The 72,089-nt window shown below is 27.8% G+C and overlaps 4 protein-coding genes and 2 long non-coding RNA genes across 10 annotated transcripts in view; 4 read left to right on the plus strand and 2 right to left on the minus strand.

Moving 5' to 3' along the window:
- The window catches only part of LOC126902565 (FACT complex subunit Ssrp1), a 4,848-nt gene extending 588 nt beyond the window's left edge, over window positions 1-4,260 (plus strand). For both annotated transcript variants that reach the window (XM_050679961.1, XM_050679962.1), the window contains exons 3-14: window positions 1-66; window positions 136-351; window positions 469-647; window positions 708-947; window positions 1,429-1,557; window positions 1,722-2,013; window positions 2,070-2,245; window positions 2,323-2,428; window positions 2,510-2,704; window positions 3,515-3,790; window positions 3,854-3,928; window positions 3,986-4,260. The exon at window positions 1-66 is cut by the window's left edge and continues 120 nt beyond it. In XM_050679961.1, coding sequence (XP_050535918.1) covers window positions 1-66; window positions 136-351; window positions 469-647; window positions 708-947; window positions 1,429-1,557; window positions 1,722-2,013; window positions 2,070-2,245; window positions 2,323-2,428; window positions 2,510-2,704; window positions 3,515-3,790; window positions 3,854-3,928; window positions 3,986-4,111 — 2,076 coding nt within the window. In that variant the 3' untranslated portion in view covers window positions 4,112-4,260. The remainder of the gene's footprint in view (window positions 67-135; window positions 352-468; window positions 648-707; window positions 948-1,428; window positions 1,558-1,721; window positions 2,014-2,069; window positions 2,246-2,322; window positions 2,429-2,509; window positions 2,705-3,514; window positions 3,791-3,853; window positions 3,929-3,985) is intronic.
- Window positions 4,261-8,063: 3,803 nt separating this feature from the next.
- On the minus strand, window positions 8,064-10,901 carry LOC126902928 (uncharacterized protein K02A2.6-like). Its single transcript, XM_050680660.1, has 3 exons — window positions 10,721-10,901; window positions 9,558-9,679; window positions 8,064-9,505 (listed from the first exon to the last, which is right to left on the minus strand). Exon 3 carries the CDS (start codon window positions 9,411-9,413, stop codon window positions 8,604-8,606), a length of 810 nt encoding a protein of 269 aa, XP_050536617.1. The 5' UTR covers window positions 9,414-9,505; window positions 9,558-9,679; window positions 10,721-10,901; the 3' UTR covers window positions 8,064-8,603.
- A 135-nt stretch (window positions 10,902-11,036) lies between these two features.
- LOC126902927 (sialin-like) lies at window positions 11,037-22,793 on the plus strand. 2 transcript variants are annotated; one of them, XM_050680658.1, is made up of 10 exons: window positions 11,037-11,447; window positions 15,397-15,557; window positions 17,235-17,465; window positions 18,268-18,355; window positions 19,720-19,943; window positions 20,005-20,154; window positions 20,221-20,353; window positions 21,290-21,531; window positions 22,058-22,184; window positions 22,416-22,793. In XM_050680658.1, exons 1-10 carry the CDS (start codon window positions 11,429-11,431, stop codon window positions 22,496-22,498), a joined length of 1,458 nt encoding a protein of 485 aa, XP_050536615.1. In that variant the 5' UTR covers window positions 11,037-11,428; the 3' UTR covers window positions 22,499-22,793. The 2 variants fall into 2 exon arrangements, with proteins under 2 accessions (XP_050536615.1, XP_050536616.1); XM_050680659.1 differs by lacking the exon at window positions 11,037-11,447 and adding an exon at window positions 13,183-13,308.
- Window positions 18,172-19,852, minus strand: LOC126902929 (uncharacterized). Its single transcript, XR_007703374.1, has 2 exons — window positions 19,705-19,852; window positions 18,172-18,427 (listed from the first exon to the last, which is right to left on the minus strand). It is a non-coding gene; the product is annotated as an uncharacterized LOC126902929 (long non-coding RNA).
- Window positions 22,794-24,511: 1,718 nt separating the features above from the next.
- On the plus strand, window positions 24,512-37,716 carry LOC126902926 (telomerase-binding protein EST1A-like). Of its 2 annotated transcripts, none has more exons than XM_050680656.1 (21): window positions 24,512-24,703; window positions 25,671-26,782; window positions 27,541-27,674; window positions 27,875-28,078; window positions 28,151-28,525; window positions 28,592-28,711; window positions 29,542-29,734; window positions 29,797-30,011; window positions 30,070-30,259; window positions 30,323-30,547; window positions 30,633-30,694; window positions 30,914-31,059; window positions 31,116-31,487; window positions 31,550-31,653; window positions 31,762-31,917; window positions 32,008-32,202; window positions 32,269-32,434; window positions 32,511-32,686; window positions 34,955-35,045; window positions 35,135-35,345; window positions 37,413-37,716. In XM_050680656.1, exons 1-20 carry the CDS (start codon window positions 24,664-24,666, stop codon window positions 35,269-35,271), a joined length of 4,413 nt encoding a protein of 1,470 aa, XP_050536613.1. In that variant the 5' UTR covers window positions 24,512-24,663; the 3' UTR covers window positions 35,272-35,345; window positions 37,413-37,716. The 2 variants fall into 2 exon arrangements, with proteins under 2 accessions (XP_050536613.1, XP_050536614.1); XM_050680657.1 differs by having other exon boundaries at window positions 27,878-28,078.
- A 24,129-nt stretch (window positions 37,717-61,845) lies between these two features.
- The window catches only part of LOC126902930 (uncharacterized), a 19,004-nt gene continuing 8,760 nt past the window's right edge, over window positions 61,846-72,089 (plus strand). Inside the window, exon 1 of one of the 2 annotated variants that reach the window (XR_007703375.1) lies at window positions 61,846-62,105. This is a non-coding gene — a long non-coding RNA (uncharacterized LOC126902930). Of the gene's footprint in view, window positions 62,106-63,962; window positions 67,019-72,089 lie in introns of those variants that run through there. The other variant, XR_007703376.1, reaches the window with a different exon arrangement.

Genomic DNA, 72,089 nt, shown 5'->3' on the forward strand with positions numbered 1-72,089 from the left:
ACATGTGGAATAAGAATTTTTTTAAAAAATGGCAATTTGCATCGTTACAGTGGATTCAATGAGTCTGTAAGTAAAAATATTGAAATTTATAGTGCTATTAAGAAATCATAATTTAAAATAAGTTCCTTTTTACAGGACCAAGAAAAAATTGCCAAATATTTTAAAAATACATACCATTTGGATATGTTGGAAAAAGAATTGTCTATTAAAGGATGGAATTGGGGTAGTGCTAAGTTTAATGGTTCAATATTGAGTTTTGATATTGGTAACTTAACTGCCTTTGAAATTCCTCTTAATAATGTATCTCAATGTACTACTGGGAAAAATGAAGTAACATTGGAGTTTCATCAGGTAAAACTTAATATTAATTATCCTGGTATAACAAAAGTATGGTTATAAATGATTATTATATTTTAGGTTTTATTTGTAAAAATATAATTTTTAAATATATCTTACTTTAATTTTTAGAATGATGAAGCTCCAGTTAGTCTTTGTGAAATGAGATTTCATATTCCGACAGCTGAGCTTGCTGGTGATCAAGATCCAGTTGATGCATTCCATGATCAAGTTATGAAACAAGCTAGTGTAATATCTGTATCTGGTGATGCAATTGCTATATTTAGAGAAATGCAATGTCTTACACCTCGGTAACTTAATTATAAATACTATAGATATTATTGGATGTTTTAATAGTTTTTATTTTCCAGTGGTCGCTATGACATTAAAGTTTTTCAAACATTTTTTCAACTACATGGTAAAACTTTTGATTATAAAATTCCTATGACAACAGTACTGAGGTTATTCATACTACCTCATAAAGATGGACGCCAAATATTTTTTGTTGTAAGTTTGGATCCTCCAATAAAACAAGGTCAAACAAGATACCATTATTTAGTACTCCTATTTAATATGGATGATGATACTTCCATTGAACTTCCATTTACTGAGTAAGTACAGTTTTGTTAGTTAAAATCAATGAGATAGAACAAAATATTTAATATAATTCTTTTCATCATTAAAATAAGTGGTGTCTTAATTATTTTTTTATTATTTCCTTTTATATTTTTGAGTAAATATAAAACTTCCACATTACTAAATTATTTTATGGAAAGTTAGTGTATCAATTTTACTAGCTTGAAAAATGAAAAAACTAGATTAAGAAAATATTAGTATTTTATTAAAAATGATATGTAATGTTTGTTCTTTAATCTAATTTTTTCTGTATTATTTGGTAGGACATAATTAATTCTTAATATTCCATTTATTCTAAAAATAAGTAATAATAATATTTTAAATATTTAAATATAACTTTATTATAATGTAAATGCTTTAAATTATATTAAAAAAAACAAATCTATTATAAAAGTAATACAGTTTTTTATTGATTGATACTACACTGTTATTTTTATATTTATATTTGAATTATAGTGAAGAAATTGAATCTAAATATGCTGGAAAATTAACAAAAGAATTAAATGGACCAACTTATGAAGTTCTTGCACAAGTCATGAAAGCTATTGTTAATAGGAAAATAACTACTCCAGCTAGTTTTAAAGGGTTAGTTGGCATTATATTATTATTTAAAATTATTTTTTTCATTGTATTAAAAAAAATTAATAGTCATTATTTAATAAATAATTTTGTTTAATATAGCTAGGAAATATCAGATACTAATTTAATATGTAATAACAATAGATATTAAATTTTAATAATTGTTTTAGGCATTCAGGTACCTCAGCAATTGGTTGTTCTTATAAGGCAGCAGCTGGTTATATTTATCCTCTGGAAAGAGGATTTATATACATACACAAACCACCAATTCATATAAGATTTGAAGAAATTTCTAGTGTTAATTTTGCTAGAGGTGGAGGTAGTACAAGATCGTTTGATTTTGAAATTGAATTGAAAAATGGTGTAATACATACTTTCAGTAGTATAGAAAAAGAAGAATATGGTAGTCTTTATGATTTTATAAATGCCAAAAAATTAAGAGTGAAGAATACAGGCAAATCTGTAAGATATTTGATGATTATGTTTGATCTCCTTTAAAGATAATGTTTTCTGTTTAGGATAAACCAGCTTATACTGGTGATGATTATGGGGATTCAGATAACGAGGGTGAACCTGATGCTTACTTGGCTCGTGTAAAGCGTGAAGGACAAGAACGAGATGAAGATGATGATTCCGATGAAAGTACTGATGAAGATTTCAATCCAGATGCACAAGAGAGTGATGTTGCTGAAGAGTAAAATTTAAATATAAATATGTTAATATAATCAACATAATCTTTGTATAACTTTTATTTGTATTATATTTTTTAAGATTTGATAGTAATCCATCAACTACTGAATCAGAATCAGATGAAGAAGGTGACTCTAAAGAAAAGAAAAAGAAAAAAGATAAAAAGCCAAAGTCTGCGAAAACAATTGTTAGTCTAGTAATTTTACTTAAAACTATTAAATATTAAGTATAATTAATTTTTGTTTTAATAAAAAATATTTGATTATAGTCTGAAAAACCTCGTAAACCAAAAAAAGCCAAAAAAGTTGATGATGGTAGACCAAAAAGAGCAGCCACAGCTTATATGTTGTGGTTTAATGAAGCTCGTGATGATATTAAAGCTAACAATCCTGGAATTTCATTTGCTGACGTTGGAAAGAAAGGAGGAGAAATGTGGAAGAAAATGTCTTCTAGTGAAAAATTGGTATTAAATAGAAATGTTTTTTATGATAAGTTATTAATGAAAAATAAATGGCAAAAATAGTAGAGGTGTAGTATACAAACCCCCCCCCCCACATACATTCTAATTTGTTTTTTTATTATTCCTTAAATTTAGAATATAGTTAGTTTTGTTCTATATATAAGTTATGGCAGTATGAATTGTCATTAGAAGAAATTATTTGGGGTACTTGATAACAAAGGTTGTAAGAAAATATACATGGGCTCTAGAACTTAAACACTATTTATGCCAATGCATGTTGAGTACACATGATAAGATTCTGTAGTTATTACTAATAAATTCCTTAACTTTAAGTTATTCATAAAACTTCTTTATAAATAATTAAATTAATAGATTTTTTAAAAAATTAAATGAAGTCTAGATTTATAAATGTTTATATTAACAGCTTAAAATGTTAAATAAGAAGAAGTATTGATTATGACTATGAAAATAGATATTTTTAGAGTAAATAATTAAAATTAAGTAGTGCTATGTGGTGCAGTAGATCATTCAATCGCCCTCTTAGCATTGATGATCAGCTGCACACTAATGTCCTTTTATTGGTTCCTTCAGCCATAATAGAGTTGTGTAGAATAGAGACTAAGAAGTTAATGAATATGAAATAATTATAAACAAAATGTGAATAGGTTTTTTTGTTGACTCGCTCATACAATCTTTTTAATAAATAATTATTTATTACCATTATAATTAAATGTGGCTCTGTGTATTAACAATGTATTTTTTCTCTTAAACTATGAAATTTTGTTAAATTATAGTATTTTTTTGACATTCTAGAAATATGAAGAAAAAGCAGCCAAAGCTAAAGAAGAATATAATAAAGCAATGAAAGAATTCAAAGAATCTGGCGGAGGAGCAGATACTCCCAAAGCTTCTTCTTCTTCAAAAACAAAATCCTCTTCAAAACCACAAGCTAAAAAATCTTCATCAAAAAAAGTTACAACGCCTGTCAAGAGTGGATCATTTATTTCAAAAGAATTTATTGAATCAGATGATGATTCTTCAATGAGTGAAAGTGAAAAAAATAATAAAAACAAAAGTAAATTGAAAAAGGTGAATTTTTTTTTTTAATATTATTTTGTTTGCTTATTTTAAATTAAAATTTTTTTTTCTTAGTCCACTTCAGGTGATTCAAGTGAAGAAAAATCAAAACCTCCAAAAAAAAGTGATGACAAAAAGAGAAAGCAAAAAGTGTGTATTTTGATTATAAAGTGATAGTTGTTATATTTAATTGATATGTAATTTTAGGAATCTTCAAATGAATCAAGCGAAGAAGAAAAAAATAAATCCAAAAGAAGTAAGAGTGACTCTGAGGAGGAAGAAGAAGAGGAAGAAAGTAGTGGAAGTGCATCTGATGCTAGTGATTCTGATTAAGTTTTGTAATCTGTATTTTGTATCTAATAACTTCTTAATTTTAATTTCTATGTTCCACAGTTATTTTTATTATTATTATTATATTTATGCATTATTTTGTAACTTCCCTTTTTGTACATATTTCAGTACAATAAATGTATGTTTTTATATTCCTTTTTTTTTTTTTATCAAATTTTTATTTTATGTATTCTACTTAGTGGCAGTCAAATAAGAGAAATTAGAGTGATAGATCACCCATTACATAACCATAAAATTTAATTTATATTTGAACAAAAATCAATGGTATTGAAAAATGTTGAGCTGTGTCACTATTTTTTCCGATGGGTGATAAGATTTCATTTTATTTTATTTGTAAATGGATTTTCTTCCACGATAAGGAATTGTATAATCATTTGAAAATGTATTCAAAGAAATACCATGCGAATCCGAATAATTATTGCGAATAAGAATTTGGCCTTGAAGAAAAAGATACTCATAGATATGTTTTAATACAAATATGAACATCAAATTAATATCGATGACATTTTATACTGATAAAATTGTTTTTATAAGAATTAGAGGAATTATTTATCTTTAAGTTACGAGTTGAAGTGTAACATGTATGAGATACGATGTATTATATTGATATTCGAAGTAGTTTACTTTATTTTATTGCTTCTTCGAATAATATTTTATATTTGTTATGGAAACAAAAATTTCGATTTTATTATTTTCATCGTGTTAAAAAAATAAAATGTTTTCATACGTGTACCTTTTAAAACCACGAAATTCTAATTAACATTTAGTTTAATTACGATTTGAATTACATACATAGATGTAGTATTGTAATATTTTAAAAACGCTACATTTCATTTTCCTTCTATCTAAAAGTATTTATTTAAAACTATATACATATCATAAACTACATGATTTTCTATACTTAAGAGGCGGCAAAATTTAACAATTAAGGAATCAAGTCATCCAAATTCCACACTTTTGTTAATGTAGCTTATAATAACTCACGTTAACCTTACATTTTAGTTATAAACTGTACCAAATATATCTAATTAAAGCTACTTTAAAAAAAAAAATCTTGTTTTATCATTCTTATTTCATTATAGATACATTATAAACTCAAAAGAACTTTATTAACTCAAATCTTCCTTTCATTACCATATGGTGTGCAGCACACAGATCGGATTTGGCTTTCAAATCGAGTAGTAATTGTGTTGGAGAGTTGAAATATATTTTTTCAGAGTTAGTTGGTTTAAGCTCATTTCTACACTCTTCCAGCTTAAGAACCAAGCATCTCCAACAGGCGGCCGAAAAAAATAAATGCACTCTTTCGCGGTTGCCTCGTTTATTTGAAGTGCGGTGGTCCGAATTTTTGTTTGATTTAATCAATTCAGTTTTGGTTTCTTGGAATGCTTTAGTATTGTTCTTAAAAGATTGTCCTGACAAAGGGCAAGATGATACAGACTTTTTTTAATCAATTATAACAATCTACAAATCCTGGCATTTATTGCAGACGTATTGATGGTTTTCAGCAGATATCAGAAAAAACTGCAGTCTGATACAAATACAATTTTAGACATGGACAAAGAGACAGTAAACGTTCTATCCAGGCTTAAAATATTAAAAACGGAAGCGTTACTTGGTGGATGGGTGACAACCTTAAAAGAACAGTTAGAAATTCATAGTGAAAATGAGGTTTTACTAAAAGGAGAAGTCTTAACAAGAAATCGAAAACATCGTTTAAAGGAACATCACAAGTTTGTTTCTCAGAATCGAGACTACACCGCAATCTGCAATGAAATTGTGGATTTTCTTGTAAATTTTTTGCAGGAAAGATTCGATATTGATGCGGATAATGTTAAAATTTTGAAACCATTCACTGAGCTAGAGCCATCCGTTGATATGAAAGCAGTTCATAAATTGATAGGAAACGACTTAGATCTTGCTGAACTTTCAATGGAATATTCGGAGCTTCTCACTCATAAAAATATTGAGCATTGCTATATTACTGCTAGTGTTACCTGGAGCTACTATTTTACAAAGATAAAAACTCAAATGCGTATCGAACGCGGACCCTGTACGCAGTGCATTGTCCGCTTCTCCCGGGCGATCCCGACAGTGGTCGCACGTCGGCGCGGTTGCCTTACGAATACCGTGACGGTATTAATTGAAGCAACCGTGACCGAACATCATCTGGGTCAGACTATATGTCATTTCCCCGTAAGTTCGGCCAATCCACCTGTCGAGCCGGCTGGATTCGATGAGGGACCTCGTCCACGTTCCCACGGTTTCCTCGCGGAGAAGCCAGGACCCTGGTCGCCACTCCGGAAACGGTGCGGTAAGCGCACACAGTCCAAAGGGCGACCCTCCTCTGGACCCGGTTAATGGCCTCCACGTTCTTGGGCGAGCACTCTAGTGTACCCGCCCACACCGGGGACACGTACATGAGGACCGAGTGAACGACGCTGACCAGCAGTCGACGTTGCAGTTCTCTAAGTTCCCCGATGTTCGGCATAAGTCCCACCAGCCGGTCCATGACCCTCTGGGCCACACGTTCTATGTGCGGCCCGAATATAAACCTGTTGTCGATAAGCAGACCCAGGTAGCTCATGGTCCGTTTCAGCGGGATGTCTGTCCCTAGTACGGTGAGCCTTGGTGGGACGTACCTGTACTTTCGCGTGAACAAAACCGAAACGGCTTTGTCCAGCGCGAGGCACANGACCCAGGTAGCTCATGGTCCGTTTCAGCGGGATGTCTGTCCCTAGTACGGTGAGCCTTGGTGGGACGTACCTGTACTTTCGCGTGAACAAAACCGAAACGGCTTTGTCCAGCGCGAGGCACAGGCCGGTACCCTCCTGCTGGATCCAGGCAGTGACGGCGCTCAGCGCACCGTTTGCTCGGATACCAACCTCTTCCGCCACCACAAGGATGTCGTCAGCGTAGCAAATGACCTGTGTTTCCCGCGGTAGTGGAACACCGCGTTGTGAGCGATGTTCCATAGCAAGGGTCCAAGAACCGAACCGTGCGGGACTCCACCCGTTACGGTTTTGGTTCTAAGCCCTGTGGCACTCGATGACCCGGTCATTAAAATACTACCGGATCATCCGGCGGAGATACCCGGAACGCTTCCAGCGCTCCGAGGATGTGTGACCATCGCACGGAGTTGAAAGCGATCCGGATGTCCAGGCTCACTACAACGCAGACGCCCGGTCCGTTCTCGGCCCTCACGGCCAACTGACGGAAGACGGAGGCCGCGTCATCCTGAGCGGTGTTCTATGCAGGTGGCCAACAGCCGCTCTAGGATGTTCCCTACGTCGTCCAGCATGTAAAGCGCCCGGTACGACGAGGGGACTCTTTCAGGCTTGTCACCTTTCCGCAAGAACACCAACCTCACCCTCTTCAATCTGAGCGGGATTTCACCCTCTCGGAGACACCCTTTAAAATCGATGTCCATTCACTGCTGTGCGAGGTCGTGGACGAGACCTCATACCCGGTTCGGTATGCTGTCCGGACCGGGTGCGGTGTTCCTCTCCCGGACTCTCACTACGGCAGCGGATATCTCCTCCCGGGTGAAATCCTCGATGGTCGCGTCGTCTCCGATAGACGGCCAATCTCACAGGGGTGGTAGAGGCGGGTGCGTCGGGAACATCGCGTGAACCGTCTGTTCCAGAGTTCCCGCCTCCAGTTGCCAAGGAGTCGGCGGACCGCGCAGCTTACGCATCACGACCTTGTAGGTGTTAAGTTAGGAATACAGGTAATACAATACCATAATACTATACCATACCAGAGATGATTACTGATGAACTGGTTTATTATTACATGTACACATACAGATATAAGAACATACACAGATAACGTATACATATACATATATCTCATACATTACATTTTCCCCTTTTTAACTTTAAACCCCCATATTAATTACAATGTAGCAGTAGCAATTATAAATAATTAATTACAATGTAAACAAGATTTACAATTAATACTAGTATAATATTATACAAATTCATCAAATCCATATCGATTTGTTTTTTTAACAACTCTATTTGAATTTTTTACTATACTCTTATCTTCATTTACAAATCTAGGTACTTTAATATCTTTAACATCTCTGTAAGTTTTTTCTTTTAATTGATTAACATGTGCAGTTCTAATTTTATTATTTAATTTATTACATATAAGTATTTACTTTTTCTTTTAACAATTATTGCTGTTAACCATTTTAATGAACTTTTAATATTACCCTTATTTTGTTCCATTTTCTACAATTTTAACTTCTACAGTTTTTTTTATATTTTTTATTTAATTTATTTACAAAAGTCCCTACTTTATATGAAACAATTACATCAAATGGTGATTATTTTGTTACCGTTGACAGTGTGCTATTGTAAGCATTAATAAATCTTAATATATTCTCTTTAATAGATAATCTATCATATTTACAATCTAAAAAATATTTATTTAGATACTTTTTTACTGTTTGTACAGAACGCTCAGCTTAACCATTAGATTGACTGTGATAAGGAGGTGTTTTAGTCACTTTAATATTACTTTCTTTACCATATGTATTAAATTTCCAAGAATTAGATGGAAGACCATTGTCAGCCACTAATTCTGTTGGTAGACCAAAATAAGCAAAAATCTCTTGAAGAGTATAAATAACTCTTTCAACATTAGTTTTATTCATTAATTTAACATCAATAAATTTACTATAAGAATCAACAAAAAGTAAAAATATATCCTTATAAAAATAAAAGAAATCAATATGTACTCTCTCAAAAGGACTATTGGTTTCAAGCCACTTTGATTCCACTTTCTCTTTAGGTACACTCTGTGTTTGACAACAAATCTCACAACCTTTTACAAAATGTTCAACATTTTTAGCCATTCCTCTCCACCAAACTATTCCTCTACCTTCCATTTTCATTCTAACTATACCATGATGATCCTTATGTAATAATTTCAGTATCTCTTCTCTTATACTTTCAGGTATTATTATACTATCTCCAAAAAATAAACAATTATCTTGAGTTCCCAAGTTATCTCTTAACTTAAAATAATACTCTAAATCCTCTTCTATATTATTTGGCCAACCTTCTTGCGCATATTTTATTACTTTTTCTAATATTTTATCTGTTTTATAACCATCTGGTATTTCCTTAGTACTCAAATTAAAATCATTAGTAATGCAAAATCTATTTATTGAGCTTTCTTCAACTTCTATTGCTATATTCAATGGTAATCTAGACAATGCATCTACATGTGTCATTTGTTTTGCAAGTCTATATTGAATAGTATAACTATACATAAATAATAAAACTGCCCATTGCTGTAATCTTGAAGCTGCTGCCACTGCTGTACTCTTATTTGGATTGAAAATTTCTTTTAGCACTTGCGAATCTGAACATAACATAAAAAGATTACCATAAATATATTTATGAAATTTCTTTACCGCATAAACAATTGCTAATGCTTCTCTATGCAATTGAGAATAATTCTTCTCCGCTGGTGATAACGAGCTTGATGCAAAGCATATTGGTTTTTCCTCTTTACCAAACATCTGGCCAAATATCGCTGTTTACACAGTAAATACCTTAGTAAACAATATGTTAATTCATAACAATAAATGGAAATAATAAATATATTATTTCACATATTTTTTAATTTTGCAAGCAGATGATTTGGAGAACATGAAAGACTTATTGCCTCCTTACTTTTTCATAAATTCTCTGACACGGTACTGTGTTACCCTCATCCGTATCAAACGTTATCAACCTAAATGAAAGTGTATTCGTATATGAATCATAAGTGCACGATAGCCTCAGGTAAAGTTTTGCGTTATAACGCCTTAGGTCGTTGGTTTTAATACCGTAGGTTTTCTTTAGGTAAGAAATAAATAGTAAAATATATATATATATAAGTCAAACATCTAGGGCTTGCATCTATTGAGTAGGAGATTCTCGTATTTTATTATTTTTTAATTAAAGTAGAAATGGACAATTTGCGAGAAATGTGAAGAAAATTAATTGTTAATCTATACATTTTCTAAAAAAAATCATTATTTATCAAAAACTGAGGGTAGAATACTCAATAAATCATACTGTATTTACATTTTTCGACGCCTTTTAAATATTATTGTTAATAAATTAATATATTAACTTTACTTATTTTACTTAAAGAACCTACCTAAACCCAACTAATAAAATTGGTGAACTCATTACTATGGCAAACCCTTATAAGGTATTTTAAAATAAACAAAAAATTAAATAAATAAAATTTGAACACAAAAAAAAACATGATATTTAACTTCGGTAATCATTTGCATAAAGAAGATAGGCCGTCAGGTCAATTTTTTTTTAAATTTATAGTACGTTATTTTTTTTATTTTAGACATATGTTTTATCCTTAAAATTTTTAAAGACACAGTATTTCCGGAACATTTTTAAAACTTAAATTGAAAAAGTTGCTATTTTGAATCTCCCATGTGGGCAGTTAAAGGGTCAGATCATCATAAAATGTATATCAAGTGATAGAATTAGTTGACTAAGAAAAAAAATTTTAATTTAAAGTAAGCAACCGAAATATTATAAAAAAACAAAAACAAAAATAATTCACCTTTTTCAATTTACTTTTGTTTTTATTATTTTTTTCACTCTCACTCATTGATGAATCATCATCTGATTCAATAAATTCTTATAAAATAAATGATCCACTCTTGTCAGGAGTTGTAACTTTTTTTTATGAAGATTGTTTAGCTTGACGTTGGGTTATATCTGTTGAAAGAAAGAACTCCCTTCCTAATACTTTCGTCAAGTTGAACAACCATTTATCATAACTAAGCCTACATGTTCTCTTTACTTACGCGTTATATGAGTGCTTCATAAATATTAATCACAAAAATAATTCAAACAATTGACAATTATCAAAAGTTCTTTTCCTTATGGTCTTGTTTTCGATAACCTTATCGACAATGTTAAGTGGCAAAGTCGACCTATTACTGAATTTTAACACCTTTACTCACACAGTGGAGGGAGTAAATGTACGTAGGAATTAATTTATTAACTAAGCGCATGGCCACAGAGATCGCTAAATTCTGAAAGCGCCTCAACCGTTTTGAATATAGTAAACTGAAACAACGTGTTAGTTTCCTTTGACACTTTCAATGCTAATGATCAATTTAAAAACATTTGAATTATTTTTTTTGTTTTTAATGAATTATCGATCTAATTCAACTTTTCTTTTTCAAGTGACCTGTACATGAAACTAACGCTTTTTACTTACATTGTAGATTAATTTTTATCTCAGTAATTAAAAAGCCAAAAAATGTTGGAGTCGTGCACCCGTAAGTATCTAATACATTTAATTTGAAATTTTTATTAAGTTTATCAATTATTTATTTTTATCAAATTTAAAACGTACATAGTAGTTATTAAGCAAAATTGATTTCATTTTGAGTGTTAGTATCATTTTATAACTTACAAATTAGAATAATTGTATAAATGTCAGAATATTATGACATTTGTTTAAAAATTATATAATAGTAAAGACAAAAATTTTATATATTTTAAAAGCCTTGAAATTATTTTATTATTTGTTTTGAACATTATCAAGGTTTACATTTAGTTTACACATGTGTGAGGGCTTTAACCCCCATAAATGAATTAAATATAATTGTATAAATTGTATAAATTATACAATTTTAAATTAAATACAAGATAAATTATTTATTGTTAACTACTAAATTTCTCCAAAAATAATAAGAATTTTTTTTTATTGGTTTTTATGGAGTAGTATTTATTTCTCGAATTATACGTGGTTAACCCTTATAAGTTGAGAGCGAATTTATATACATTTATAAATTTTATTTATCTATTTAAGAATCCAAGTTTGTGCAAATTTGTTATTAGAATATATAGTAGCGTTGAAATATTTTTCATTTTATGGAAGAATAAACCCCCCTAATACCTAACATAATAATCTCAGTTAGAATAAATTACTAAATTTTCATGCCTATTGACACAAATTTGTACTGGCTGATGATGTATTTGGAATAACTCAACAACATTTATAAATGAATTTTTATTAAATTATTTATACATATATATATTTTTTTATTTCAAATATGCATTATGTGTAATTTTGAAACTGAAAAAACATGATTTTCTAAAAAAATTGACCCGCTTTGTTGTTTTATTGAGCCCTATAAATACGATTTAATGAAACATACAAGATTTACGTTTTTTATTCTATACAATTCATATTGTATAAAAATATTTGATCGGAGAGTGTCTTAAAAAGGGGCACAAATTATATTTCTCGCGAACCAGAATATTTATCTCCAAAAAAATATAGTAAGCAAAGAACATTCTATATATCCTCAAAATTTGTTGCACGTATATTAATTTTATTATTATTTATTGTATATTAATGTGTTAATAATTTCTAAAATACTGATTCAAAAGGTACTATCGACTAGCAAATTCTTTAGTTGTATAAATATTTCTGATAAAAGTAATTTCCATTGTCTTCGATTAGTCTACTTGACTTAATTTTCTATAATAATTATATTACATTAATCGTTTTAGGGGTATTAATGTTTATTAGTTTAATAATAAAATCATATTAAAATTTAAATTAGCCTAAATTGTAATAAAGAAAATTATTATTTATGCTATTAAACCAAAATCTCAAGTAAGTGAAGAAATGATATTATAAACATAGATAAGTTGTAAATAACAAAATGTAATTAACGAATCGCGTTAAAAATTGTTATAGATTACCCATTAAGTATGCATTTATAATAGATTTATTTAATAAAAGTATTGTATGTAAATGTAACAGCGGTGTAGCTATTTATTTATTTATTTATAATGTGCTTATATGTAATTTAGCTTTCTTAAAATTCAATAAAATATTAACAATTACTAGTACTGTTAACTGTTAATAAAAAAGTCGAAGTTTAAATGATAAAAACACCTGTTATAACTTTAAAACATAATCATATGATAGTTATAATATATTAACATACGTAACAAATGGTAACCGTACGAATATTTCTTGGTAATATTATACTAATGATTACATGAACAATAAAACAACATAATTCCTATTGCTTTAAGTGATTTTTTGTTTTTAAGTGAATTTATGTAGTTAAAGTTTTTATATAATTAGATTGTAGAACTACTAAATTGTAATGATTGAAAGTAAGTTTTATAAAACACATGCTTTTTTACCAAACTTGTAATAAGTTAAATTGTAAAAGTATAACACTAAGTTATTTGCATTTTTTATTATAAGTTTTCATGGTTAAATATACTAACGAATTTTGATATACATCACCCATTAGCAAGAATTGAGGTTATCTTAAAAAAAAATTAATTTTACATAGAGACAAAATAAAATAAAAAATTTTTAATGTTTAATTACAAATTAATTTTTTAATAGAATTTTTAGCAAAATTAATAGAACTTTTCTGATTTAAAATTTGATTTATATTTGAACAAAAATCAATGGTATTGAAAAATGTTGAGCTGTGTCACTATTTTTTCCGATGGGTGATAAGATTTCATTTTATTTTATTTGTAAATGGATTTTCTTCCACGATAAGGAATTGTATAATCATTTGAAAATGTATTCAAAGAAATACCATGCGAATCCGAATAATTATTGCGAATAAGAATTTGGCCTTGAAGAAAAAGATACTCATAGATATGTTTTAATACAAATATGAACATCAAATTAATATCGATGACATTTTATACTGATAAAATTGTTTTTATAAGAATTAGAGGAATTATTTATCTTTAAGTTACGAGTTGAAGTGTAACATGTATGAGATACGATGTATTATATTGATATTCGAAGTAGTTTACTTTATTTTATTGCTTCTTCGAATAATATTTTATATTTGTTATGGAAACAAAAATTTCGATTTTATTATTTTCTTCGTGTTAAAAATATAAAATGTTTTCATACGTGTACCTTTTAAAACCACGAAATTCTAATTAACATTTAGTTAAATTACGATTTGAATTACATACATAGATGTAGTATTGTAATATTTTAAAAACGCTACATTTCATTTTCCTTCTATCTAAAAGTATTTATTTAAAACTATATACATATCATAAACTACATGATTTTCTATACTTAAGAGGCGGCAAAATTTAACAATTAAGGAATCAAGTCATCCAAATTCCACACTTTTGTTAATGTAGCTTATAATAACTCACGTTAACCTTACATTTTAGTTATAAACTGTACCAAATATATCTAATTAAAGCTACTTTAAAAAAAAAAATCTTGTTTTATCATTCTTATTTCATTATAGATACATTATAAACTCAAAAGAACTATTGAAATTATTTAAATTGCATTGAAATAAATTTTTAAGAAACCACAGCTGTTAATTATATAAATATTTTCAGTCTAAAACAGCTTTATAATTTTCAAACTTAACAAATAAATCAATAATAATAAAATACGCAAAATATCTATCAACACTACAAAACATAAAATAATAATACTTTTCAATATATGACGTATTTAAATTGACGCATTACTATTTTGTGTTTTTATCTTAATTTCTGATGTTTTTTATATGATAATAACTAGCAAAAAATTGTTTTATAATTTTATTAATAAATATTTTTACAATATCTAACTAAATTTTCCTATGAAATTCGATATTTAATTTCATTGATAATTATTAGAATAGATAAACATTCCGTTTACCACTACCTAAAACAATAAGTTTAAGTATTAGATTTTAGAAGTATGTAATTAATTGTAATATATTTATTATTATTATTTAATAAACGTATAGAAAAAATTCTTAAGATCAATTGAATTTGAAATTAAAAAAAGAAATTGTGTTGCCTTTAGATCCGAGAAAAAATGTAATTGATTTCTTATTAAATCGAATAAACAATAAAAAAAATGTATTTTCCCTATCGACAAACCATACTAGGTCATCTTTAAAAGTGGTTTTTGAAATTCTGTTAGCAAGTGTTACCTGGAACTACTATTTTACAAGGATAAAAACTCAAATGCGTATTAATAAATATTGTTGTTAGGATAATATGATTTGTGCTAGTTTTCGTTGATTGTAACATGGAAATTCTAATTCTTTTGCAATAGCATCTTCTTCCGGGTGTCTTTGATTTTATTAACACGCGTTTAACTTCAACTGTATATTAATTGTACAACTGATATAAAATAATTCTTTGTTTTATAATTAGCAATCAATTTATTACCAACCAATTCTTCAATGTGATATGTTATTTTTTCAGGTGGAAAAATACGGGGTGTGCGGTACCTTCAAAGTTTATTATTGTTTTTATGTTTGTTTGCCGCGTATTTATTACGTGTGAGCATATCTGTAGCAATTGTTGCCATGACCCCAGTGAAAAATTCAACAGATTTCATTGTAGAAGTTCATAATCATATTCCCGTGAGTAAAACAATTGAAGAGTTTAACAAAATTACGCAATTGTTTATTTTGGTTTGAATGCATATATTTAATAATTGTAAAACTTTTTATAATAAAATTGACTGTTGTCATAATTAATAATAGGGTCGTCGTTATAAGTGTACGAAGTTCGCTCCTTAAAAGGTCCCTCAAACTCAGCTGATGACCAAAAAAAAATTTTTCTTAACAAAAAAAGTATATTAAAAATCCCGCAAAATTGTTTTGCACAAGACTCTGCAATTTTTGGAACCAGTCCTACCTAATAGATAATATTACAAACAACCTTATAAATTATTGTAGTATAATTGCTAAGTGAATTTAATCATGAAAAAAATTAATTTGTTACATTTTACGTATTTTTTATATTTGTTTAAAATAAATTAAACAAGCAGTTATTTAACAATTGGTTAGTTTCGATGTGTAGTCGAGAAGTCATCGGTTTACATCAAATAGCTTTAAAATAATTCACGGCAGATTAAACCCAATGGTTTTACTCTGACGTATATTTTTTTAATTTTATTTATTTATTTTTGTATGACACTAAACACAATTACTCTTTCTTCTACTTCGCCATTTTACATAACGATACAATAAATATTATAAAACCATTTTATTTGAAATTATCAGGAACATAATTTTGAATTCGCCTCAATCCCCGTAATACAGGAAAATATTTAAAAAATTTAGAGTTGTTATAAAACAGTCAATGTTGATATTTTTAGTTTTAACTTTATATTGAAATAGCTTTTTTAAAACTGGAAACTATTGTAAACATTTTATTGATAATACTCCAAAAATTTACCTTGCTGACGACATCCTTTTTTTTAAATCTATTAATCAAGGTGCGAACTCTGGGACCTTAAAAATCATGTCATCATTTATTTATTTTCAATTTTTGATAATGTTCCGAAAAACTTTACTTTTAATTTGACATTAAATTACAGCTATACGATTTATTTTAAGATAAAAAAAGAAAAACTATCGAAATCTCGTTTTTTATGATTTAATTCCAAATGAATGCCAAAACTTATACAATTTTCGGTAAAAATGACCTATTTTGAAGTGTTTTGTATAACAACGGAACATCTACATTATTCGAAATTAAATCAAATTTAAAGTTTTTTTGAATACTATACGATTAAAAAAAAAAAAATGTCAACTTATTCTCTATAAGTTATCGGTTTCTTAGATCGAAAATTAAAACTTTGAGATGAATTTCGGTATTAGACTTGAAAACGGTTTAAAAAATGAAAAAAAAAATCTTATTTGAAATTAACAATTAACAGTTTTTTTTTTAAATAATTTTTAAGCTTATTCTAAACTACAGATTAAAAAATAAAACATAATCTTGTGGTAATTTTTTATTAATTTGTTTTGATTGTTATAATTAATATATTTATTACATGATAATAAGCTTTCTTTGCTGGGTTGTAATTCTAAGGCTAATTAATTTAAGTCTGTTAGTTAATTCTGTATACACGCTAACATACCAACAACCCTTTGGAAATCGTATATTTTTATAGGCTATCGGAAAAGTGATTGAATTTAGAGTTTATTAATGATTTATTTATTTTAATTTTTGTTTTTTATTTAAATACTTTATTTACTTATAATTTTTATTAAAACATATAATATTTTGTTTTATGGAAATTTATTCAGGTATTTCAATGGTCACAGCATACGAAAAGTTTAATTTTGAGTGCCTTTTTTTGGGGATATTTAATTATGAATTTACCTGCCGCTATGATAGGTCGTCGTTACAACAATCAAATATTATTGGCAATTAGTATGACACTTACAGTTGCTCTCAGCTTAGTCACTCCAACATTGTTAGTGGCTTTAGATTGGCCAGTTCTAGTTCTAATTCGGTTTTTTCAAGGCATTACACAGGTAATTATTGAATAATATTGGGTCTATTTTTAATTTTAATAAATTCTATATTTGTCGCATACTTAAAATTTCCGCTAGGGACTTAAACAATAAAATAATATGCACCGTCATTAGTTTCTCTACTTCGATAAGAGTCCCTGATTTGTGTTATAATAATATTTTGTTTTTAATTTATACAAGATAGACACCTAAATCGGAATAAGTTGACACAATATTTAATAAATTTATATTTATGGCTGAAAAATATTAAAGACCACAATATATTTATAAGTAAAATTTCATTTAAATTAAAAAAAACTATAAGTATATTCATTAATTTGATAATATTTAAAACATTTATTCATTTTTATTAAATAACTATCAGTTTATCAAAAAAAATATTGTTGATATTTAGGAATTTAATCTTTAGACGATATAACTTAAATTTATTTATATTAAGTTAGGACACCTGTTAAATTAAAAAAAATATATTTATTTAAACCCAACCAAATACAATCCAACCCTCTATATATGAGTACATGTTCTGGACCTCCCCTGAAAAAATATTCTAAATACGACCTTGGCCAATACCATTTTCAAAAAATTCTTGAAATTTATTTTTACCAAACAATTACATTTTTTATGACAAATAACTGTATTTTTATCTCAAAATTTTGAAAATATGTAAAGGTCTTCTTAATAACCTGACGAATAAAGTTAAACTATATTAGTTGTCCTAAGACGTGGTTTTATTAAGTATAAATTACATTAAATTAAAACTAAACAATATTTTTATTTATTTTTTATGTATTAATATTTGTAGGCTTTTACAATGCCTATGATCCATGGTATTAGTGCTAAATGGTCGCCTCCAAATGAACGTGGACGTCTCGTTGGATTTGTGTTGGGAGGTAAAACATGATAGCTGTCAAGTTGACATTTTTCTCCAGCGTGAGGATTCTTGTAAAAAGTAAGACCAACAGCTATTTAATTCAGAGAATATATATAAAAATATATTTGAGTAATATTCATTAAAACTAATGGGCAGAGTTTCTACGGTTTTTAAAAAATATATATATCATTGAGTTACATTTTTTGACGGGTTAAAGTGTATAGATAGTGGTTGTTATGAAAGCATTTTATTACATTATTAGGCTTATAATTCTGAATGACAAGAGCATTAAAAATAAATTAAATTTAAAAAAAGTATCATATTTAAGTTATATTAAATTTTCCATAGGTCAAACTCTGCTTAGTTTAGTACTGACGTAATTTCTAAGATTATAAATAAATAACAAAAGATTAAATACTTAGTAAATATTTAGAGGAATAGCAAATATTTTGTATCATACATTTGTTTGTAATTTAAACATAATTTAGAGTTTTTGTATGCTCTTAATTTGATGACTGAATAACTTAATAAAATACCAATTAAATAGTTTCATTAAATTTAATTAAGTTATTTTTATTTAAATATCTAAAAAATTATTATTTTGCACTACCAAAAGAACAGAATTTGTGAATTTTACATTGCTATTTATGTTTTAGATACTCTAATTGATTATTTATGTTTGTAAATAACACTTATGTTCGTTAATTGTGTCACAGTGATTCATACAATAATACTAAAATTATATTGTGTAAAATATCAAATAATATTCGGATTTTGTACCTAAATTTCGTCATCTTTAGCTAAGGATTTAATTTTGATTATGAGTGTAAAAAAGTTGTTACTTTGTACCCTTTTGTTAGATAATAAAATTTCCTCGGTATAAGAGTATTTAACCTGTTACACAATTCATTCAGTTGCATAAAATTATAAGCAGTTAATTATTTAAAACATTTTAATTTGATCATCATTACTTATAATAAAATAATTACCAGTTTAAGCTTGAGAAACAAAATGTGTAGTATTACTAATAAAAAAATGAAGTGTGCTACGTGCCTAGATTTCTAGTGTTAATCTGTGACCAATGCATATTTTATATTGAATGGAAAAGGAAAATTTATAAATTATTCACTTTCTTTTTTTTTTTTTTTTTTTTTGTTTTGATTTTTTTTTTTTTTTTTTTTTTTTTTTTTTTTTNNNTTTTTTTTTTTTTTTTTGAGTTTCGATTTATCAATCAACACTATGACACTTGAGATAATGAGGAATCCTCCTTTAGGTATAACAATAATTAATAATTTTGTAATAAATGCTCTGGATTATATAACTGTGTCTTACAAGACTAATTTAAATTTAAATTCACTATTTAATTACCGTTATTTCATCTAGGTATTCAGTTTGGTACTGTTATAACTTTGGTGGGCTCAGGATTTTTGGCTGGAAGCCGATGTGGATGGCCTGCTATATACTATGTTAGTGGTGCTATTGGAATGATTTGGGTGATACTTTGGCTATCTTTAGGCTCCGAAAGTCCCGAGACACATCGTTTTATCACTTCTGCAGAAAAGAATTATATACAGGCATCTTTAACTCAAACTATAACTAATCAAAAGGTAAAAACGTTATTAACATAGTTTAAATCTAAATATTAACATAAATTCTGATATTTTTAAGAATTTGATTACTCCCTGGAAAGAAATATTTTCATCAATGCCAGTATGGGCAGTTACAATATCTCACGCAGGTCATAATTGTGGATTTTGGCTTTTGCTAAGCGAAATGCCTACGTTTATTAGCTCAGTTTTAAAATTTGACATAAAATCAGTAAGAGTTGCAAATTTCTGATGACTTACTTGAAAAATTTTTGTACTGGTGTGTTCATCATTTTAGGATGGAATAGTGTCTGCATTACCTTACTTGGCAATGTGGTTATGCCAGTTCCCAGTCACATACATTGCGGATATTTTGAACAAAAAAAATGTAACGTCTCTCACAACATCGAGGAAAATTTGGAACACTGTTGGTAATAATTAAATTTATACATGTTAACTAATAATAAACGCGTTAATAGTGTATTACAAAAAACGTATTTTTTTTAGTTTCACCAATCGTAAATCAATTTTCTATACTTCTGACAATAAATCTCAATTCTTTCTAAATATAACTTCAATAAATATTAATTCACAAAAGCTTAATTTTTATCAGAAAAATAATAGTGTGTCTAGTAGGGGACAATCGGCATACTCGTTGTAGAAATATATACACGTCTTAAAATATAGAGTGAAGAACAGAAAAAAAAATTGTAAATAAAATGTTTTTTACTGTTTTATAAACTTAAACATTAATTAGTGTTATTCATTAATTAATTGTTTTAATTAATAGATATTTAAATATGCGAAACTAGTATGAAAAATTATAAGAAACTAGGTTTTAACAAAGAGTAAAAATATAATAAACATAATAATAAAAAATTATTATTGTATAAAAATACATTTTAGTCTAAGGTAAAAATAAATTTAGCCTCCCCATTTTTGTGTCTATTATAGATAATGGATGATATAGCACATATTGGTGGCTAAAAATATTTAAGAATTTTTAGACGAAATTGAGTTATTTGTATAATTGTTTTAACCATAGAATAATATGAATTGTGTATAAATTAAGAAAATAAAATTTAATTTTTGAGTCACTAGCTTGTATTAAAATAATGCATAAGAGGTAAAAGAAAATATGTTTTAATCTGCACTGTCTAAAAAAGACAAACATTTAACTCTTTTTTGCACTAATCCATTGATAATATTAATTAATTTTTTTATTTTAATTGTAATTATTGTTTTCTATAAATTATACATAATATTATTCGTAAAATTTTTCATATAACCTACAAATTTTAATTTATTAATTCTATTCAGTTTTTTTTCACCTAGTAATGTGTTAAATTTTTTATTTATTTTTACAGGAATGAGTGGAGGTGCTATTGGTCTAATGTTTCTGGCTTACATGGGTGAAAATGCTAATGCTGCAATAACTCTGTACATAATTGTAGTGGCTATAGGATGTTGTACAAATGTGGGTTTCAATATTAATCATTTGGATTTAGCACCCAATTACGCTGGTATTCTCATGGGAATTACAAACGCAGTTGCATCAATTGGTGGAGTATTGGCGCCAATGGTGGTTGGATTAATTGTACATGATCAAGTAAATAAAATTATATAAGAATATATAATCGGTAAGATGGTTAAATGGAGAAAAATTTTAATGAAAATGGAGGAATATAGTTCGATGATGATTTTATTATATAAATTTGGTTTTATGTTATTTACTAAATAAAATAGTAGAAAGAATAAAATTAGTGTTTTATTCAAAATTTTTCAAAAATTGACATTAGCAAAAATTTATTCAATTATTATTTTCAAAAATATATTTTTTTAAAGTTTTGTAAATGACGTTTCCCCAAAAAACGTAATTATAGTTGCATTTGTATTTATATTTAATTTCGTGAGCTACTAATAATAGATATAGGCTAAATAGCAATATTGTGAAACATTTCCCACTCATTTTATAATGAGAAAGAAAAGGTTTTCTTTCTTGACACAATGCAGGTACTATGTACAAACTCTTTTATATCAAAAGTATCCTCAGAAACTTTTTTCAGTAAAAAATTAATTAAAAATATGAATCCTCTCCTAAATATAACAGTGGTAATGGATTTTTTATATTTTAGTCATCAGTTGAGGAATGGAGAATTGTTTTTTCATTGGGCGCAGCTGTACTGTTTTTTTCTAGTATTTTTTACCTACTTTTTGGATCTGCAAAAGTGCAACCCTGGAATGACCCTATAAACCAAGAAGGTAATGTAGCACAATAATTTAATTTAAGCATGAATTTGAACTAACTTATTGTTAATGCTTCTATTAATACACTTAAACAAATATATTACAGAATATAATCTGTTCTAAGTTATTTACATCTTATAAGATGTAATTATAAATGTAAAACTTTAGTATTCAAGGGTAAAATTCAAAAACTGTATATACATATAATTTAAATTGTAAAATTTAAATGTAATTTTTTATTTTTAGCTGATTTCCGCGAATCTTTACAACTGAAAACGGATTACGGAGCTGCTAGTTACGCATCGTCAGGTTTTGGTAAACTAGCGTAAATTTCATTGCCTACAAAAATCGCGTGAAAAAAATTTTTTTTTCACTCATAGTTAAGGTATTATCAAAAGGCGCGATATTTGTAAAACAATGGCAAAAGATTACAAAACGTTCCACAGAACCGTTTCTTCCTAATTGATCCTCTTCTAGCTTGACGAAAATAACGTTAAAATTAATTATTTGTTAATTGTTGTTATAATTACTGTACTTGTATGTTGATTAGTTTTAGTTAAGTATAACTTATTTTTTTACTCGAAAAAACATTTTATTGATTATTGATTAAATTGATTTAATCGATTTGCATTTTACTCTTATTAATTCACCCTTTTAACTTTACCAAATAATCGCATTTTATTCTTGTAGATTTTATGTAAAATTGATGATAGTAAAGAATTTAGAGGTCGTGAACATTTCTCGAACTACTTCTTTAATTAAAATAACATGTATTAAATATTATTTTTAAATAAGGTTTTTGGAAAAAATTCTTTGATTAGCAGAAATGTTTTAAAAGCAAAAGTTATTTTGTCCCTTCAAATTCTTTTTTTTGTGTATTTTACAGTAGCAATGTAATACCACCCGCCCACATTTTTTTAATTAACTGATGAAGATCTCACCTAAATTTGAAAGAAGAGCTCAATAAGAAATTTACACTCGGCTGAAATAAAAATTCTAAAGTAGTCACAAAATTCCCCATCCACGAGAAAAAATTATATTATATATAACCCGGCTTGAATTATGAAAAACCATCACAAATATTTCTTTTAAAATTAATAAATTATTTAAATTATTCTATTCGTACAAAATAAACTTACATTTAATAAACTTCGTACAAAATAAAGTTTTGAATAAAATTTTGTAAGAATTACTTAAAAATTTTTTAGCAATTCGAAATATAAGTCTGAAGTCAACGTATTTTTTAGATTTTGTAGAATGGATATTAATTTTTTCTCGTCTTTGTGATCTATTACATACAAGCAAGTATACTATCTATCGCCCAACTAGCTGATTTACTAGTTATTAAATCATAATAAAAATAACGGTATGGAGTTTATGTAGTCAAATTTGACGCTTTAAACCTTTCCAACAACACAGAAATTCAGCAAGAAAAAAAAAATTTTAAATTAAATACCTCCTAAATTAAGTTGAAACTGCGAGAAGATGATTATTTTGCCAATGTTTTCATTCACTTAGTTTAACGCATATCCTACAAATATAATATTCTATAAATACAAAATGATATCTAAATATTAGTCTGCATTTATGCCTGGTAAGTTATGAAGCATAATGTATGTAAGTAATGTAAGTATTTAAGTATAATGAAGCCATTATTTTGTGTGAGACAACTAATAGAAAAGTATAGGGAAAAGAGGAAAAAACTGTGTATATTAATAGATTAAGAGAAAGTGTATGATAGAGTACCGAGAGAGTTTTTTAAGTGGTTATTAATGAGATAAATAATCTCGAAAAGGTACATTAATATAATTAAGGATATATAATGGCACTTGTACCAGGGTTCCCTGTGTGACAGATTTTAGAGTAAGATCAGAAGTGCACCAAGGTTCTGTTTTAAGCCCTTACTTATTTTTTATAGCGATGGATGAAATTACTAGAGAAATACAAGAATTGTAGGATTATTCCAAAAGCAACATCAATCAGAACACGAAAACGTTATGAATAAAATTATAATTATAACGTTTATAATAAAAAATTTTGTAAAAACGGAAAACAAAAATCCAAAAATTTGTGATATAAATAAATGTAAAATACCGTTCAACATAAAACAACTAATATCGTAAAATAATTCTATTAAAACAAAAATATATTATTTTCTAACGTTATATTTATAATGCAGTAAATGTATGTGGAGAATTTTTTTACATTGTCGGAGTATTATCAGTTCATGGCAATCTCATTCTTTTTTTGATAACTCTTATAGTATAATGATACAATATTTTTTTAGCACAATTTTAATAAATTATGGTCACACTGTACCCATTACGTTTTTCCACGGTTATGATAACATACACGCTATTTGATAAGAGACGTCTATTTGTTTTTGTTTATGCGCAAACAACGAAAAAATATAATTTTTTTGGCAATATTATTGTTTTGCATGCATTTGTTTCCGAACAATTTATCAAGGGTAATGACGCGAATTCAATAAATTATGGCAAAAATTGATGAAGACTTGTCACGTATGTCAATAGGTAAGATACTATTAAATGGAGAAAATTAAAAAAAATGAATGAAGTTGTGTAGGTGAAAATACTTGATATCCATTTTTTCACTTGAAAATAAAGAATTTTTAATTTATTTAATAATTTACCAATTTACTAAATAGTAAATGACCTTGCGTCTCATATTTTTTAATTCTTTATACTATATCACCTGTCTATGGCTCAAATAAAAATACCTATTTTTAAATTTATTTTTATTGACTCTTCCATGTGACTTATTATTTGTATAAAATAACATGTATGTTAATCATATACAACTATAAAGTTACTTACATTGTTATAATGTTTTACATTTTATTTTTAATTGATGAACCAAAAAAATAATGATTTTTTTGTGTAGTGTTTATTGAAAATTCAATCAACTTTTTGTAGTCATTTTTCAAATACCTGGAAAAATGCTTATATTAATTAATTGGTGTATTTCATTATAAAAGTTAGTTTAGTTAAAAATATAGTTTTCAGAATGCTTTATATTAAGAGTTATTGTTTTGATATCAGTAGTGTATGATGGTTATATATTGTGTGATCTATTAATTATTTATTTATTTTAATGAATGTTTTTTTTAATCAGTAAATATTTGANATATTGTGTGATCTATTAATTATTTATTTATTTTAATGAATGTTTTTTTTAATCAGTAAATATTTGATATGAAGTAAAAAAAATTACATTGTTCCTAATAGTTTTTAATAAAAGTTATGAGGAAAACCTGTGAAGTTTTTTATACCATATCTTAATATCTTAATCTTTCACATATTAATATTATATTTACATAAACATTTATGAAAGTTAAAAAACGTAATGTTTGTTTTATTTAGTCAAAAATATTAACACAATTTGGAATATGTATTTTATATTATAATATTGTAAAAATATTACATTATAAAAATATTAATATTAGGATGAAAGTAATGAACTATATGAATTTTTTTTAAGGTGATGACTCTAATAATAAGTTTGGTAGAAATAAAATACAGAGAGATTTAGAAATATATCGACCTGGCAGTGGTCCACTTAGACGCAGTGGTATTTCACGTCAAGATGGTGAAGATGAGAGATCTGCATTTTCCAGCTATGGTCGTGATCATGATTCAGGAAAAAAGAGTGACTTTATTCCTAACAAACATTTTGAAAACCCTAATAGAAAAAAAGAAAACTTTGGTAGAGGACAATCTAAAATGAATGGTTTTGCAGCTGATAATTATAGTACTTTTAATTTGAGGCGTAAACAACAAAAGAAAAATCAACCGTTTTATGAACCTCAAAATGAGTGGAGTGAAAGTAGTAAACGTCCAGATCGGCCAAGAGTAAATTTTGTTCATCCAGATGATTCTAAAGATGATGATGATGAAAATTGGCGCACACATAAAACTCCTAAAATAGTTATTACTCCAAAAATGATCAAAAAGCCAGAAGTCAAGCCCCCTATAGAAAAACCTGTGGTTTCATTTGATAATATTCCTAGTATGGTCATTAATACTCGTGTTAATCCAATATCCATTCAAAACACACTTGAAAAAGTTTCAAGTTATGGAGGAGTAAGGAAGGATAAAAAACCTCTTAATAAAACTTCATTAAGTAGTATTTTGATGACTTATGAAAAATTACCTCCACGTTTTCGAAAAAAATACTGTGTGGATAATCACATTACTATAGAAGAAGTAGAATCATACTTGACAAATGGAATTCCACCCTCTCAGGATGAACATAAAGTAAATAGCTCATGTCAGTCAAGAAGTCAAACATTACCACAAAGAAGTAGCTCAGGAAAATTTAATGAACCACCAAAACAACCTGATCAAGTATTCTATAGGAACTCTAACCAACCACCAAAGTCTGAAGTCAGAAGAACTCAGTCTATGCATCAAAGTATACTAGATCATAATAAACGAATTAACAAAAGTGTTGACCACGAATTAACTGGTAAATCTAATAATGAATTTATGGAATCTAAGAGAGAAGAGTTGGTCAATGATAGAATTGATGAATCAAATAATTGCATCAAACAGACACTTGAAAGTGCAGTATTACTTCCAAGTGGTACAATCGTGAGTAAAATCAATTTAACATTTTCGTAGCCTTGATTTAGAGCCATCACAAATCTATAGCACTTAAGTAACTTTAAAACGTCAGAAAATCTAAAAATAGTTTGAGATATCACAAAATAGCAGGAAATTCTGATTTCAAAACTTTTGAATACATATTTTTTATATTTCAGTGAAAAATTTCTAGTATACTTTAAAAAAAAATATTTTTAAATTTTACTGATCTTAAATTAAAACTTGTTATTGAGGCATAAAAACTAACAAACTTTTTTTGTTATTTTTAATTTTTAAATTAAATTATATGAATACTTTTAATAAGTGCCAATGGTGCACCCCTTAGATATTATTTTTACCGAAAGAAGTAGAATTATCTTTTTTTTGAGGACTATTGTTATCAAATATATTATTACTTTTTAGTATAATTGTACATAAAAAGACCTAAAAAAGTAACCATTGATTTATTTAACAAACTATGTATTTATTTACAAAACAATAATAGTATACTAATTTAACTAATTTGATGTATTAATATGAGCTACTCTTTTCTTTAAAATAGATCTCAAATACAACCTCTTTTTTAAATTTTTGTTAAATGAGAAATAAAATATTTGTGTGTTTCATTGTTAAAATTTGTTGTTGGTGTTACATGAGACAAATAATCTATTTAGTGTTAAAAAAACATTAACTAGATAAATATTTAAAAAAAATTCAGCAAATATTTAAAATCTAAAACTTTCTAAAAATAAATCCTTTTTTTTAAGAATTGGGCTGAAGAAGTTGAACGGGCTGAAAATTTGTCCAAAGTGGCTGAAGATACCAAAAAAGATGCCTTCCTGAAACCTCCAGATACAGTCGAGAGAAACCAAAATTATAATAAGGATAGAAAACAAATAAAGTAAGTAGATAAATAATAACATTATTAAATTGACAATTACTATTCTCATTTTGAAAATAAATATTTCTTATTTACCATACAAACTAGTTATTAATATAATGTCCACCAGAGTTAAAATAAAATAATTATTATCAAAATAAATTGAAATAAAAAAATATAATATTTTAAATGTTGTATTATTATTATTATTATTTTTTTAGTAGCCTTAGCAAAGAAAGGAATGCTCCTTTATCTAAACATGACCAAGTATCTAGTATTGGAAATTCTAAGTGGCATAGTAATATAAATGAGAATTCAGAACGCCAACATTGCAATAGTAATTGGAGAAGTGAAAAATCTTCAAAATCAAACCGAAATTGTAGTAATGACCGATCAAGAAACAGATCAAAAAATCGTAGAAATAGGTTTGTTTTTTTGTAAAATAAATTTACTTCTAATTAATATAATAATAAGTAATCATATAAACTCAATTGTAGACATAACAGTGAAAAATCAGCATCTCAAAAAAGAGAAAATGTTGCTGGTATAATAAAACTGCCTCCAAATGTGAGTACTGCAGACCCAGGACATCTATCTCTCAATGGTTATTTAAATAATAAATCCCTATCAACAAGTACTCCACAGTCACCATGTCCAGCTAAACAGTTATTTAATCCTAACAATCCTAACAAACCCATTGTTATAGCATCAAAACAACAAAACACTAGAGTAGGCTATGTACCTCCTGCTGTTGATCAACATACAACAAAAGATCATTATGTAGGAGCAATGTCTACAGCTCCTGTTCAGCATTTTTCTGGTGCACATTTTGGTAACCCACCCCCTAGTTGGTATGACCCATATACAGAAAGGTAATTTTCAAGACAATTATGAATAGTTATTTAATTTATTAATGTGCTGTATTAACCTTTATTTAGTTACCGTTCATCACGTCATCCAGTTTTGCTATTAGATATAAAGAAAGCTGATTCTATAATGGAAGATAAAATATTTTGCTCAAATATGCTTTCAAATTGGCATACTATTAACTCATGCAGGTTCTATTTTTATTTTAATATATTACTTGAATAATGTATACAGGGTAGAACAGTGAATGAGCTATTAGAAATAACTACAAAACCCTATAATTAATTAAAAATAAGATTGTAATTATAAAGTTATGTTTTGTGTACATAAGCATTTAGTAATTATTAATTGATAAAACAAGAAACAACTGGTGTTCAATATTAAAACACATTATTTTAACAAGTTGTAGTTTCATGGTTCAAAGGTATTTTTTTCAAAATGGGGATATTTTATAGAGGCACATATCTAGTCAATTTTCTGTCCTAAAAATTACTTTTAAGGACCCTATATTACACAACAAAAAATATTGATGAACTTTTTTTATTTTTGCTAATTGTTTGTTGAGATAGAGGTTTTTTTAAAAACAAAGAAGTTTTTGCTATGATTTTTCCTATATCTAAGTAATCCAATGTAATTTTATACTGCCAATTTATTTGATTAAATTTTTAGTAATTTTTTTTTGTAAAAGGATAAGAGTCAAATATATTAGGAGTAGAGTATCAGAAACCACACCATGGAGTTTTAATTTAACCATTTTAAATAAATAATATGAGAAAAATTGACACAAATTTCCCTGAAAATACTCAGTCATCATATTTAGATATTTTAGCATGTCATTTTTTTATAGACATCTCAAAGAGCTGTTAAATTCCATCTTTTAATAATTTATTATACACCCCAAGAAGTAATATAAAAAATGTTTTTAAATTAAAAAAATATTTTTTATTGATACAATTAAATTGCATTTCTAAGTTTATGTTGAATAAATTAAAATTATTAACTTTATTATTATTTATTTCAGAGAATTTTTGAAAGATGCTTTAAAAGAGCTCTTAAAAACTGACATGAAGTTTTGTCAGCGTGAAAATATAGAAACACATTTTTGGAAAATTTTATATCATAATATTATTGAACAATTGAAAAAACTCATTAATGAAGATTCTCCTGAATTGTCTAAAGATTACACTACATTACTTATGAATTTAATTGAAGAGGTAAATCTTTTTATCTATAAATTATTTTAAAAGTATCAAAAAATTAAAATTTTAATCTCTAGGGTATGAAGTACATGAATGATTTGCTGAAACTTTTGGAAAAAACCTATAGTTTTAATTTAGATGATTATATGTCACTTACGTGTCTATCCACTAAAAAGCTTGGTAATATTGGTCTTGCTTTAATATCATCTCAAAAGTTATACATATCTTTGGGAGATTTAGCAAGATATAAAGATATTATGAATCATAGCACAAATTATGTGATTGCAAAACAGTATGTATTAATAAACAATAGTAAATATATATGTTTTAAATAAAATGGTTACTTATAGATGGTATACTAAGGCAAATTTGATAAATCCTAAAAATGGTAGACCATACAACCAGTTAGCTTTATTAGCTGTGTATGAAAAACGAAAACTTGATGCTGTATATTACTATATGAGAAGTTTAATGGCTTCTAATCCATTTCAGTCCGCCAAGGACAGTCTATTATCATTGTTTGAAGAATATCGAAGAAAAGTAGGTTTAAATTATATATTAGGAACTAGTTATTAGTAATAACTTTTAATTTTTTTTTTATAGTATGAAATGACTGACAGAAAACGCCAGGAAGATAGAGAAAAACGTGAAAGAGACAAAGCAAAGGAGAAAGAAAGTTCTATGTCAGCTAAAGAAAAATATAGTAAACGAAGAAAAGAGATCTGGATTCATCCAGATGGTGGTAAAAGATCACATAGAACTACTTCTACTACTGAACCTACTCAAGATATTGATGAAGATGAACTATCAAAATTATCACAATCTGAAGTAAAATCTTAAAATTCAAAATTTTAATTTTAATTGATTGAAGTTTACATAATTATATTTATAAGTTACAATATTCTGCTTTCAGGTTAATAAAAGATTTATTGTGAGTTTTCTACATGTTCATGGAAAATTATTTACAAAAGTTGGGTATGTAATTATGTTCATTATTTAATTATTATTTATAGATTTAATATTAAAAAATATATATATATAGAGTTTCTTTATAAAATAATGCACTAATAATCTTAGGATACTTTTAGTTACTTTAAAATAAAAAAATTTTTATATTTGGCTGTTAATTTCTTAAACATTTTGAAAATATATTTGGTTATTTTTTTTTAGCTAATTTAATGTTTTATTATTTAGCATGGAAACTTTTCAAGATACTGCATTACAAATGCTTCGGGAATTTCGCAAACTCTTATCTAATACACCAATTCCTATTATTACAACAAGATTTCTTCAATATTTAGCTCTAAACATGTTTGCAATTGAATATAGCCGCCCTAAAGGTTGTATATTTTTAAAAATAAAAAATGAAAATTTGAATTTTAACTTTTTTTGGTAGACACACATGTGGAACAGGGTTACTGGTCAACAATGCATGAATGCGCATTAGTTATGTCCTTACAAATGTTTAGTCTAATTGTAGATAGATGTAATCAACTATTGAAAGAACTTCTTGTCAAAAATGAAGATAGTAGTATGGCGAAACACTTGATTGGTAGTGACATTGACTTTCTTTTACCTCCAATTAAAGTATGGTGTGATTGGCTACTACGTAATTCTAAAGTATGGAACCCACCTCCCTCTTGTTCTGATTATAAATTAAGTGGTAGTGGTGACTGTTGGAGTCGATTAGCATCATTAGTTAATAACTTAGAAAAATTTCAAGAACAATACAAGTTATTTTTAAATGAAGCAGATGAAAAAGATCCAAGTAAAATAAATTGAACAAATTATAGTGTTCATTACATTTAACAAAATTTACAACTGTTACAGATACTATACAATTAAAACTACCTGAAGATTCTATGTTTAGTGGTTTTACACCAATAATAGGTTATGAATTAAAACCTGCATTTATTCATTCCTCTTCAGATAGGGTATATATAAATATATACTTTTAAACATTAAATACTTATATTATTTTAGTCTATTAATTTATTATCTATTATTATTTTCTTTCTTTTAAATCTATTGTTTATTTTTAGGATTTGTCTGAATTTGCTATGCGAGTAAATTGCATACTATTTTTCGGAACTGAATTTTTGTGTGGCACTGAACCTCCAGTATTTAAGTTACATAAGACTGATACTGGAGCTAGTGAGTATATTTCAGTTGTTGAAACAGCAAGTTCTAAAGATGAAGTAAGTAAAACATATATAATAATTAAATTGCTGCTATTTTAAACACTTAATCTAATACTGTTAATACTACTAATTTTAACACTCCTCTAGAGTGAAGATGAAGATCTTTGTGTTGAAAGTTGGAGTGATGAAGAACATGATCAAAAGTCTAAACCTCTTAATAAAACATGTCTAACAGAATCATCTGTCAAACCACTCTCAAATGAAATACAGAAATTGTTAAGTAGAAAAGAAGAACTAGAGCAAAAGCAACGCAATGAAGAATTGCGACAAAAGAGAGTTCAGGTATTTTTTCCTTTTTATATTTTATATTATGCATTGCAAAAATGTTTAATTGATATTTTTGAGTAGGAAATATTAAGGCAAGCTTCCTATTGTGTTGAAATTGAAATCAAACCACATTACATAGTACCTGATACTAATTGTTTTGTTGATTACTTACCTCAATTGGAAAAGTTAATGCATTCTTTTTCTCATGCTCAAGAACATACTTGTACTATTATGGTTCCAAATGTTGGTATGTTGCAATGAAATACAATACTACTATTTAACACATATATAAAAATTTAATTTAATTAATTTTTATACTATAGTGTTAATTGAATTAGAAGGTTTAGCAAAAGGAGGTTGGGCTCGAGAATCAGTATCTAATGCTGCCAAACAAGCTTTAAAAACTCTAAAGAATGTTGATACTGCATCAGTCAAATTTGTGACCACTAAAGGATCAAGTTTTAAATCATCTACTTCTTTTGAAGAAGATTCAAATATTGTTAGTAAATAATTTTTACTTTAAAATAATCAATGATAAATGAAAGTAAATTATATAAAAATAAAAGCAGTAAAATATATATATTAACAGTGGCTCTCAGTCCTAACTGATGACACTTATTATTTATTACTAATAAGAAAAAAAAACATTTATTTTTTCATAATTTCATAATAGCAATTTTTAATTCTTTTTCTTACAAGAAATTTTGATAAGTTTATATCAATTATAGAACAAATATTCATTGAGTTACAAGTATTTTAATGTACAGAGTGTGTATGTAAGCATGGATAGAGTATGTATGACATGTACCAATAAAAGAATATTGCTGTGTGAAATACAGATTAGTTCTTCATGATCTGTCAAATCCGATTACTTTTGATACAGTGACTATTTTGTAACTTTTTATTTTTTATAATAATTTTTGCGCTCCATGACTACAATGGTATAAATTATATTATTTAAAAAAATAAAAATTAAGAAATCAGTTAAAAAAAACTCAAGATGGTAGAGCAGATTTTGTAGCAAAATCTCTTATTGATGTTTTGTAGATAAATTTCTAGAGTATTTCAAAGTTTGTAAAAATTTGAATTTTTATGATTTTACATGTTTATTTCTCATATATGAATAGAAAATGATGCAATGTTCATGCTAAATATTGGTTGTAAAGACAATTATTTAGATAAAAGTTATCATGGATTAAATGAGTATACAGGGTGGCCCACCACTCACTGACAACTTAAATAACTTTTGATCCAGTTAATATTTTTAGTTGATTTTTTTTTTAAATATTAGTTAGACGTTAGGTCTATAGCTATATCTCAATAATTAATTTTTTTACATTTTATTAAAAATATTAATTATTTTTAAATTTTAAATAAAATGTAAAAAAAAAATCTAAGATAGCTATTTTGTAGAGTAGAATTTAAGAAAAATTTTAGTAAAAAAATATCTTATTAATATTCAGTAGTAAATATTCTGTAGCGTTTTGAAGTTTGTGAAAATTTGAATTTTCATGTACTATTTTACGGTATTAAACATTGAAATATGTATTGAGAAAAGGACACAAGAAAACGCTATCTTTTCAATATACTTTTGAATGAGAGTGATAAGTAATAATTGTCTTATCTAATTTCTTATCATGGTATTTATGCCAAGTTTGTAATGTATACACACTATCATCATATGTATACACAGTAATCATGAAAAGATAGCGTTTTCTTCTGTCCTTTTCTCAATACATATTTCAATGTTTAATACCGTAAAATAGTACATGAAAATTCAAATTTTCACAAACTTCAAAACGCTACAGAATATTTACTACTGAATATTAATAAGATATTTTTTTACTAAAATTTTTTTTAAATTCTACTCTACAAAATAGCTATCTTAGATTTTTTTTTACATTTTATTTAAAATTTAAAAATAATTAATGTTTTTAATAAAATGTAAAAAAATTAATTATTGAGATATAGCTATAGACCTAATGTCTAACTAATATTTAAAAAAAAAAATCAACTAAAAATATTAACTGGATCAAAAGTTATTTAAGTTGTCAGTGAATGGTGGGCCACTCTGTATATTTGAAATGAAAAACCCATATTGTAATATTATTATTATCTATTTAGTAATAAAGTCTCTGGTACTACCTTTTTTAACATTAAATTAATATTGTGTTTGTGAAATTTCGATTAGATTTCTCATTTAAAAACAATAAATATCATGGAAAATATTGTGCCTATAACCAATATTTAATGTGTAAAGATTGTGATTTCTTAATTGCAATTACTGATGTTTGTTATTGTAAAATAAATATGTAAAAGAAAAGTATTTTTACTGTTAACATGCTCTAGAAATTTTCATATCTAGATGATAGGAGTGAAGCCAAGAAACATAGTGATTAAAATAGCAGCATCCGCACCACACTCCAGACATAACTTTAAATTGTTAAATGATATCTTCATAAGGTATTATGGATTAATATGAATAATACTTCATGGTCAATAAATTTAGAAAAGTATGTAATTAAAAGAAGAGAAAAAATTCTCATATAAAAATTATTTAATAAATCATTGAACGTTTAGTTAATAAATGGTTTATGAAATAGAAGTATTAGAAGAAACATTTCAGTGGATATTAATACCCTTGTTTGTTATGATTCACATAGAAAAAAAAAGTTAAAATTATATTTTATAGTTATATTTTAAAAATGTGTTAAGTTATGACTTACAAAAAAATGTATTTATGTATATATATATTTTTTTTTTTTAGATTGGTAATAATGACGATAAAATTTTGACTACATGCCTTAGTCTTTGCAAGCATAATGTCCAAGGTGCTCCTAATTACCCACAATCAGAAAGTAATAATTTTTTTTTATAGTAAAATTTAAAGCTAAAAATAAGAATATAATAGATGCAATATTAATTTTTTTAATATCTTATATTGTAGATGAACCTAAAAAAATATACAGGGATGTAGTTTTATTGACTGAAGATCGTAACCTTAGAGTTAAAGCACTGTCATCAGATGTACCAGTTAGGGCAATAATGGATTTCATTAACTGGTTAAATTTCAATAATAGTTGATCTGTTTATCTGCAGCAATAAGAATGCTGTATTGTTCCTAAATTTAAAGACTTATATAAGTACAACTGCTTATGGTAAGAAATAATTATTTTTAATATTAAAAAAGAATTAATTGTTATATTGCTTTACTTTGTAATTAGAATATTTCAGTTAGTTAAATATGTCATATAACATGACATAATTTTTACTATGTAAAAATATGAGTTTTGATAATAATTAACACATCTAAAATAGTTTTTATATAAAATTCAGGTTTATTATTTTATTCTTTATAATAGATCTATGGGTTTTTATTTTTATTTTGTGTATGCTGTATATGTGTATGCCCTAATGACAACATAAATAATATAGAATTTTTTTATTTTTGGAAAAAAAAAATTATATTTATATAATTTAATAAATTTATTGTTGTACCACCTGAGATACAGCAGCAAGTAATGAACTGGAGAGTGCGGGTTGCATTTTTTGAGCTGACAACAGTAAGATTGTTTTTTTATCAATTGTCAAGACAGTACTTGTAAACAATTTGATCAAAATAAGACTACATAGTTAGACGAAATTAAAAGAGATATGCAGTTGAGACTAGATTGAAAGGGGATCTAAACTATGTAAAAAATAATAGAGAGGAGTGGAAGAATTTGATGTTGGCAGGAAAGAGCATAAATAGTCTATAATGCTTAATAATATATGTATATATAAATACAATTGTAAAGAGTGTCATTAAATTTCATTATTTGTTGATTTTATAATTAGTTAATTTGAAACAATTTTCTTAGTTTCCAAGTATTTAATTTTTTTTTTTTATCTTGGTTGTTTATACTAATATGTGAAAAAGTCTCGATAAATTAGTGTAGAAGTATTTATTGATATATTGTAAAATTTACAATCTACATTTAGATCTATATTTATGTTTGAGATGAAAAATATAGCAATATATTTAAATAATAAATTCTCGTCTATAAACAATTGTCATATAGTTGTATCAGAAACAGTTTCAGAATTTACATAGTATCTTATTTTTTCATTTGTAATTCATAATAATTTTCTTAATTATTATTTATTTTCACTTTGATTTGCCAATTTTTTTACCATAACATAGTTTATTAAATACTAACGTGTTTCAAAAATTACTACAGAAATGGGAAATCATTCACAATGAATTTTTAAGTGATAATGGGTTGTATTGTATAGTATGGAATAGTATGCGGCAATCCATGTTATTATAGCATAATGAGACTTCTTAAATCAAAACTACTGTCACATAAATCAAAGATACTACTGTATCATAGCTATTTATGACCAATAATCATGTACACGAGCAAAATTAGGTCACTGACCAATGAGAACAGCAAAACAGCTAATGACTTTTGAAAGAAAGGTACTGAGAAATATATATATGGTCTAAAATTCAATGCAGAATTGCAAACTTTAAAAAGGAGAAATATCAAGAACTACAAGAGTTATATGTCAGGCCAAGTATATGATTTATAAAAATCAAACGATTAGAATAGTTTGGTCATGTCTGGAGAGCAGATAGACAAGTAATAAGAGAATTTTTAGTTGATAAAATGAATAAAGAATGTCCATTAGGTAGACCAAGGGCGCGATTAGTGAACGTTATAACTCAAGATATCAAAAACATAGAAGAAGAGTCAAATTTTAATGATGCATATGATAAAGAAAAATGAAGAGGTTTTTGTGATAGAAGCGATGGCACTTAATAAGTCGATAAGCTGAAGAAAAAGAGTTTTAGAATGTTTTTATCATCCCTTTTTTATTTTTCTATGGCCGAAATCAAGATAGTCATGCATAATATTGTTTTTTATTCATAAACTAAAGATCTTAAGGAACATAAAGATACATATATTTTTTAATTATTATTAAAAGTAATTGAAAATTAATATCTTGTAGTTGTTTCTGACGCACTACTGATAAATACTATAGATGAAAATTAAAACATATTTAAATAAAAAGAAACAAATTGATTCTATTTTATTCTACTATCTGTTTTTTATTTGTTAATTAAACTGTCTTATAAAATGTTTGTACACCGCCATTTCATTTAGTCTCAAATAATAAATTAATTTATTAAAGTTATGTATCAATAGATTTTATAATAATTTTTTTTGTTCTTTTTTCAGGTTATTACTTAACTCTTGTGTTACTTGCTGCATTTTAATTTGTGCATAGAAATATATTAGTTTGACCATTAACAATGTTTTTAAAATTTCTAGCCAACTTGGTGTTAATGAAATTATAACTTTTATTAATATTTAATTTTATGACTGTAAACAAAAGTTCATGATACAGTATTCATGATTATTACTGGCATTAAAAAAAAAAATCAATTTTTATTTATTAGAACCCAGCACATATTTAAATTTTGTGACTTCTCAAGTTAAATAATATGCAATTATTGTTTATTATAATTTATTATCTGTTGTATATACAATAATATGCAACTGTTAAAAAATAACATATTATTTGTATATCTAAATTTTGGATGTAGATATAATGTGGATACTGAAATGTATTTTCAATAATTTATCTTTTATTTTTAAAAATTTTAAAGGCTGCCTATGTAAATATATACTAATTTGTTAATTAACGTCTGATGATTTTCTATTTAAATCACCTCTGTTTAAATGTAAAATATTATTACCTTACTAAAAATTTATCAATGAAATAATATGTTTAATATTTTTTGATTGATCCAAGTCATTTGTTTGATTTCCAATTCCTTTATTTATTTCTATCTAAATTAAGTCTATTCTTATTATAGTATTGCCCAGGTAAAATTCTTTATACAAAATGCAATTATTTATCAATAACTTTGAAGTACAAAGGATAAAATGTATGTCTTCATGTGTACAAGTGTACATGAACAATATTTTATTCATTTTATCCCACGCGATTTCGTACAAATCATTTTTAATGTATTTAATGTAATTTTACACAATTAAGACTCGCCTATTTTAGTTTTTTTTTTAGTGTTATTATCTTTTCAATTAGTTTTAAGATATTTTTTGACTTGAAAAATAGTTAGTTTCCCTGTAACAGTAATTTTTAATGCTTATTATTTAGTACAGATATATTATTTAATAATCAAAAGCAGATATACGAAGTTAATAATAGGGTGTTTGTTTTAAAAGAATAAAAAGCTGTCCCCAAAAATTATTTCCCATTGTGAAAAATTAAATATCTGGTTAGTGATATAGTTAAATAATTATTATAATAGTAAAATGTTTAAATAAATTGTTTTAATGACTTAACTATTATGTACTGTAAATAAATAAATAATATTAATTATTACTTGTAAATGTATATTATAATTATGATTAGTGATAATTCTGTGTATGTTATTAAGTGTCATTCATGTTTACTTTTAAATAAATCGTTAGTTTAATAGTATAATAGTAGTAATTTTTATACATGTAAATTTGCACTTATCAGAACCATTATAAAGCAAAAAATATGGAGGGGTGATAAATATACCAACGCCAATAGAATATTTTTTTTAAGTTGTGTGATTTTTTTTTTATAACTATTTCTTGGTAGTATCCTGTTATATTATAAATTTACCGATTAAAACTATCATTTTTTGCTAAGTGTACAATACTTATTTTCAACAAAACAAATTAATTATAATAAGTAAATAAAATTATTTCTATATAAATAAATATAATAAATATAAATAATAATTTCTATATATAATAAAAATGTTTCTGTTTACACTTAAAATATTTTAACTTAAAACTTAAGTTCTTAATTATAAAGAAAAAACATAGGTAACTTCTTTGTTCCATATATCACAACATTTTTTAAATTAATAATATAACTAGTCTCGCCAGCTTCTTTTTTTTAGTATTGAATAAATGAGTTATACAATCTTCTTCGGCTATATTATAGGCTAATTTCTGAACTTCTTTCACAGTAAATCCAAAAAATCTAGACTCGATTTCTAGTATGTACTCAGCTAATTTTTTTTCCATACAAGGTAAAAAAATGCTAAGTCGACCTAGTGTTTTCATAACACCAATAGCTTATTTATTTTTGTTCTGACATCGACGATAAGGAGTAGCTTGAGGAACATAACATTTTTTTAGACGCCTTAAGCCAACCCATTTCTTTTTAGCTTCGATGCGAAGCTGAGAAGGTATTGGTTTTACTAAGATGTGTTTTTTTTTTTTTTTGTCTGTGTTACCACTTTTTCTCAGCTCTCAACGAACCGATTTCTTTCAATGATACGTCAAAAGATCACAAATCGTATCTAGTCGAAGACATTACCTTCAAAAATTGAAAAAACTCCCTCGTTTCCCGTTAATGGGGGAAACCTCCAAAAAAATTACAAATTTAAAAATCGCTAATTTTCGAAATTTTTTCACTTTTTTTTCTTAAAACTTCCATAACTTTTTTAAAAATCAACAAATTAACATAATTTTTTTTTATATAGATGCATGATATCATTACCTTTCATTTGGTATATTTTTTTGTTATATCTGATCCTTTAACTGTCCACAGGGGGGGATTTAAAATGACAACTTTTTTACAAAAAATTAACTTTTTCAATTTAACTTTTGAAAATGTTCCGGAAGGTCTGACACTTTTATATATATCTTAAATTAAAACTAATGTAATGTACTTTATTATGAAAAAAAAAAATTTCGGATTTTATTTTTTGTCTGTTGCAGATATAGCTTTTTTCATATCACTTTTTGTTCATGACTATCGTGTGGTTTTACGTTTATAATTTGATACCATTGTAACTAGAAATATAACAAAAATTAAATATGAAAAATAACTCGGTCAAATGACATACCACTATGTCATTTTGCCCGGTATCATAATAAAATATTTCTAATAATTTTCTATACAATTAATATCAGTAAGGAAGATAATAATGCAATTATATTGTAGCTTATCTTTTGTTCTCCAACATGGGATCTCAAAAAATTTACAAAATATGAAAATGATAGTATAAACTTGGAGTCTTAAAAGTACCAAAAAAAAAAATCATTATCACTAATTACACATTTTTATTTATTATTTCATTAATAATATTATTATCAGTTGTCGGAGGTAGTTATAATACTAAAGACCCTATAACATATGCTTAGAAAAATCTCCTTTGTCATTAAATATCAATATTTCCGGTCAAAACACTGATGTGTCAAATTGCCCTAATATGTCATATTAAGCCGGTCTCTCATATGAATCACCAAAATTAATTTTCAGGAAAATTTACTGAAATCTCAAATAATAATAATAATAATAATAAATAGTATCATTTAACACTCACAATAACTACACAATTTATTTTCTTAAATTCTTAGATTTATTTTAACAATTATAAGTACTATTATTATTCTAATATAATAAAGATATTTTACTATAGATAAAGATAATAATCATTTAATTTAATGATTTTAGCTTCCATGCGAAGCTGAGAAGATAATAATTTTACCATGATGGGGTTTTTTTTTTGTGTCTGTTGCCACTTTTTCTCAGCTCTCCTGGACCGATTTTAATGAACAATAGATCACAAATCGTATTTTGTTAATAACATTACCCTTACAAATAGAAAAAAAATCCCTCGTTCTCCATAAATGGGGTATATCTCCAAAAAAATTGCAATTTTTAAAATCGTATATTATGTCATTTTTTTTTCTTAAAATTAGCATACATTTTTCAAATATTAATAAATCTACCTAATTTTTTTTTTTATATTGAAACCTTAGATATTTTCCTTTCATTTGATATAAATTTTTTGAAAATTTGACCTTTTACCTGCCCACAGGAGGGGATTCAAAATGTTTTAAAAATGTTGCGGAAATTCTACGAGCTTCAAACATATGTTAAAATAAAGCTTATGTTATATACTAGAAGTTCAAAAAAATAATTTATCCGACGATTTATTTTCTATGTACAAATGGTTGCCGTAGTTGAAAAACATGCTATTGTTAAACATGATATTTTGCAATTTTTTCGTAATTCTTTTTGAGTTAGAATTTTGCTTTTCAATAATCCAACGATTTCTTAAAATTAAACGCTATTTACAGATTTGAATCGAAGTGTCTCTTATGATAGTGATTTTAATCACTGTCAGATTAAATCTATACTAGTCCCAACTACGCCACGCTCACACTGTGCTTTTTATCGTAAAAAATATGTCTTATTATATTCAACCACATTATAGATCTTATATTAAACAGTTTTATTTTTGGACCACCACAATATCACTCTGAAAAAATGTTTACATAAATATTAATATTTTTTAGTTTTGTTTCGACGAGGTCAGTGGAAGCTTTATAAAATATTGATGTCGATCTCTAAAAAAAAAAACTTGATCAATAATAATATAGTAAGTGTTTAGATTCTTTTACACATGAAAGTCAGTCGTAGATTTTGTGAAAAAATCGTATTATTTAAAATTATATTAATACATTTTGACTGCATAACGCGTAGTGTGAAACAAAGTGCATTTAATACACGAAATAAGCGTTGGATTACTTAAAACATTATTACATGACAAAAAGTTTGGTTTATAAGGGAAGTGCAAATTTAATTTTTGCTTTTAAACCACAAACGATATATTGTGTATTAACCATTAAGATAAATTATAACATTTTATAAGGATATTTGGCATCACATATTCAATGTTGTTCAACCCCCTGATCAGTACACAGTCTTGTCTCTTTTGTCTAATTTAAACTATTAATTTATCCATTTACATTTATTTTTGGTTTATTATAATTAGAATAATACTAATAACATGTTAATCAATTTTTTTAAAACATTCAATAAATAACAAAAACAGCGACAACGATTATAACAAAAATAAAAAACAATAACAAAAATTACAAAAACAAGCCAAGTCGACAGTATAGTTCCAACCTCAGACTTGAAACTATCGGCCCGGAAATAAACTATACGACGATTTAAATATACATGTATATTATTATTGTTATTGTTATTATTATTATTATTATATATTTAAGATATTACTGATAATATTATAAATAGCTAAAACATAATGTTATTATAAATTTCAATTATTACTCGATATAACATATACGACATTTTTAATTTGATATTATTTATATTAAAAGATTTCAATCACTGTAATGGTTATTCATCTACTTTTACTATTTGTGAATTTTGATACTTATTTTTATAATGTTATGTGAAAATATTCAATATTTTTTATTTACAATTAATTAAATAAAACTAGGTTAGTAAGGAACTGGAGAAATATGGTTTTTTCATTCTGTTTTCCGAGTGCATTTTGAGGGGCGATTTCCTAGAATTATTACGGCAAATCATTCAAAAACTACTAGTCTATTTGTTATACAAGTATAACAAAATACTTCTGAATTATTGATATTTTTACCTGCAATTTATGCTTTCTTTCAATGTTGTAATGAATTATTTTTAAGTTTGTACACAACACTTTAAGTAATCTTGAATGACTAAATAATTTGAATTAAACTTTTACTCCGATTAAAATGATATGGTTAATAAAATTAAGCTAAATACTTTATTTAGTCGTTTTTATATCACGTAATATCTGTATGTAAACGGCCCCGAAATTAAACAAAAAAACTGTGTTTTTATGCTATAATATTTTATTTCAATTTATTTTTGATTATTTATGCCTATATTTTAGGTATAGCGGTATTGTCATGTAAGGAGAGCGGAGTGAGTACCCTCTTTAACTTGCCTTTTTAAAAAATAATAATGTATAAAATAAAGTTACTCAAAAAATTTACGTCAGATTTATTATACTGTAAATAATTTAAGACTCGCCTAGTGTTTTCTTTATAAATAATTATTATCGCGTTAGCTGTTTCGAATGGCGTAGGAAAACTTTCGTATATTCCAGACGCTCAATTTGACATGCCGAACATTTGACAGCCTATCAAATAAAACATTCATGACATTATTTCCACCAAGTCGTTACATTACGTCTACACAGAATATTACATGGCTGTGCATTGCTGTATTAACTAAATTGCAGTGCATTAAACATGATAATGATATACTGCTTTTACGTTTCGCATCACCTGACTGCCGTGCAGTCATTTATAGGTACATTATGAATAAACCGTTAATACAAATTGTGATTTATTTAATTAAAAATATGTTTAAAAATCATCGTTTAACGGTCCGTCCTGTCTCACAGTCGTCATCTGTAAATCTGTACAGACACCTCTGCCGCACATTATCCGCAATGGTTTTCTTTTGACCGTCACTTCCTTCCGCCTGGTATAATATATAATACTCAATAAATTACACAACACACGTGAAGAATAAACAATTTAATTACTTGGGCAGTATGCGATTCCCACGAGTTAACTGTTAATACTAAAATAACTGCGCAATAAAATTACTAAATTAACTTTAGAATTTACTGTCGATTTGAATTTTACAATAATGGCGTTTTTGAAGGAATAACATTATGTCATGTGTATTCATACATGAATCATTGTAGTAATTTGAATTTAAAAATATGTCTAAAACGCAAAGCCTAAACACATTGGAAAAAAAACAGTATTTAATATTGCGTTCAAATCGAGGGGGACGGAGTAAGTATACAGATTCTGTTTACAACAACAAAGACCCGACACATACAGGAAATTAAATTTGTAATTTCGTCGTTTTTCCGAAATTCGAAGATAGAAAAAAAAACAGTGATGATTATACGAAATGCGATGACGGCGCACAGTGTGTAATAACCTGAACTCGTGCATGAACTTATTTGTATATGTAATTTACGGGTTATCTGCAGGTTTTAGATGCATCCATATTATTAATATTTTTATTTATTGTTAGATCCTATTCTTTTTTTTTTAAATGAGTGCCTATGTCAATTATCAAATGTAGAGAAGGCAAAATGTAAAAAACAACAAACTAATACTAAATGGAAAAAAAATATTCCTAATTATCTCCAAGTTCAATGACTCTCGTTGTGCAAAACTGCGTAAAATAAAAAAAAACCGTCTCTGGTTAAAATATACGGACGTCACATTCAGTGTAAAACCATAATAAGAGATTGAACTGAAGTGATAAACGCTAAAATATTGGGCGATTAATTGCGATGATTCAATACGTGTTGAATATCAAAATTGTAGTCGACATTAAAAAAATCAACACTCTGATATCAAAAGATTTTATTCGAAATTCACTAGAATAAAAGAGGTTAATTACGAACTTTGATTTATCGATAATTTGTAAATGTGTACAACTTACATATTAGTCGCACATTTTTATAAAAGTAATAAATAAAAGCTGTCTGGTAAAATTCGCTTTTTAAAAATAAAATACTTTTAATTTATTTTTCTACTCTTTTTGAAGGAACTGAGTAAGTTTTTTTAATGCAAATGTATTGTAATTGTATCGTACTTCATATTAATTGGTGCCTTACTTACGGTGGTTGGGTTGTATGGGTCCCCTTGACATAAAATCATAGTAAAGAGATGATTTCCCCATTACTCTAAATTCAAAAAGATATCTGGCCTCCCAATAACAAATTCCTATGTACGACACCGATATTAATACTTTCAATTAAAAAATAAAATATATTAACACAATAAAAGACATAAGCTAACATTTAATTCCTTAGTTTGTAGTTTTTTTTTTGTTCTCTTTCATTTTATTAATAGATTCTATAAAAAAAAATTAAAATGAATTAAATTCATTGAGCTTTACGTAATATGTACTACATAATTTTGTACAACGGCCTAAGACAGAAATATGTTTAAGACACATGAAGACATTGATATTCTCAGTCGTTATGTGATCGTATCAAGTACATGACTAGAAAAAAAAAAATTGTTACTATTTATACATATTCCTATAAAAAAAGTAATTTCTCTAATTTCTGTGAGTATAATTTTATGTAAAGCTTTTAAATGCTTTTATATTTAAAGAGTAGAAAAAAAATCTATAGATTTAACATAAAGTGTACTATTTTTACATATTCATTGTCAAGGAAATTTGGATAAAGGGTTGCATTTTTCTTTCTTTTTCGAGGGCATAAAATTCTTAAGTCTCTATGGCTTTATGGCAACTTGTAGTTAAAAACTCATAAAAATTTATAATTCTGGATCTTGTTTCCTGTCGTTAAATGAAAACTTGATTTTACTTTACAATTGTTTTTATTGTTGTAATCAGCGTTTTTTTTTTTTCATTATTGCTATTAATTTTGAAATTAATTTATGAATCTCACATTGTATTTTTTTATTTTTTAACATTTATTATTTATTAATTAATATATATCTGCTGAATATTTGTAATTAACAGAAAGAATGCCAATGAACATCCATAAATTTGTCAAGATTTTGTTAAAAAAAATAAAATTACCCGCCATCATGTGAAATTCCTCTTTGTTTTTATAAGTTTGCATTTAATATTACTATTTTTACAGAGATGTGAACTTTTTTATTTTTTTATTTACAGAAACATGGAAACTCTCGAGGCGGAATAATATCGATTATCTCCGGTGGTATAAATAAATAAAAACAAAAGATCACGATAGGAAAAATATAAGAATAAACATCCAGTAGAGAAATAAATAAAATAAGAGATGAAGGATGTGTAAAACGAAGACACTATACAGAATATGTGACAGTCGTCTTTAAAAAATTGAATGCTTGCGATCTCGGTTATTTTTTTCACCTATCTGTTTGTACTGAAATCCTTAAAAAAACACAACTGATTGTGAGTTTCAATTTTTCGGAGTACAATTGTTCTTTAAAAAAAAAAATACTAATTTTCTTCGGTCGGATTCACTCAATTTTAAGTAAATTCGTTTTACACTTGTAATCGAGTTTTGCGGTAACGGAAAAAGTCGACATTTTTCTTCTCGAACAAATATAATAGTTTTATATTTTTTAACTGACGGCGGATTGATTCGTGTCATCCATAATAGTATGTTGTGATATTACTTTTTTCCTGTAATTATTGCGTGCGTATATTATGCGTGTGCTGTTCGTGTACGCACACAACTGTTGCAACGGTGAAGGCCATCTGACGGATCAGTGCGTTGACCTCTTAGCGACTGTTCGGCTTAGGGTTCGACACACGTGTGAACGCATGTCAGGGATTCCTGCGGCACACATTACTCCGTTGGTCATCCGGCGAACAGTGCGCATTATGTATACACTGGAAGATACCTATCGATAGACATAATGGATTGAAATGGATGTGCGTCCAGATATATTAGACGCGCGATGAGTGGGGGGGGGAGGGAACGGTTGGGACGTGAGAATGGCAGAAGTAATAGCAGACGCATCACCGTTTGTGCGATGAGCGCGCACACGTAGTTGGTGAGTAAAGTTGCCGGGCTGACAGAAGGTATTAAAAATAAATAAGGCCAAACCTGGACGCGGACACTTTGACCAAACACGGAGGGCACACGCGATGCCCGTGCAGAATATTTTAAAGTTCTTATGGCCAGATGGAGGAGCACTTCTGCGGAACACGGTGTATATTTATCTGTTTTATTATTATTTTCAACAATGTACTGGACGGTCAACACGGCAGGCATAATGGTAAACAGACGGAAAGAAAGCAAACATAAAAAACACTATCGATATACCGTCTTTTTAATCTCCGGCAAAGAATCCGAAGAATACCGCGTAAACCGATCGTATAATATACTCGGTGTATTGTCGAGTACACTCCAATCGACGCACTCTTCTGTAAATATTATGCGAAAATCGAAATTCACAAAAGAAACGGCCGACTCGGAAACCCTTTGATCTCACAAGAGTGTATTTAGGTATTGAATATTTTATTACTTTGATTTTATTCGATTTGAGTCTATAATAACTCCGCCGTTAGTCAAACCGACTAGCTAATGATTTATTTGTATAAGACTGAACCAATTATTCTTTGCAGATAATTTGGTGACTTACAAATTCAATTATTATTCACGTTATACTTACATTACAATGTTCAGTGCCCGTTGAAATGTTGAGCGATGTTAGTACTCCGGCGTACAAAAAACGTCGATGAGAAAATCTGTTTTATACAACATAATATTTCATCTAACCACTACAACTGTACACTAATAATGGTTATAAAATCTGCAGCAATATAGCAACAATTTTTTACGCACAGACCGTAACAACGATATAATCAAAATATTTCTCCAGGCGCTATCCAAATAAACATCAGATGAAAAAATAACCAGCAACATAGTTTTTCATTTAATGATATTGTTAGTTTTTCTCCTCGTTTATCTCTTTTATGTTTTAAATGATAACGCTTATTTTTAATAGGTATCGTCGACTCGCAGTTATTTTAATCATCATTTGCTGCAAGTCTTGTACAAATTAGTACATTGCAGTTATATTTCCAAATACTTGTCCTATAAAATTTGTGTGCGCAATTGTATATCTACCTCAATTAACGAATGAATTAATGAAAAACTGTAATGTTTGCGATAATTTTACAATCTTTGTTTTTAAAAACAAACAATAAACAATACACATTTATCTATGTGAGCGATGTACAGTGTTAAAACATACATACTGTGCAGATACGCGTCTGTCAAAATACCACTAAACAAAATTATAAAGGCTACTTAGTAATATAATATCAAATTTAATTGCTCTAAACACACAGATAAATCATTTATCAATCGCAGTATTCGCAATAACGTTTGAATTGAATATGATAAATTTTGATTTATGAATAATAAAGCGTAGATGTCAATTATAATAAATTACTTAGTAACGGTTATATTGATGCACTAGTATTATTCATGGGTTTGATATATAGAATTATTTCCATGTGAAATTCAAGCCAAATTAAAAAAAAAAATCCATTAATTATACTCAATAGTAATGAGTAATTTGATATATAAGAGGTTTTTTTGTCAATGAAGTCTTTCTTCAGTAAACGACTTTTTTTTTAAATCAATATATTGTAACTTACATAAAAAAAAACATTTATTTATTGAATAATTGAAACAAAAAAATTGTTGATTAAGAAAAAAGTTTTAATAATTGAATATTTAGAGTAATCTTGTTGGTAAAAATTATAATGTTATTCAAATATACAATTTTTCATATAGAAAATTATACTAATAATTTTTAGTCAAAATAAGATTTTTTATTTTAGTTAAAAACACTTAAAATAACTGAAAAAATAAAAATTCTTCAAAAATACGTGTATATCACGTTAAGTCGAAACTTAAATGAAATTAACAGTTTTTTTTCTAGCATAAAAATATCAATTACAGTACGTTAAAACTTCGATATAAAGTCTAATCATTTAGAAAATTTAATCCCTCAAATCGTTTTTCTTTTTTAACAAATTAAATAAGTCGTTAAGTTGTGGACCAAGTGTCGTCGAAGATCAAGGTTTGTTATTTTACAATCATATATAGTAGTTAATGTCATAGCAATAAAAAACAATAGTAAAAAGTAACACTAAACAGGTTGTTTTTTTTACAGTTATGTACGTTGGCGTGGGTTTGCGATGTGACATGATATCAAGTAAAAAGGTAACTTAACCCTGTAATAACTAAGAGCATTAAATATTAGTCTCGAAACAATTCCCTCGACACCTTTTTAGCGGCGTTAAAAAATCATTTTTATGTGTCTTTATATTACGCCATTAATTTTAATTCTTCATACGTGCAGTAGTGTCTTATGTGTAATATTCAATACAAGTCTTGTCACAGTGGGTGATGTTACATCTTAGAGTTACATAAAATACATATGTGGGCGGAAAAGTTAGACTGGCAATATATTACTTAAGGATGTGATGTGAATATTACAATGAATAAAGTCCTTAATAATATTAATTTCTTTATTTAAAAAGGAGATTGAGGGTTATACGTTCCTAAATGTGTAATTCTTAAAAGTTTATGGGGAAATAATTCTTTAATTATGTCCTTCCGCCGAAAATCCCAATATGAGCTTTGCTTTTAATCCGCGAGTTATGTTAAATCTAATTTAATTAATTAAATAGATGTGCCCGCCATGTTCTGACATCTTTACTAACTTTTCATCTTGCAAATAATTTGCGTTCTATTTTTTTAAAAATAATTTTTACAGTTTTGGATAACGTTGAAAGCACATTTTTTTTTATTTGTCTCGAACAAGAAAAATAATAATAATTAAATTGTACACAACAAATCGTGTTAAACTATTTCTGCATAATATGTCGATTTTACTATTTATATTATAAGAGTAAAGTCTACGTCAAAGTTATTATTAAAAACAAAAATTATAAACCAACCAAATAAATATAAAATATACGACATGTATCGTTTTGTTTTTGAGTTCTATCGCTATTTGTATTACTCTAATTTAAAACGAATTGAAAAATCAAGTCAATTTATTTGAATCACTGTTTTTGGGTTCTTTAAGCGTTTAAGTATAACTCATATTTTATGAAAAAAAAAGTTTCTCATGCACTAGCAATCAAATTTAATGTTAGTGTAATAGATTATGTCACGTTACAATGTTACATCATGTAAATTAACATGGTTTGTTTCTATAATTATTTTAATAGATACATAGACTTATTTTACTCCATCCTGCGTAACTTAACCTAATCAGTGATTTTCGTTTTTTTCTTTTTATGAAGATATTTTTAAATATATTAACTAAACAATGACAAATTTTTGAAAAATAATTTAAATAGATATGTTTTAAACCTTTTGTTGCAATAACGATCTCATATTGTTTTATAGCGTAAGGTTTAATTTAAGTGTGAATAAATAAATACAACATTTAATTTTTATTGTAATATTCAAAGGAAAACCTCGCGAATTGAAAATATTTGAAAATTTAAGTCTTATTTAAATAAAGGGAGTACTAGGGAGAATTTTTTGATAAAAGTTAGTCAAGGAAAATCGGATTTTTTGTTTATGAAATTTCAGTATATACAATAATTTACCAATAGTTAGTTGAACTGGATAAGTTAGTGAACAAAATAAATCTTATAATTATCGAGAAACATACTTCGGGCCGGTCACCAGTCCTGTTTTGACCATTTTTACTCTACGATTTTTAAGTACAGGGTAGATTATTAAAAATTGTATAAAACATCGAAATTTTCTCAAGGGAAATGATGGTGACTGGCTCTTAATTGGCGAATAAACAACGTGTATTACACATATAATACATTTTTTAAGCATAACCTTATAGTAATCAATAGGGATTGGTACGTGTTTCTTCTAAACATGTTTTTTAACAACCCTATAGTGAATTTGCTCGATTAAAATAATCGTCATGCCTTAGACGTGGACGACATGACGTATACGACTTTTTTTTCTGATTAATTAACAATTGTTAAAACAACTAACGTTAATCAATGAGCTTTTTACCAATACATACAGATTAAAGTAAACACATGAAGGTAACTTGATCACTATTTATTTTTTTACACTACTGGTCTCATACATTAAAGAGATCGACCGAGAATAGGTTGGTAGCAAATTTAATTCGATCGGTAAGTAGAGGCAACCAGAAATAATATACAGCTACGCATTTAACGGTATTTTCAAAATCGTACTAGTTGTACCGCGATAAAAATAATTTGAAAAAATTTTAATGTCAATGATGTCCGGTAAACCAGTTCGCGTTAATATAAAAAATTAGCATCCGTATAATTTGGCGGTGTACGTTTTAAATGTTATTTTTCGTGCGCTTGCCCCGGGGCCGGGGAAGTGTTGAGTAATAAATGATTTTTGGACCGCTGTGTCAAAAGTGTATTACAGAAATCCGCGCAAATCGAATGAGACGAAAGGAGGCGAACTAGAGGAGGAAGATGACCTTGCCGAACGATGCCCCCAAACGGCGTACGACCTTCAGACGGACACAGACGGCTGTTGGTTTTTACACGGCGGCCGCGGCTCATCAACGTCAGCTTTCTCCACCGCCGCCGCCGCCGCAGTCATTAGCCTCAATCGGTTCGTGTTTGTGTTGCGCTGTCACACAAACAATATGGACAGTAATTATAATATATGTTAAACCTCATATCGAGAAATTCCAATCGTTCAATCATTAATTCGTGTCTTTATATAGTCCAAAAATAATAATAGTAATCATTATTATTGTTATTTAAACCCATTCGGAATTCAAGTAACGTAACTAAAGTTGTTCACAAAAAGAATAAATTTCATACTTTTTCTAGTATCGAAAGTCTTAATGTATACCAAAGTCAGATGGTCTCGTGAGGTTAGCAGCCGCCAACTGTTTTGTAAACACAACACTTGTAGATAACCGATAACTGGAAACGCTTTTAAGGGAAACCCGACCAACGATCTCACATTTGATGAAACCTCTTCCCTCGCGTGTTTTATCGTTATTTATCTACTCTATTTTTCCGTCGTCTTTTTTATAATTAATAAAAATTGAGTTATTGAAGTTTCCTTAAATCATTGACACATGACTTGCACCAATAGAAATCAATCAGTTAGAAATTATTAAGAATCTCGAGTACTTTTAGGTATAAAATAAAGTAACTGATGTTATGCACGTCTTCTCTCGTGAAATATTAATCTTAAGGTAATAATTTTTCGATATCCGTTAGTGTATTAATCGTTTTAATCGGCTATTATTAGATAATAAAGTAATGTTTGACAGCATAACGTACTTGATTTACATAAAACCGCTTATTTAAATTAAAATATCATTTATTATTACAACATTTACTGTTTACATACAAAGTAACACTTAAAATGTATTCTTCTTAAATAAATGTGTTTTTACTTCATTCCAATCTTTAATATCAAAAATAATCTGACAATTTACATTCACATGCAACAAATCAAATCACATAAGACTAAACACGGGTACATAAATTTCATTTGACGAACGAATTGAATAATTAATATATGTATCATTGACGCATTTTCGCAAATTTTATTTATATTTTTAATTATTGAAGAAGTAAAAAAAACAAGTCGATGACACCAAGTTACCATCACCACCTTATGTTCGATTTTATCCACACAGTCGCTTTGAGATTAGAATTTCTTCATGTTTGTTAAATCTAGATTGTTTACATTGTTTTTTTTTCAAATTGAAAATCTAACTGTTTCATATGTGTTATCCATGCAACATAATAAGAGCCAAGACCATTTACTCCTAATATATTTGTGTAAGACTAAATGTTCATTTCTAAAACATATTTTAAATATTTAACTCGAAAAGCCGTGAAAAATAACGAATAACTTATAAATATTTCGTGAACAATGTCACCTTCATCAGCGTTATACACATGCTTAAGAACCCTGACCCTCATAACGTATAGTTAACATATATCTATATTTTAAAATATAATGGTCAGATTTAAGAAAACATTAAAAGTCAAGATGCTGAAAAATCTCTTGTAGATAACAATTTATTGACACACGATTACTCCATTAAAACTAAATAATTACAAAGAGATTAATACAAGGGAGGCAATAGAAATGTTTGAAAATAAGAATACATTAATCAATTTGGATCTAGTCCCATTTCAAAATTCATTATTACCACCATCTCCTTAGCCTCTTCCCAACTATTTGTGGTCGGTTCTATCTGCTCTATTTGTGTCCAACCTGACACGTTATTAAATTTGTGTAAACTGACAAAATGTGACTAGCGACTAGATGATAATGTGTAACTAGGGTTTTATAAGGGAGTATTTTTCGGTTAGGGTGCCTGTATGTTTTTTGCTCATAATAGTTCCCCAAAATACTTAATCGCTATATTTTAGTGTTTTTTGAGTTATATATTTTTCATATTTTTTTGTTTTTAATTAATATTTGAAATATATTTTTAACTTTAAATAACATTAGCAACAAGTGATCAACTCTTATTATATAAATGTTAGTTACATGACTGCTACAAAACGGAAGTCGTTAGTCGAGTTTATAAATTAAACTGAATCAAATAAATTAAAGATAATTAATGTAAAAATATATTGTAGTGTTAATCGATGTTTATCGAAATTTTCAATTAAATGTAAATTGAGTAAATATTCATGTTCTATCAATCAAAAGTTCCATGCATTATTATGTCTGTGGTTTTCAATGACGAAAACGATTACTTGAAACCAAACTGTGTTTATTTATTTTATATACTTCTTCGGTATAACATGAATTAATTAGAGCCAAAAAAAAAAAATGTACTATACTTCTAAATAAATTGGGGTTTGAATACAAATTTTATAGACATTTTGAGGTCATGAAGCAATACGCTTAAATCTTAGAGTTAATTTTTAAATTGTTGAAGATAAATACAATACTAATATTTTTATGAATTCGATAATGGACGCCCATAATTTCTACTATTCCTCTTTCTACCAATGCTCAAAGTCAACTAAATAACTCCAATTACCTAAAATAGATAATTTTTGTAGTAGCATGTTTCGAGTTACATTTATCATTTTCATTAATTAATATTCAAATAAATTAACCAACACTCGCTCGTTTTTAACCGAAAACACGTAAATTTAATAATATTGTGGCATTTAAATATTGTATGTAGAAATGATTTTAGGTCAGAATAACTCAATATTATTTTTAAATAACGGCTTGTAAAACCATATTAAAATTAGAAATGAATGGTCAATGACACAAAACCTTTTACTGTTGACCCAATTAATAGGTTTTCAGTCAATTATAACTTATAATAGTTAATATATTTAGAACCACGATGGAATGTAGTTTTGACACTTAGGGACAAATGTTAATTTTGAATATATATCCCCGTTTAAGCTTAAAAAGAATAATTTCATAAAATCAACGAAAAGTATTAGATAACATAAAAAGATAACATATTAATGATTGTCAAAACAATAATTACCACGGGAATACAACTATTTCCGTATTACTCATTTTTGTGATAGTTTATACATAACTGTTTCATATATTAAATAAAGCTTTGAGATTATAACTTCAGTTTTAAACAATGTTCTTACTACTAAATTACTTGTTTTATAAAAAGTATCGAAAACGTGACATGATTTCTCTCAGTTTTTCATTAATCTCTTTTACAGGTCTGATTAAAATTAATTAATTTATCTATCAAACCAATAAATGTAATAATTGAAATCGAAATAATTTAAAAACCGCCAAACTAAAACTTATATTTTAACTAATATTTAAAAATTGTTTGATTAAATTCCTATTAGAAACCTGATTTTTTTTTTTTTTCAAACGAAGAAATAGGTTTGGCTTAAATTCATTTACCAATAGAGTCAATTAATGTAGTGTAATAATATTAATATTTATTGTGAGATTAAGAAAAAATGGTGCCAAGCAGAGGTCCAACTTGAATTAAAGGGACCCAAAAGTGATTATAAAGACGGACCTTTTCAATTTGAAATCTATATTCTAAATAAGTTTTGTCATGAGCTAATTTCTAGCAATGCAAGTGCAACATGAATCAATTTTTGAACTCACATATCTCTGTTTTTACTCAAGATAGATTTTTGAAATTTTAATTATTGATTAAACTCTAGTAGCTTAGAATGTTGTAAAAAATTAACCCATATTGTGTAGTATTTTCAAAATGAGAGTCTTTCAAAATTTCCACTCTTTCATCACAAAAATTATAGGATACTTTTCGTGTAGGTCGAATTATGAAATTTAATACATAAGTAGGTCTTATAGTTTAAGTAAAGAAAATTATGTTTTAATGAATATATATAATGTATTAACATATATAGTGCATAATATAATCGTAAAAAATTAAAACGTCGTACTGGACGCTTAAGCAAACAAAAATAAATGATGCCCCCACAAAAACATAACTGTGAAAAAGAACAGAGTTCTAAAATACCCCTCTATAAAAAAAAACAAGTATGATTTTCAAAGTAGTGCACTACTTTGATAGGGTCATTTTTTTCTAGTAAAATAACCTCGGGTACCTGAAAATACCCTTGTTAATTTTTAGGCTAATTAGCTTCTGCTACTAAAAGTCGATCAATACCAGTGGCGCAACCAAGGGGGGGGTCCCCGGGTCCGGACCCCCCCCTTGAGCATTTTAAAGTGAAAAATTAGGTAGGTAATTTTAGCTTTTATCAAACTATATTTTACAATAAACACTATTTATTTTTGTAGCATAATAGTTTAAACTGGGTCTGCTTTGCAGCAGATAACAAATCATTATCTTATAATGAAGCCGTGGTATAAGGTCTATAATCATTGATTAATAAAATATAACAAACTACTAAGATTATATACATTGACAAAAACATGTTTGCGTTTATGACAATGGTTCATTGCAAGAATATGTAACCTATTATTATCAAACCAAAATTCCACAAAACCCTATCGGCAATCAGTTAATATAAACTCGTGTATTTCGTCTTTTGTATTTTGTTATTTGTTTTTATAGTTATTTATTTTTTTAATTATGAAACGTATAAATGATTATTTTAAAAAATCAGATTCATCTGAATCGAATCCTAAAAATTCTAAACTTACCACTAGCGATGTTCAAACTTCTAATACAGAAACAAAGGCCGTGGTTGATCATAGCATTTTTGATATTAGCATATATGTCGGTAAAAAATTAACGGATGCTGAAAAAACTAATTTTCTAGAAAATATATGGATTCCAGGTAAGAATTATTCATTTCCTTCTACTGAGCATGGAAAAAAACTATTGAAATTTCAGTATAGCTGGCTGGAAAAATGGAATTGGCTTGCCTATAGTAAAGTAAAAGATGGCGCTTATTGTAAATATTGTGTGCTTTTTTCTCAATCAAAAGGTGGTAAGGGTAGTCAGCCGCTAGGTCAACTTTGCACTGAAGCTTTTAACAAATGGAAACATGCTGTAGAAAGTTTTAATAACCATGATAAAGCAAATTATCATCAAAATAGTATAATCGATTTTCAATCAATTACAGCAATCATTGCAGGAAAGTCTGACACTGTTTATCATCAACTAAATAAAGCTGAAAAAATTCAAAAAGAAAACAATCGAAAAATTATCGTTCCAGTAATTGAATCGGTGCTTCTATGTGGACGACAAGGCATCGCACTTAGAGGTCACCGTGACTCTGGAGTTCTTAAACTTGAAGATCCCTTAATAAATGAAGGTAATTTTCGAGCATTATTGAGATTTTTCCTAAAGGCAACTGCAAAATCCGGCGATGAAAGTTTTTTATTGGCTAGAGAAAATTGTAGTAAAAATGCACAATATCTAAGTTGGAAAATACAAAATGAAATTGTTAGCATCTGTTATGAAATTATTTCATCCAAAATTGTAAAACAAATTAACGAAAGTAATTTTTTTTCAATAATAGCTGATGAAACAGCTGATATATCGGGTATTGAACAGTTTGCTTTATGTGCTCGTTATTATGATAGTAAAACCAAAAATATTCAAGAAGATTTTTTGAAGTTTGTTCTGGTATATGATGTAAGTGGAAAAAGTTTAGCGAACTATTTAATTACTGAGTTAAAAGAATTAAATATCGAAGTAGAAAATCTACGAGGTCAAGGTTATGATGGAGCGGCAAGCATGAGTGGGAAATTTAATGGAGTTGCAGCTTTAATTAAGAAAGAACAACCAAAAGCTTTATATGTGTATTGTAGTGCCCATAATCTTAATCTATCTGTTTCAAATTCATGTAATATTCAAGGAATAAGGAATACTTTGAATACAATAGAAGCGTGTTATAATTTTTTTAACACTCCGAAGAGACAACAGTTTTTTTCAACACATTTAGACGAATTAAAAAAAAATGAATCTTCATCTTCAAAAGAAAAATTGAAAAAATTATGTCCTACTAGGCGGATTGAGCGTTATAACTCAATTGAAACATTTTATGAATTTTTCCCTGCGATTTTAAATTGTTTAGAAGAAATAACTTTGTGGAACGATAGTGATACATCAAGTAAAGCAAATCATCTTCTATTAGCTATTCAAGCATCAGAATTTAACGTGGCCCTAACTATTCTGAATTATATTTTTCCATATTCTCATTCACTATGTAAATATTTACAAACCAAAAATATTGATTTATCGGAGGCTATGGAACACATAAGTTTAGTAAAGAACCAATTAATGTTTATAAGAGAAAACGTTACTCTTGAATTCAAAAAATTGTATAATGATCTTATTCTAAGATTAAATGATTTTGAAATTACCATTAAAATTCCTAGATTAGCATTGTGTAATAACACCGCATGAATATTCCAACAGATAATGCTGAAGAATATTTTAAAATAACTTTATTTATTCCATTTCTTGATTCGTTCATTCAACAACTTAATGATCGATTTATGAATCATAAAAACATTATAAGTGGATTTCAAATGTTAGTAAAGTGTTCAACATTCAATGAAGAAAATCTCAGAGAACTTGTTGAATTTTATGGCGATGACGTTGACAATTTTGATCATGTAAAATCAGAAGTTTTATTGTGGAATCGTTATCTAGTTGACAGTAAAATTCAATCAAAAAATGCTATCGAAATATTAAATAATTGCAATCCAGATTTTTTTCCAAATGTATTTAAGCTTTTGCAAATACTGGTCACACTCCCTGTCACATCTTGCGAAGCTGAAAGATCATTTTCTTCGCTCAAACGTATCAAAACTTATTTGAGAAACTCAACATCAGAGACAAGATTGAATGGTCTAGCTGCTCTTAATATACACTACAATATAGATGTACAAAACGAAGAAATCATAAATCGCTTAGCAACTTCAAAGCGCCGTTTGGACTTTATTCTATAAATTATTTTTAACTTTATTATTTATACATTTACACAAAAAAAAAAAAATTATTATTAATATGATTATTTATGATTACATTTTTGAGTTATAATTTTGGACCCACCCCAGGGATTTTTTCTAGTTGCGCTACTGATCAATACATTGACAAGATACTCAAGTTGGATGGTCATTAGACAAATTAACGTTCTAGAAGGTATTTAAATAATAACCATAGAACAGTTTTTTTTATCATAAGTTTAATTTTGTCAGTTGTTATTAGTGGGAGTTGTTTTATAGTAAGCTTACTCTAATTGACCAAATTCCGTCATTTAAAATTATTAGTAACCAAGTAATTTATTTTAAAGCTAGTTAAATAAAAATTTGAAAGAGGATAATAAACTATATTCATTTAAACCTAAATTACAAAAATCATAAATTTTGATATATTTATACATATCGATATTTCTATATGCACTGAGTGAGCGATTTATAATATTGTGTAAATTAAAATTAATAAAAAAAATACAAATTTTATGTTCAAATAACTCAACCTCCAACACACCATTTATCATTAAATTTAGATCGGTAAATATTTAAATTTTAATGTTTTATAAATATTGATAATATGTTGCAGTTTGAATATTTAATTGCTAATCATTTTAAACATTTATCAAACATTATAATTTGTTTCGACATTGCAAAATGGTTCGAGCATTGAATTTAAAATGTTCAATAAACGTTATTATTATTAAATGCCAGTTAAATCAAAATAAGTATTTATTTTTCAAATGTCTTAATTTAAATATATAACAATTATTGATGAAATATCAATACGCTGTCGGTTAGTAGCATTGCTTTTAGAGAATAAGTTTCTAGTGATAGAATTACTGTTTACCAGTTGAGATTATTTTACTTTCTATTCTACTGCAATAGAAGAATGATAAATCTTCTTACAGAACCATTTAAATGTAGTTTAAACAGCATTCCGGCGATTTAAAAATCAAAGGTGGCGAACCTCGATACTATTTTTTAACGTTAACAATTGCCGTCGGTGGTATGTGTTAGCGAGTCCCTCAGTTAATACATTACCACAATAATTGGACGTTTACACGCAAACCTTTTGAGAATTCTTCGGGCTGCAAAAGCTTTTAGTCCTCTGGAGCAATAACGAGCACTGGTCCAGCTATTGTTTAGCAGTTTCTGCAATTGCCGTAAAGCGGCCGCCTCAGTAGCCAAAGAACATTTGACTTCGAACAGCAACGATTGTGTACAGTATTGTTATGCCGACTTTACACTACTTGGTCGTCATTTATTTGTTAGCCATTATAATATAAACGTGACGCACTAAAAATATATGATAATGATTCTAGGATGAGCATCTGCATAGGACTTGCCGTCAATATATCCACTAACAATCAACACAGGAATTATAGCGGTATAATATTGTAAAACACAAGTGTAACGTACAGAACTAATAGTATTAAATACGAGGTTTACTAAAATAAAACAATTTTCCTAATATTTTTAAATGAAATTTGAAGGGATTTTTTTAAAATGCAAACTTATTTTTAAACGCGTCATATTCAACAAGATTTTAGCACATAAGAGAAAAATCTCCGACTCGATCAAGTGAAATAGTATAGAAGTAATTAATTTGATAGGTTAAACACAATTTAAAAAAAAAAATAGTAAGATGTCACTGGATCTTCAATGTTTTTATTATACAGAAAATATATTATCTAAATAAATTGCGGTATAGCGAAAAACGCGACAACTTCAGCTATACGAAAGAATTTTTATTTAATTAATATGTTATTTTTATTCTGCCGTGAATAAATATTTAGCATTGAATATTGAAAATTATAAACTGCGCAAGTGTTTAAGAATTTATTAAACCCGTGGCGTTTGTTTTGATCGTAATCTTATGTCTTACAAATTACTACAAGTGCCATATAACTGCACTTTATACTCTGTGCAGTTATGCCTTCGAGATTAATGTAGCGAGGCTTGTGTGAGGGAGTCGCTGTGATCAATGATTAATGTACATGTTGTTGTATAATAGAAGGAGTTGCTGTACTTAAAACTCTTCACTTGCCTAAGAGATTTTAACATTGTGTTATTTATGAGTTCGACATTTAAATAAAATACTAATAAAAATTTGTAATGCACCGTGTTTGTTGATTATAATATTTAAATGTCAATTAGTGAAATAAGTCTGAAATTCTGTTTACAGATACCGAGATACTTGGGTCGAGAATATTCAAATATTGATTATAAGATATTCAAACAGGCTCGCTGATTTGCAGGGGAAGTTAGGAGTATCAGAGCGCACGGTTTATACTATTTTACCGTAACATCTAAAAATAATATAGCCGAAAGGCTTTGTGGCGGTCGGTGGCAAGTGGAAAAAGAAAATTATAATCATTAAGTCACCAACCGCTGCCAGCCTATGTTGTCATCTCCCGTTATGTGTGCACATATTACAACGCATATTGGTAGGCTCCCGCCCCATCACGTACTCGAGTCAGTATGAAAATTGATCGCGATTATCTGACGTGACCTTCGACATCAAGGTCACTCACATCGACATCTTCCGCACACGCCGTTTTCCTTTGACTTCTTGGGAACGTCCGGCCCACAAGAGAGAACCATTGAATCGGCTCCACGAGCAATTAAAAACTGCCGTTTTCCGGTAAATATTATCTACCGAAAATAAAAAAATTGCCCGACCAATTATCACCCGTTTTTCTTGTAGTAATTTGTTTTACTACCGGACAATTTTACGGAGGGGACTCGATTATAAAATGTTCGGCTCGTGGAAATGACTCACTAAAGGAACATTTCAGCGAGTAATAATATAACTGGTAGCTCAGGTTTTAAAAATATATTATAAAATTACTGAGAACGTCCCGTAATTAGCAGGTAAAACTTGTGCGCAATAAATATTTCCCTAGTAAATCCACGAATTGAAATAAATCGGAAAAAATTCATTTACTCGCATGTTATATAATTACGACGTACCCTTGAATTATTTTGTTTAAGTTTTGTTGATGATACAGACGAGTCGTACAGTAGTGTAATTACAAAAGAATATCACGAATTTAGCCTATAAAACAATAAATTCAAAACATAAAATTCCAAACATATAATCACATTAAGCCTCGTGAACGCCAGTTCGGCTATGACGATGCGTAAAACAAGTTGATGGAACACTGCCATTCCCAGAAAGCCCAATATTATATTACATTTTTTATCTTCAAATACCTTTTAATGCGTACAAATCAAGCCTTTTTTGTATAACTGTTTAGTAATCTTTACATGTGAACATTATCATTTTAATGTATTACTGTAATTCTAATTGACGTTTTTAATCCGCTCGTGTATGAGCGCCCGTAATTAAGGGCAACGTTATAATTATATTCGAAAAGCGACGCTCAAATACCAAGAAAAGTGGAGCAAAACTTTGTTTGGGAAAAATTTCAAGTTAATAGCAAACTTCAAGTCTGTCTATGGCTTTACATGTGATTCTCATAATTATATATCGAAATTCGAGATGACTGATCGGTTTATCTTTCACGTGGGCAAGCCGGTGGACCGTTAAACGTCGACAGCACATATCTTATATGGAGAATTTCGCAAACATTTTTTAACATTTGCACTCAATAGTTATTTTGATGGCCAACGCAAGCTGATCAAGATAATGAAAAATAATTTATTTTTTATCTCGACTCACAGTGATGCATTTATGCTTATTTAGTATCTACACGTGTGTCAGTTAACATATAAATATTAAAAGCAAAAAATGTAGGTCGCGTATCTCATGTTGTAATTTATTAAAATAACACATAAATTCAATTGGGTGTATGAAATTTAGATCATTCAGTACAGCAATAATTTGTGCACGTTTAATGATAAAAAAAATACTATTGATCTAACAAATGAAATGTTAATTTTGGATTGCTCATCGCCTAAAATGAAATCTTTCCTGTATACATTCATGTTATAAAAAAAGAAAAATGATTACATTCTTGGAGAAAACTAAAGAATTTATAAAAGATTTAAGTTACATTTATAAAATATAGCGTTCAAAAAAGCAAACAAATAAACGAAAATGAATATATTTGTTTTTAATAAGTTGATGAAGTTTGAAATCGTGAGTAAATATCGTATTGTATTAAATATTGTAATTTTTAATAGATATAAACATTTATTAAGTAGTTTCGTCAAAAATTTATTATACTATTTTTCTTCGCACGATGTTTAATGACGAGTAATTTTAAATAAAATCAAATACTAAAAATAAATTGTTAAATATGTCTTATTCACTAAATATTATTACAAAGTTATCGATTAGCATGTCTTAAATACGTGATATAACTTAAGATACTGTGAATTTTGTAAAATGAAAAATAAGAAATGTTACACGTCTATAAGCCGGGAAGCGAAATAACTAATAAAATATTTGTGAGACAATCATTCGTTTGCTTTCAAAGTGTAATAATAGTTGCCGACAAAAAGCGCAAATGTTAGTTGTAGACAAGAAAAAAAAGTGTTTGCTTGTGTTAAAATGTATTAAGTATCTTTTCCTGTATAAAATAAACTCAGAAAATGTATTCAATTAAAGTTCTTGTTTAATTCAAACCAGTAGCTATTTAAATATAAATACTACCTAAAATCTTCTAAACACGTTGAGATCTCTAATTTACACATTGACTGTTTTGTGTGGTTAGCGTGGGATTAGTAAACATTAAGATGATTTATGATCTGATGTAATTTACAAAAGAAAGTATTTGTTTTTATTTCAAACCATTTATTTTTCAAAGACAAATACTACTATTATTTTCCAATGGAGGACAACGATGAATAGAAGAGGTCCCGGAGTCATAGTAAATTTTATGCGGTCATATCTATTCTAAGTATTAAAAATTGTAAGTTCACCTTGTAATAATTTATTATGTCTCCTCGACGATAAGACACGTGGTTGTGCCGTTAAAATATACAATTACGTCACTATGGTAAACGTTGACAACATCAATATGTTCGAGTAAAAAATTTAATGGATTCTATGTGCTAAAATAATAAATTTATTAACAAACAGTTTGTTCAAAAACGCAATCCGACACACATTATTGTTCATTTAGCGGTACTTATGTGATATATTATCATTTTTAACTGTCAACTAGTTTTCTTTTAACATAAAACAACTATTTTAACCCCCCCCCCAGACTCGGAGAATTTATTCTTGGCTTGTAAATTATGCTTGTGGCTTAGATAGTAGTCTTTTTGGTAAAACAACTCGAGTGAGTTTTCATTAACCGACTAATAAGTACACAACACATGGTTTACAGTTCACATATATGTTGTTATTTTTAATTATAAGGTATATTCTTAATAGTCTGACCGCTTATAGCATTTAAAATTTAAACGATCAAATATTTGACGCTAATGTTGCATTTGTAAGTTTTACCATACTTGTAACTTAACCGCTGCTAGCATGTTTCTATAAAAGATGATATAAAAAAAAAAAAAATGCAAGTTTTAAAAATACCGCTTAAAAATTACCATTTAACATACTTTGTCTGTCATTTATTAATTCGTAATCAGTATCGTAGAAGCACACAAAATATACTATCCGTCCAATTAATTCGTCTGAAGAGCGTTTTCCTGTTCTTTATGTCTAAATTTAGTTTTAACTCGTTATAAATATTTTTGAATAAAAATATAATTTGTAAATAAAATTGCCAGTGAGTATCATACGCTTATACGGATAAAATTATCAATTATTAAATTTGTAATGTACAAATGCAAATACCTTTTTAATTACATATAGTTAAATGTTTTGCATCCATTACTTCAATTTGATCTATCAATGTAAAATATCTCGTATCTATTACTCTTGACAGTTGCTATTAATTTTGAATCATGATGATTAAAAATGATATCATAACCATTTTCGCATATAAATTGTCTTATAAATATTTTAAGTTATTTTTTTTTTTTATACGAGTGGTTAGGGTTTGGTTTAAGATTGATGAACAAGATAAGGACACTGAAGATTTACAAATGAATATTATGTCAAGATATAATTTAATAAATTAAGAGTTAAATGAATTACATACGTTAAAAAATTTTGCATGAACATAATTATTCAGAGTACAACGTTAAAAACTAGTTTTCTTCGGGTCGTGTTAATTTACTGACCTACTTTAAGGTAACATACACTAATTTACCAGTGGTTCCTCAGGTTCATATTACAGAGGCCTATTTGAAAATGATAACTAGTCAAAGTTGCTTAAACATGCTTTTCGACTTGAGAATCAATCCAAATAAGTAGAAGTTATCAAATGGAGATATAAAATCAGTTTTCTATATATAGTTTTTCTGATTAAGTGGAATATAGAATGCTCACTATAACAGCCAACATTTAATTATTATTTTCAATTAGAATAAGAAAATTACAACCGTATTCATCATATTAGACCTCTACGGTATCTAATCCCACGCGAAGGAATGCAAATGCTCGTGCTACTTCACATGTCTGCAGTATCGGCTGCAGTCAAGACTTGGTAACTTGTTCATGATAATAATATATGCAAGTTCACGTACAGTTTTGTCCATGTGTTTATAATTTTTTAAGTATAACATTAACAGAACGAATGGCGCTGTTTTTTATGGCGCCAAACGCGACCGGACTGAACATCATTGCCATCTCTATACTTAAAAACAGTCTCCCCGACCGTCGTCCGACAGCCTCAGGCCGTACCGTTTCTAAATATAATCGCACCCGGAAACACGACGTTTATTATCGTGTCACTCGTTTATTAAATTAAACATAATACTTTTTTTTTTTAATAACAATATCAACGATGTTCCACGCACGTACGGCCTTTAAATAAATAATTTATTTATCATCATAATTAATAAAATTATATCGGTTAGCGCCACCAATTTCTCTTGACCTGCTAATCCTTTTTTTCGTATCGTGTTAATTTGATATTCTATGCCGATAATTTCAATATAATAGTCTAATATATTTTGTGAAAGTCTTATTAAATCACACTTTCTGCGCTAAATAGAACGCAGTGTCTATGTTACACCAACATTAATTGTTGTCACAAATAGGCTGATCGTTCGTTCAGATAATTAGATAGAACTTTTTGAATTACTACTAATTACTTAAATTGCTATAAGTTAAAAATCACTATGAATCAGTATTGCGAACTAATCTGAAAAAACGTGTAAAGCAAATTTGTTATGAACTAATAATTATAACGTTAAATTATGTTACTGAACGCGAAGAATAATAATCCCAAAAATTTATAATGGAATCTGTGAACTAGAAGAATTTATAAATTATTTACATTAGTCGTTTTTGTTTTTCTATAGACAAAATTGTTTTAAGCTTTAGAGAGCTGTAAAAAAATATATGATATTAAAAAAAAAAAAGAAACAATTCATATTTTTAAGACTGAGACTAATAGATTTTAGTTTAAATCAATGTTCAAAATATGCGGTTTTTCTAAGAAAATATTCTTTATGGGTATTGATCGATGCACATCACTGTCAAAGTTCAAAGTACTTTGACTAGAAGAGGCAAACCACAAATGAAATTTGTAACATTAATCAGTTAAAAATAGGTCATATAGTAATGACAATAGTGTTATTATAAACGCGCATTGCCTTATAAAACTTTTTTAGGACCATATTCACAAATACGCGTAAGCACTTACACTTTGTTTTAAATGCCATTCATTACTTTTCATTACGTATACATATTTAACTTAATTGATAGATATTGTAACGCTTTTCGCGTTCAAGTGTTAAAAATCCGATTTTAGACTGTTTAACGTTAGACGAATAAGCGGAAAAATAACACATGTTCTCGAGCTACCGGATTGCTCATTGATCTCCAGGCTTTTAATATAAACGTATGTTTATATTGTGATCGAAATGCTGGATCGTTTTTGCTTTGTGCAATTGCAGGAGTGGTCCACTCGATTTACTTGACACAGTATATGAACAGTGAATATGTCTTTAATACTTAATGATACTAGACAACTCTTAGAAAGTACACTGCATAAAAATGTGCAGTTCAGATGCTCTCAAAGTACTTATAAAAAACGTGGAATTAAGCCAAAAAACATTCAGACCGCCGTCCAAAAAAACTTAACGGTTTTTCAAAAGCGTCCCATAAATAATAGTACATGAACAATAAACGTTTTTCGATTTACAAGTGCTTGAACAATAACGTAAATGTGCAACGACTGATTTTTAAACAAAGCGCGTCAATAAAATTTAATATTATAATATTAAATTGTTACATTGTCATGTCTATAGTAACATGCTAACAAGTTTTTGTTTGCAAATGCATACTCGGAATAAACGCATTTTTATAGAACTGTTAAAATACAATTGTATTTATTTCATATTGATATTTTATAGATATAAGTATGTAAGCACCTTTTAAACTATAATGATGCGCTATCGCATACAAATATTAACACTAAACTCATTCTAAAATTAATGAATGAAAAGTATAGTGAATATTGTAAGATATATCTTAGTCATTGGAGAAATAATTATAGTTTCTAAGCTATAGAATTCATGCTAATTTCTTGTCTCAAAAAAAAAAAAAGAAAAATCATGAAATAACTGTTAAAACTTATATATACGGATCTAAATATCGGTGCAATTATGTTTATAGTTTCAGATGAAAAAGGATCATATGCAAAATATGATTGTTTAGGGGAGATATACTTGTGGAGTATGTAAAGCTTTTGCGGATTGTCGTATTGCTTGACGTGTTTTCGGATGTCTCCAATTTTTTGGTTAAGAATTGACGTTTCGGACTAGTTGCAGAGTCCATGTTCAGAGCGACAGCTACAGACCCGTGTTGTGACTATACTGATACCAATTTTTACATATGAGAGGCTCTACTATGACATCCTAATAAAGCGTATATTTATAAGTGTACTTATGGTATATACTCAAAAAATAAAATAAAAAATATCACGCGTGGCAATATTTTTCTGAGGATGGGCTTTCATCGAATAACGCAGATGAAAAGTGAGTAGTAAAATGAAAGTAGTCTATCTCGATATGTGTATTGCTTTACACATAAAAACGAACAACTTAAAAATATTATGTATAATAGAGAGTTGGTCTAATGTAAAAATGTAAAATAAATAAGTTGTCAATCGAATAGGAAAACAATTATTCGGGTATACGTGCAGAGCTGTTAACCTCACTTCATTATTTAGTGTAATCACTTTTTAAGCTATCGATGTTTGTCCATGATCGTCCCGGCGTGCACGCAAAAGAAGTCATTGTTAATAATTTTCCTCATTAAAACAAGAATTTTTCTATCCATCTATGCGTGACGGCAAATTATATTTTACGTAAATAGGAATGTGTAATGACTTTTTTTCTATAACAACTTCAAGTTATTGTTCTTTTATTAAAGAAAAAAAAAACCAAGCAATCATCATACTGCTAGCGTCAGCTTCCTTCCTGCGTTCTCTTTCGGTGCGCCAGTACCAGTCGTCTCTGTCTAAGAATTAGCTAAATTTTCATAAGATAGCATTTTTCAAAGTCGTCGTACAATTACTCTGTGCACGTTATCATTACGGGGTTGTGTAACATAACGAGAAAATGAGATTCGGGACTGTTCTTTTTGTAATAATTGCTCCAAGGACACGTGACCGTTGATTCGTGCATGGGCTCGTAAAGGTGTACCGTCCGTCCGCACACGTAACTTAACCAAAACAACATTATTAGACATATGTACGTGTTGTATGTAGATTAATTGCGCGGGCAGTGCATTTTTGTGTCCATTAAAAAACAGCTACTTCCGGGCGTCGAACGCCATTATACACACACACACACACACTAGGTAGTTCATGATGAGGTGGCGGTTGTGCAGGTATCATCATAATTATAATTATATCATTGCTGCCCCGTGTGTAGTAATTCTTCTATGCGTGCCGTTGTTGGTGATAATAACGTTCATAAGAAATCCACAAAACGCAACTCAGTCGTTGAACTAAAATGAGTGTGACCCGCCAAGGTCATTGGCTTCACGCGGTCGCGTATCCTTTCCTCATTTTCCAAGGTCGTTGCATCCACTGCGGGATCTCATCAGTGCGTTTGCATGGGCTTTGCCTTTTTTTTTTTTTATATGTTCCATTAATAATTGCTTCTATTTATGGCCATCTGGTAGGCCCCAAGAAGAACTTCACATTGTCACACCTCAGTACCGATTGAAGGGTACTTATACCTGTACACCATGCACTCTTTTTACAGTTTCTTTCTCAAAATCGACTGTTAAATGTTTCTACTTACTCTAGACAGGCGGTTTCATACTCTAAGTCTTAAGTATTATGATTATTAATGCAATACGCATAGCTTCCATTGTATTAGCGTTTACTGATATATGAACAACACAACTGAGTTAATGGATGTCTGATGTACTGAACATCGCGATGGCGAATTCGAGATAAAAACCAAATTAAAACCAGTACCGATATAGCTATTGTCGTGTTCATTGTTCCGAGACTTCTGCAGCTATTGGCTTTTCTGACGCTCTTAAGCAGTTCTTTGCCGTGAGGTTATTTAGGTGTTGTATTTTATATAGTCAATATGTTTATTTAACTTGATCATCTAAATGAATTTACTGAACATTTATTTCTTTGTATAACAATAACTCCCGTCAAAACGATTAACTTCATTGTTTTTATTTTATTGGGTAAAATTTATTTCAACAGAGTTGGAATATACATCAACTTCAATATATTTTCTAAACGCAGTTTTAATATTAAAAATATTAGTAAAGGTTACAATTGTATTAATATTCGGGATTTAAAAACATAAAAATTCATTTTAAGCAACTCATATTTTGTATATATTTCCTAATTTCATAAAGGTCATTAATCTATTTGTTTTACATCCAGGTAAATTGTTTTTTAACTCGTAAATTTAAAAGTATAAAATATATAAAAGGCATTTTCATAACATTATTATTTCTGAATTCAATTATTGTCAACATAATATTATAAAAAAAAATAGCAAATATAGTTGAAAAGAAACTCCCAGTGTCCAGGACTTTTCCGAAACGTGTGGGTGTCATAACCCTACTTGGCAAAATTTAATTATTTTAGTCAATCATTTTTTAATGTGAGAGGTTTTGTTATTAGAAAATCATTTAAAAAAAGTTGTGTCCAAAAACGTTGTATAAATGTTAGTCACATTATTATGTATACATTAATCTGAGATGACTATATGCTTCACATACCTTAATTGAGTCTGAGTAAGAAATGGATCAGAAAGACAATAATTGCCATACTTTATGGAATTACACCGAGCTGGTATTTTTCTGGACTTATATATTGAGTCGGCGTTTAAAATAAAAAATGGAAAAAATTAACATACTGGATGCAGTCACATACGTTAGAACAGCAATATAGTCCGCATTTTTTTCTACTTGACATTATAAATCTTAACAAGAAAGATAATATTGAAAATGCTTTTACAATCCATTGCACAAGGTACACAACAATACTGAAACATGTGACACTCGAGGCAGGATAAATTTGTCAAGCAAATGAAATAAGTTTTACATGACTTAACACTGCATAACGTTTGAGACCATTCACAACACATCTTGTAGGCACAAGACTGAGTGCGCACGCCAACTTTATTGTTTACAGCTTTACATTTATTAAATAAATATCAGGTTTACTAAATGTATTCGTTTAGCCACGTAAAAACATTTTGTTTGATTTCGAATACCTGAGAAGGTGTTTTAATTTTTAAATATTAATATACTAGTAATTTTAAGTATTTTTTTCTCAACTGGAATATTATAATTTTCTAAAGAACACCACTGTTATTTGAGAACATTTATCATAGACACGTATATCACATCTATTTTTATTAATTTTAAGAACAAAAAACTATTAAAAAAAAATGAAATAATTGATAAATTACTCGATTAAAAATTTTACACAAAGAACACATAATAAACAGGTTAATTGATAACAAAAATGTAATTAAAACCACAGAAAATGAGTAATCAACTCATAAATAGCTATTAAATGCAATCAGATTAATGTGTTGTTTACTGAAAAAACAATGTTTTCTATTGCTAAAATTTATTGCCTACCTAAAACGCCTTAAACGTTTTATAAATAAGGTATTTTATTTGGTATAAAAATAAACATTACGCGCCGTATTGAAGTTTGATTACCGTTCATAACGTCATTTTGCCCTCGAAGAAAAAAGAACCTAATAACATTATACATCACATACGATCGATGCATCAGAAATAACTAGAATTCTAACGGTGAATACTTCATCTGATCCATCAACGCAAGAGAGCAGGTCTTCAATTATCATAATATGCAGTTACTATTTCTTTTTATACAATTTTGCGTAGCTTTATTTAAGTACAGTGCACATTTCTTTTAATAGTATACAGCAACTTCTCAAAACTATACATATACAAACCAGCACAAATATTTACTTAATTTTATATATTTTCATTATAGCCAAAAGGTTTTTTGTTTTAACCATTCAATGAATAGAATTGCACACGGTATTTATCGCAGTCCACAGATATTTCTATAACTTGTTAAATGTGCGCGTTTCATCATTTTTATACATATTTAATTGAACTAAATTTCCCAACTGTGCAAATTAATTAAAGATGAATGATAAAACAACACTTTTTGTTATTATTATTAGGTTTAACAACAGGATAGCGTTAGTACGCCTGTTTAACTCACTGATCCACAACACGCTGTGATACGTTCATCTACTGAAGTTATTTATAATAAGTGTAAACGATATCACAAAATCAGCAAACTTATAAAATATACATGTACAAGGTTCAAGGACGCGTCATCTTTGACCGACGTCGTCAGGTTGCTCACCTCATTTTTTATTTGCTCAAAATAAAAATCTTGCGATACTCGGAAGAAACGTTTTATAACCTAAAAAATAGCCGATCGGGATTTTCTACACACTCATAGCAGTGGTATTTTCACACTCTACTCACGCACCAAACTTTGGAAATTGATCTATTAATCGTGAACAACCTCTAAATTACTCACGTGGTGAAAAAACGAAAGAAGAGATAATCTAAATACGTCGTGATTTATAAAATGCGTATAAGAAATAATAATAGTTTGGGTATTTTAGATAAAATCTTCCATAGCAGTTTAAAATAGAATAAACGAACCCTATTCTCGCGGTATAAATGCATAAAGCCTCTTAAGTATAAACTTAAAAGACGTATACGATGAGAATCGTAAAAAATTGACTAATATTGTAATCGAATTTGGTATTGTAAAGCCGTAAAATGATTTTTTTTTATGAATTTTTTACGAGGAAACATATTTTTTGCTATTAATATTCGATCGATTGCTATCGTATTTTTCACCAGAAAACAAAACAAAACATTTTATAAATCAATAATTTATAATTATACAATAATAAATTAGAAAATCGATATTTTTTCGGGAGGAGACCAAAATATGTAAACATATATATAGGAAGTCAGGTTGGATTTGGTTGAGTTTATACATAGTTAAAAAAAAATCGGTAAAGTGGATCACCCTCCGGATTTGGCCTTGATATAAACACAATGCATAGTATGTGCTAAATATAAACAAAATATTATCTTGTCAAGATAATATCGTATTTATATTTTGAACTAGCGCATGCAGATTTCGTGTAGTACTTATACATTTTAGTGCTAATGGCTTAAAAATGCATTTAGTATTTGTCATATTAGCCATGTGTGTTTGTTAAATTATAATGGGGATATTTACTTTGTAGAAGAAACCATTTAATAGGTCATGGGTGTTTGCAGAGTAAATGCATTATGTGTGCACCGGTACAAAATATTATATGATTTACGGCAAGCAATGTGTTATGGCTTAGTATCAATAGCCGTTTTAATTAGTTTCAATTTCATAACAGTGTGAAGAATCGTTCGGCGAACCGAATGCACTTGAACTTGGCAATCGTGCTTCCGCGACGGATTTACTCGGGTTATCGTTCTGGTCACATGCGTTTTGCGGTGTACTACATAATAATAACTACCAGGGAAAAAAATAAATAAAATAATACAGAAATA

The sequence above is a fragment of the Daktulosphaira vitifoliae genome, unplaced genomic scaffold (assembly GCF_025091365.1).
Source record: "Daktulosphaira vitifoliae isolate Bord-2020 unplaced genomic scaffold, ASM2509136v1 Scaffold_3, whole genome shotgun sequence".
Classification (NCBI taxonomy): domain Eukaryota; kingdom Metazoa; phylum Arthropoda; class Insecta; order Hemiptera; family Phylloxeridae; genus Daktulosphaira; species Daktulosphaira vitifoliae.

Coding starts and splice junctions, on each gene's coding strand:
- LOC126902927 (XM_050680658.1), top strand. Junction 15,558..17,234: donor AAGTTCATAATCATATTCCC/GTGAGTAAAACA, acceptor AAATTTATTCAG/GTATTTCAATGGTCACAGCA. Junction 22,185..22,415: donor TGACCCTATAAACCAAGAAG/GTAATGTAGCAC, acceptor TTTTATTTTTAG/CTGATTTCCGCGAATCTTTA.
- LOC126902928 (XM_050680660.1), bottom strand. CDS start 9,413: ATGTATAGTTATACTATTCAATATAGACTTGCAAAACAAATGACACAT.
- LOC126902926 (XM_050680656.1), top strand. CDS start 24,664: ATGGCAAAAATTGATGAAGACTTGTCACGTATGTCAATAG. Junction 31,060..31,115: donor TGAATATAGCCGCCCTAAAG/GTTGTATATTTT, acceptor TTTTTTTGGTAG/ACACACATGTGGAACAGGGT. Junction 35,046..35,134: donor TAATTACCCACAATCAGAAA/GTAATAATTTTT, acceptor CTTATATTGTAG/ATGAACCTAAAAAAATATAC.